The 70,283-nt window shown below is 49.5% G+C and overlaps 1 protein-coding gene and 2 long non-coding RNA genes across 3 annotated transcripts in view; 2 read left to right on the top strand and 1 right to left on the bottom strand.

Moving 5' to 3' along the window:
• LOC123595676 overlaps positions 1-687 on the bottom strand; it is an 11,500-nt gene extending 10,813 nt beyond the window's left edge. Inside the window, exon 1 of the long non-coding RNA XR_006711299.1 lies at positions 572-687. This is a non-coding gene — a long non-coding RNA (uncharacterized LOC123595676). The remainder of the gene's footprint in view (positions 1-571) is intronic.
• Positions 688-25,921: 25,234 nt separating this feature from the next.
• LOC123595680 (liprin-alpha-1-like) lies at positions 25,922-38,466 on the top strand. The gene is made up of 8 exons (XM_045473355.1): positions 25,922-26,104; positions 31,849-31,950; positions 32,222-32,386; positions 32,977-33,114; positions 34,635-34,781; positions 35,593-35,727; positions 37,285-37,368; positions 38,272-38,466. Exons 1-8 carry the CDS (start codon positions 25,937-25,939, stop codon positions 38,464-38,466), a joined length of 1,134 nt encoding a protein of 377 aa, XP_045329311.1. The 5' UTR covers positions 25,922-25,936.
• A 10,633-nt stretch (positions 38,467-49,099) lies between these two features.
• On the top strand, positions 49,100-58,646 carry LOC123595675. Its single transcript, XR_006711298.1, has 3 exons — positions 49,100-49,251; positions 49,917-50,089; positions 58,276-58,646. It is a non-coding gene; the product is annotated as an uncharacterized LOC123595675 (long non-coding RNA).
• The last annotated feature ends 11,637 nt before the right edge of the window (positions 58,647-70,283 follow it).

Below are 70,283 nucleotides of genomic sequence, written 5' to 3'. Positions count from 1 at the left end.
TTAGAGGAAGAGTCATTAACTAAAAATGGCAAACAAGTTTTGGAATAAAGTTACACAAAAACATACATTATACACTGTTTATTTAAGCTTCATCTCTGCCACAATCAGTGACCAGTTGTCTGAAATTAAATCTTTTTCTGCCTTTCTCTTTATGGGATATGTCCGGGATATCTAGCCATTAATGTGATTAAAAATTAAAGCAGTATGGCAAAAGAAAAAAAAAATACATATACGTTCCTAAAGCTGTATTATGTATATTTTTTATGTCTTTAAATGGAATTTACGGTTCTCTCTGGCAATGTGAATGAACATCCTATAATTTAGTCAATTTACAGATTACGGGTTCAAATTGACCTTGTAGCCCATAAAATTGCTCATCTGCAGTAGAGGATTAGAAGTGGGAGAAGAATGTCATAACTGTATTTAAGGAATTTACCATAACAATGGAAAGGAGGGTACGCAAGCATAATTTTAGCCACTCTTACTCATATCACTTCTGAATTCTGAAACAATGGCTATCCCGCACATGCTGCCTGGCTCACCAAGGCAGAGATGGTTTCAGGTTACTCACCCACAGACATGACACTTGTATTCCCTCATCCCAAGGTGCCTTTTGACATGGTTTCTGGCATCGCCAAGCTGAGCCGTTGCGAAGTGGCATATCTTGCACTTGAATGGTTTTGATCCTAAGTAAATTTAACATAAAATATGATTTGAATTTGAAGAACACAGTACTGATAGTTTAAGGAGAGGCCTAGATCTTAAATCACACTTTTCATCCGATTAGAAATTTCTGGCCCCAAAATGGAGTACTTGCTTTCCTTTCTAACTGGAATAGACCCGCATTCCATAATTATTCCACCAAGAAGACTTTAATGTTTCAGTGAGTGTTCCTAACTTTCAATAATAACACTCTTAAGATTTAAAGTCCAACGTGATGCCGCTGAGCAGTGCTAAGTGTATCAGATGGGCTAAGTAATTTTAAATATTTTTCTACCGATTCGCAAAAATATCTTTTGGAGTCGCTCAACATTTAAAATGGAACATTATAAAACACAAATGCATACACGGTAGCTGATATTTTTTTAAGTATGTTTATCATCAAATACATTTCTCAGTGGCCATCTCCCTCCTACTTCTGCAGCTTTCAATTTATTCACATTAAGAATGGCATTTCAGATTTTTTTCGGACATTTATCCCAAGTGATTCACTATATTACTATTTTGGTAGCACACAATGTAAGAATACACAATGGATAAGTTATCTGCTTTTATGATCATTTTAGAGTCAAAAATCTGTGATGATTCTGCAAACCAGGAAGTACTGACATTTTATTATTGATCTCAAGAACAAATATTTCATCATTAAAAAGCATAGTACCAACAATTTTTTTTAATTGCATAAAGAAATAAGGTTAGCCTATACTCAAAAATGAGAAAGCAAACTAATTTCAGAGGCAACAAACCCGGTGTTGGTATCAGACAGACTGTAACTGGAACATAGTTAACCAACAGATAATCGGTACCCACGTGAGCAACAGCAACACTCCTTTCAGTGTAACAGGTATACACCATTGTTTTCAATTTTCTAACCGCTAAGTCCTCAAACAAAGAAATCAAAATCATAAAAATCACAGCCTAGAATCAGAACAATGTGCTTCCAGATCTTTCGTAGCATGTTTAGTACCTATTTGGTGAAGTATCTCTTCTAATATAGTTAGAATACGAAATATGGGAACTTCAATAAATATACAAAAAGAGCTCAAATAAAAAAATTGCAATAAATCACATCTGATCAATGAACCTTTGTGCAGTGCCCTTGAAAAATATAATCCTCCAAGAATACTTTGTTGACATTGAAGCACTCAGTAAAAAATTTTACAGTCTTAAATGTCAATTTAACTCCCAAAAGCTGACAAAAAAAGTGAAGCATTTAATTTTAATCTTCCAACAGAAATAAAAAAGTCAACAGTACTAAGCGCGGGCAGACAAGGTTGAATACTTCACAGCTCAATGACAATGAAGCCAGATCTCTTAATACTTCCACTTGTGCTGTTAGAAGTAGATGTAAAATATATTTAGCACCTGAATGGCTATATCTAGTCAGCTTTATCTGTTTAAATGTCAACAGCAGGTTGAGACCACAGCTCACAGTGATCACACCCTATCAATCACATTAGAAACTACAGTTTATTTAAATGATTCTGATAAAACCAAGCCTAACACTACCTGGAAACATTTCATCTGAAGCAGAATTCTATAAAGGGACACATAAAAGACGGGAGTGAGAAGAACCAATTTACCTGTACTTTAAACTGAAATGCATTCAAGATAATAAGGTACTCAGGAAATTATTAATTAACAATAACATCAGGACTCCAACCGAAGAAAATAAAGCTCTCTCAATATCTGCCTTACAATTTGGGTGAAAGGCTAATTTACAGTATCCTGTGGATTTAAGTTTCCTGGCGTGCCCCCTGCACTGACCCTGTGATGAGTCCCTCCTGAGTCAGCGTGCCTGCCACAGGGGCTGGGCACAGACCCTCCAAGCTTCCTTATGAGGCTCCTCAGTGAAAACCTCTAGTTCCTCCAGGTCTCGGCGCTCACTGCTAGGGTGCTGACAGCACATAAACGAGCTACTCTGCTGACTGCTTTCATGCAGAAATCACTGAGGTCCTGACTATCTTTCACATCTTCTATTCACAGCAGGCTGTGTTAACATCTCCTTTCTATGCCATAAAAACTCCAGGGAACTGGAGATCATACTTTTCTGCATAAGGGAAAAAAAAGTCCTTTTTTCCAATAATGTTTCCACTTTTAAGCTTGGTATGCACATCCCAAGATGAAGCCAGGCATACTGTTAATAAGGCAAAATTCGTACAATTATGTATTTCTCCCCTTGTCTTTTTCACAAGTGTATTGTGATTATTATAAACTGTCAATATTACTTTAAATAGTTCCATCCCTGGGAACAGCATTATCCTCACGGGGTTTTTTTCCTTTTAATTTGGCCTCTGAGGGTTTGCCTGTTTAATTTTTTTTAATGTGTAATTTTTTTTAATATGAAATTTATTGTCAAATTGGTTTCCATACAACACCCAGTGCTCATCCCAACAGGTGGCCTCCTCCATACCCATCACACAACCCCCCCTCCCTCCCACCCCCATCAACCCTCAGTTTGTTCTGTTTTTAAGACTCTCTTATGTTTTGGCTCCCTCCCTCTCTAACCTTTTTTTTTTCCTTCCCCTCCCCCATGGTCTTCTAGTAAGTTTCTCAGGATCCACATAAGAGTGGATGTGCATTTATTCTTGAGAGAGAGAGAGAGACAGACAGACAGACATAATGTGAGCAGGGGAGGGGCAGAGAGAGAAGGAGACCCAGAATCTGAAACAGGCTCCAGGCTCTGAGCCGTCAGCACAGAGCCCGACGCGGGGCTCGAACCCACAAACCGGGAGATCAGGACCTGAGCAGAAGTCGGATGCTCAACCGCCTGAGCCACCCAGGCGCCCCTCTGAGGTTTTGAAAGGGAAAAACAAAAGGGACTCTAGCTTTCTGGCCCCTTACATTCTTTTACCAAAAGAATCCCAAAGGCTTTTAAAACTAAAACTCTCCACCTAGACCTACACGGGCACTCCTCAGCATCAGTCACTGCTAACTGCCAGGCATACGCGGATGTGACGACAGCATGTAAAAAGCGATACTAAAACTTGATACTAAAACTAAAGAATGAAGTACGATGTATAGAACCCATCATCCAATGCTTCGCCACGATGGCCTCCATTCTACAACCCTCCCTACACAGTGAACACTCCCTTCCGCCCTTCATTCCCTCATTCGGTCAATAACACGGGGGGCCAGGTCCGGAAGGGGCCCGCACTGACCAGCGCAGAGACCAGAACTGACCAGTGCGGAGCCCCTGCTCGGGCTATGCTTGGAGTCAACAGACCACCTCACCTCACCACCTCTTCTCCAGCTGATTCAGCTTCTAAACCGCCAGACAGGTGCTAAGTGCAACACTAGGCCTGACCTGGCCTGGCCTGGCCCCGCCCCGCCCCGCGCCGCCCCGCCCCCCCAGCCCGCAACCCCAGGGCACTTGACAAGGAGCACGCTCCCCGCTCCCCGCTCCCCGCACCAGGCCAAATCCCACCGCACCGGCTGGAAGCCACGCCCCAGCTGTGCACCTTTCCTGACACACCACCCACACCGGCACCCCACCCGCACGGAGGGGTGGGGGGGGGTGCGGTGAGGGCGCGACCGGGGGCTGGCGCCTGGGGACTGGAGGGTGGGGGCTCGGTGGGTGCATACAAGAACCCTGGAGCCGGCGGGAGGGCGGGGCAGCGAGTCCCCAGTCTCCGACTCCGCCGCGGCCCTGGGCTCCCTGGGTCCCGGACCTCTTCCCTCCCTGGAGACCTCTTCCCCAGGGCCCCGGGCGTTTCGCGAGGCCCAGCTAGGGCAGCGGGCTGGGGCTGGTGATGTTCTCTGGGGGCGCTGGGGCCTCCGGGGTGGCTTTGCACCAGGTGGGGCGAGCGGGAGGGAAAGGCGGGGGGGGGGGGGGGAGCGTGGGGTGCTGGTTGCGCTCGCCCTGAGGCTGGGGAGGAGGCGCTGAGAACCCGGCGGGGGGGGGGGGGGCGGAAGGCACGGCCGGCCGGATGCCCCATGCTCGCTTCCACCCTCTTCCCAGTAAGCCGCCGGCGTGGTGCCGTGCGGTGCGGGTTGGAAGCGGAGGCGCCTGCCTGCCTGCCTGCCTGCCAGCCTGCCACCCTGCTGCCGCCCTCCGAGCGGGCCCCGGGCCCTGGGCGGATGGCAGAGGCCGCACAAGAGGACCCTGGCAACGCGCTGTGGCGCAAGCCCGGGCGTTCTCCAAACCCGGGACTCTTGCAGGCTGCTCCTGGCTTGGCCCCACGCCCGCCTCCTCTTCCATCCCGAAACGCACCACAAGGCACCTCGCAGCCCGGCACCACACCACGCTGGGCCGCTCACTGGGAAGTTGGTGGAGCCAGCTTGGGGCTTCAGGCTGCTCCTGCCTTCCGGGCCCGCCCCACCAGGTTCTCAGGGCCTCCTCCCCAGCCCTAGGGCCAGCGCAGCCAGCCACCAGGCCCTTCCCTCTGGTCTGCCTCACCTGGTGCAAACCCACCCCGGAGCCCCCAGGCCAGGAGTGCATGAAATATACGCAGATAGTAGGCTATTAGAGCATTTCCTCTCCGGAAAACCTACTCTAACAAGATAAAACGTATCATTTTGCACACAGAAACTGACCGTAGGTACATGGTGCCATTTGCAGTCAAGAGAAAGGCAAACACCTTCAATGCAATCCCCATCATAATTGTGCCACCATTCTTTTCAAAGCTAGAACAAATAATGTTAACATGTGTATGGAAGCACAAAAGACCCCGAATATACAAAGTAATATTCAACAAGAAAACCAAAGCAGGAGGCATCACAGTCCCAGAATGTAGCCTCTGCTACAAACCTGTTATCATCAAGACAGTGTGTATGGGCACACAAACAGACACATAGGATAATGGAACAGAACAGAGAACCCAGATTCAGACCCACAAATGTATGGCCCGGCCCACTAATCTTCCACAAAGCACGAAAGAGTATCCAATGGAGAAAAACCAGACTCTTTAACCACTGGTGCTGGGAGAACTGGACAGCAACATGCAGAAGAATGAAACTAGATCACTTTCTTACAGCATACACAAAAATGGACTCAAAGTGGAGAAAGGACCTGAATGTGAGACACGAAACCTTTAAAACCCGAGAGGAGAAAGCAGGACGGAACCTCTCCGACCTCAGCTGTGGCAATTTCTTACGTGACACGTCTCCAAAGGCGAGGGAATTAAAAGCGAAAATGAACTATTGGGACCCTATCAAGATAAACACCCTCTGCACTGCAAAGGAAACAAGCAACAAAACAAAAAGACAACAGATGAAATGGGAAAAGGTATTTGCAATTGACGTATCAGACACAGGGCTAGTATCCAAACACCTATAAAGAACTCACCAAACGCCACACCTGAAAACAAATAATCGGGTGATGAAATGGGCACAAGACATGAATAGGTACTTTTCGAAAGAAGACATCCAGATGACCAAGAGACATATGACAAGATACTCAGCGTCACTCCTCATCAGAGAAATACAAACCTAAACCACACTGAGATTCCACTTCACATCGGTCAGGTGGCAGAAATGAACAAATCAGGACAAAACAGATGCTGAAGAGGATAGGAGAAACAGGAAGCCTCTTGCATTGTTGGTGGGAAGAAAAACTGGTGCAGCCGCTCTGGAAACAGTGTGGAGGTTCCTCACTACGTTAAAAATAGATCTACCCTATGACGCAGCAATAGCACTGCTAGAATTCAGGTGATTCAGGAGTGCTGATGCACAGGGGACTCGTACCCCAATGTTTATAGCAGCGTTTTCAACAATAGCCACATGCTGGAAAGAGCCTAAATGCCCGTCGATGGACAAATGGATACGGAAGATGAGGTTTCTATATACAATGGAATACTACTTGGCAATGAGAAAAGATGAGATCTGGCCATTTGTAGCAACGTGGAAGGAAGTGCAGGGTGTTCTGCCAAGTGAAATGAGTCAGGCAGAGAAAGACAGATACCGTATGTTTTCATGCATACGTGGATCCTGAGAAACTTCACAGGAGACCAGAGGGGAGGGGAAAGGGGGAAACGAGTTGCGGAGAGGGAAGGAGGCATACCATAAGGGACTCTTAAATACGGAGAACGAACTGAGGGTTGATGGGGGGTGGGGGAGAGGGGAAAGTGGGTGATGGCCATTGAGGAGGGCACCTGTGGGGATGAGCACTGGGTGTTGAATGGAAACCAATTTGACGATAAATTATATGGAATACAAGAAAAAAGAAAAGATGCTCAAAGTCACTCCTCATCAGGGGACTACGAATCAAAACCAAACTGAGATGCCACCTCACACGGATCAGAGTGTGCCTGTGGGTGGGCAGTCAGCACTGCTGCTTTGCTGGGACACAGTGTGTCCTCCAAAAGCGACAAGGGGTGGGGGGCTCTCGCGCTTTGGGAAACATGGACAGTCAGGAGCAGCGAGGCTGCAACGTAGCCCAGGGTGTCCCGAAGCTGGCCCAAACGTGGCCCATCAACGGCATCGGGGCTCTTACAGGCTCCCGAGCCCCCGTCGGTGGCCGAGGAGGGGGGTGGGGGAGGGGCTTGGCAAGAGCACAGACTTGGGTTATGATTGCACGGAGGCCCGCCCATGCATATTTTTGGGGGTGGTTTTGGCTTCTTGGCTACTTTTCTAGAGCAGTTTCAGCAAATGTGACAGGAAGCTCCAGAGATTTCACACACATACCTGCCCTTGCTGAGGCCCAGCCTCTCCCCCGAGCAGGTATCCGAAACCCCCACCAGGGCGAGGCCTTTGTCACAGCCCCAAACCTGTGCTGATGTGTGTCCATCGCCCAAGGTCCGCAGCTGAGATCGGGTTCGCCTCTGACGTTGTAACCCAGTGCGTCTGGGCGGGTGCGTGTTGAGGATTCTCTGCCGGTGCAGCGTCCCACCCGGTAGTCTTTCCTCCCTGACGCAGTGGGTTCCGTTGGTGCTGGCGCCACAGCGCATTTGCCAGGCGGAGAGGTGGGCGGGAGGCCGGCAGGTTCTTGAAGGCGGTAGGAGCCCGCATGCGCTGTGGAGGGCGAGGGCGGTGCTCTTCTGAGCCTCCGGCTTCTCCCTTGCTAGAAGTCTTCCACCTACGAGGATGTCGCCGTGGGGCCCCTGTTTCTCCCAAGACCGTCCCGTTCGAGGCAGGTGAGTTCTGGTGGACCCGGCGCCGCTCGGACTCCCGCAGAGGCCGCAGTGCCAGCCGTGAGAGGCCGGGTGGTTCGGGGCGCCCTGGTTCTGCTCACTTGGGGGACAGCGTTTGGCCCCCCTCGGGAGGAAGGCCGGCCTGTCCGTGTGGACGCCCGCAGGCTCCCGGGAGTCGTGGTGGCCGCTCTGTGGCGGTGGGGTGTGGGGGGGGGCGCCTCCCGTGGCAGTGCTGGCTTAACCGCTCGGCAGGCGGTAAGGGCCCTTCTCCCTGCCGGTAGTGGCTTCTGGGAGGTTCTCCGGGTGCCCGCCTCAGCCGCGGCTGTCGTGTAAGGAGGAGTGTGCCGCCCGCCCTCGCAGAGGCTGTCGGAGACCTTCCCGCCTTGTCCGTCCCCTGACCCCGCACAGGCTGCACACGTTCTGTCCCCCGAGGCGGCTGCCACGAACAAAGGCCGCCTTAGGCCCTTGCGTCCTGTGGGCCAGGCCCTAGAGAGTTTGGTGAGCTGGGGAAACCCTATAGAAATTGGGAAGTTGATGAGAAGAAGGGGAGAGTGTCCTTTGTTCCCTGGGTCAGTGTTTCTCAGACTCGGTGGTGTCGGGACACTTGGACATCAGGGGATTATTGAGGGCCCCAGAGAGCCTTCGAGTGTGGGGGTTGTGTCTCTTGATCTCTACTGTGGTGAGGTTGAACCGAGAATTGAAGCGGGCGCCTGGGTGGCTCTCTGTGTTAAGGGTCCGACTCTGGCTCAGGTGGCGATCTCACAGTTGATGGTTTAGAGCCCCATGTGGGGCTCTGTGCTGCCAGCTGCCAGCCTGGACTTGTGTCAGATTCTCTGTGTCCATCTCCCTCTTCCCCTCCCCTCACGTGCCCTGTGTCTCTCTCTCAAAAACAAACATTAAGGAAACCAAGCCAAATCCGAGCATCTCAGATGTGATGAATTCACTTAAAGACAATAAAGTAGTACAGATTAACGTACTCATACCTTTCATGCAAAAAATACGTACATTTTCAGAACAACACCGTGTAGAAGCGTGGCATTGGCGTTGGCATTGGCATTGGCTTAGGGCAAGATCTTTATTCTTCCAGCCGCTTCTGCATTCAGTGTCTTGTGGCCAATTATGTTGAGGAAGGCGACGTGGACTCCCCCAGATGAACAGCTGGAGGCGAGTAGGGTGTGGCGGTAGCTCCTCGGGTGTCCGGATGCCCTTTCCTGATTCCGCACTCAGATGGGTGGGGCTTCCTTGCTTCTCTTGGGGGTTAGCTGCCCGCACAGAGCTGCATTTTTGTGTGGCACGCGGTGGACGTTTGGAACATCCTAGGCCACTACTTTCAGCTGATCTTCCATATCTTTCCCTCAGCGAACACGTTCTTGGAACCACCACCTGGATGAAGAAATGGAACGTTCCCGTGCTTCCTACCTCCTACTGACTCCCACCGAACGTCCCCCAAAGGTAACCACGGTCTTGACTTTCACCAGCGATTGCTTTGGCTTGTTTTTCGCTTCATGTTGAGCCAACCCTTGAGCGCTGTGTGTGCGCAATGCACCTGCTTTCCTTGCGTGGCTGTGCTGGTCCTCCCCTGCTGCCGAAGGCCCAGTGTGTGAGCACAGCACGCTTTATTCTTTCTCCTGTGGGTGCTCCGTTTTGTGCAGAGGCTGCCTGCAGATCCACATGCATCGTATTGGGTTGCCTTGGAGGAGCAGGGCGTGAGTGGTGGCACGTGTCTGTTCCCCACGAGCAACGGCGTGCGGGAGCTCAGGGCTGGCTGATGCCTGGTATTGCTTCTTCTCGTGTGTTAGCTGGTTGCTGGGGCTCAGGCGCTGGGAGGTATGGTGTATTCGTGGGACCCGCCCCTGTGTGTGTCTTGGCCACTCACGTGTTTCTTTTGTGAAAGAATTGCCTTTTGGAAGCCACTTTGTGATTAGGTTGTGTGTTTTGGTTTTTGTTGATTCGCATGAGTTCTTTCTGTGTGTGTGGAATACATCTGTGAATGGCAGAGGTTTTCACATTCTTGTGTATGTCTGCCTTACATTCCCTGTGTTGCCTTGTGGTAAGTGTCTTTTGTTTCTATCCAATCGTATAACCATTGGTATGTTTCTTGCCTTGGATTGGCTAGGGCCTCCAGTACTGTGTTGAATGGAAGTGGTGAGAGTAGGTGTCCTTGTCTCCTTCCAGATACGAGAGAGAAGGTTTTCCTAATGTTTTGTATACTTAATATTTTTTAAAGTTTCTTTCTTTCTTTATTGATTTAGAGAGCATGCATGGGAAGGGGAGTGAGAGGGGGGAAAGCGAGTGGATCCCAAGCAGACTCCGCACTGTCAGCACAGAGTCTGATGCGAGGCTTGAACTCAGGAACCGTGAGATCACGGCCTGAGCTGAAATCAAGAGTCAGACGCTTCGCCGACTAGAAGCCACTCAGGTGCCCCAAAGACTTCAGTATTTTAACACTACATATGACACTTTCCGTGGCATTACTGGTAGATAGTTGGATCAAAACATGAAAATTCTCCTCTATTTCTAGTTTGCTCTGATTTTTTAACAATCGTCAAAGAAATCATAATACTAAGTTTTCTGAAATGTGTTTTGTGCATCTTTGGGGACAAGTGATTTGTTTCAATGTTGTGGTTTAACTTGAAACAACTTTTGCCCTTCTAGAATAAATCAAACCTGAGGTCTATGCATTCTCTCTTCACTGGATTCCATTTGTAAATCGTGTGCTTTGGATCCTTGCGTGTGTATTCAAGAGAGAGGTGGGTGTTCCCTTGCACCCTCTTGTGCTGTCCTTGCTGGGTTTGGGTTCCAGGTCGTGCTGGCCTCCTAAAACAACGTAGGGAGAAGCACTCCTTGTGCTTTCCCAGGAGAGTTTGTGTGTGTGTTCTTTTCTTTTGGGAAGAAGTGCTAGGCCAACAGCTGGTGTAGGGTTTTCCTTGTGAGAAGGGTTCTCATCGCAGATTCCTTTCTTAAGTGGAAATAGGATGTTTCTGATTTCCCATATCTTCTTGTGTCTATTTAGATGAGGCATTTTGTTTTCTAGGAATTTGCTCTGACCTCCCAAACTTTCCAAGGAGTAAGTGTCAACTGGTTTCTAATATCCCTCCTATCTGCAGCATCTGGTGTGATATTTGCTTTAGAACTTCTTGATATTGGTACTTTGTGCTTTGTTTCTTTTTCATAGAACCAACTTGGGCTTTTTTGATTTCTGTCATTTACTATTTGTTTCCTGCAGCACTGATTTCTGCCCTTTTGTTTTCCGTCTACTTGGTGATTGTTTGCTGTCCCATCTTGTAGTTCTTGAACTAAATCCTTCATTTGATTTTTAGCCTTTGTTCCTTTCCAGTATGTGTATTGTATTTATTTGCTTATTAGTGTGTTGATTCATTTTAGAATGAGAGCATGAGCAGGGCAGTGGGTCAGACGGAGAGGGAGAGAGAGAGAGAGAGAGAGAGAGAGAGAGAGAGAGAGAGAGAATCTCAAGCAGGCTCCTCACTCAGTGTGGAGCCAGGCTGGGGATTGATCTTGTGGCCGTGGGATCATACCCTGAGCCAAAATCAAGAGTTGGTCACCAAGCAACTGAGCTATCCTATGATATATGTATTCTAAAGCTATGAGCCTCCCTTTAAGCACACCTTTACTGATCTCACAAGTTTTGATAAGCCAAATGTTTATTATCTTTTATGTGAAACTATTTCCTAACTTTCATTGTGGCATCTTTTTCTTAATTCATCACAATGTTTAGGAGCATAACACATCTTGATGTTTCGGGGGATTTTCTCGTTCTCTTTGTGCGGATTTCTAGCTTAATTCCATGAAGGTATCTGTCTCCGTGTTTTGGGGTGGTTGTAACAAAATACCATAGACTGGCTGCCTAATAAGAAACAGAAACTTCTTTCCTACAGTTGAGGAGACTGGGAAGTTCTCAAGATGAAGGCATCTGCAGATTCAGGGTCAGGTGAGAGTCAGCTTCCTGGTTCATCAACAGCCTGCTTCTCCCTGTCCTCCTGTGGTGGCAGGGGTGACGGTGCTCTCTCAGCCGCCCAGGACTGGTCATCACCGGAAGTCTCCCTGTCTTCATCCCATCACTGTGGGCTTGATGAATTGTTGGGGGAATTGAACTGTGAATCTAATGCAATCCCTAAATATGCCCTGCAGTATTTCAGTCCTTTGAGATGAGCTGACTTCCCTAATGGCCTGGCATATATTCGTTTTCATGAACTGTTCCTCGGGCACGTGAAAATAATGTGTGTTGGGGGAATGCAGTAGTCTCTATTTATAGGTTAGATGAAGTTTGTTAATGACAGAATTCAGATTTTAGTAACCACTTGAAACCAAGTAAGGAATAGGCGAGAATGAGTTTAATAATATAACTAACAGGCATATCCAAAATATCATTTCAGCGTATAGCCGGCGTGAGAAAAAATTATGAATGATTTTGAATTCTCTTTGATCACGTTGTCTTTAAAATGTGGTGTGCATTTTATACTTTCCACACGTCGCACACTGAGGAGCCGCGTTTCAAGTACTTGCAGTAGAGCACGTGACCGCATATTGGACAGCCCCGTCCCACTGCCTTGAGGTTTCTGTTGTCGTCAGTTCTGTCAGATACTGAGAGATGTATCGTCAAGTCTCCCATCGTGCTTATGGATGTGGCTCTTTTTCCTTTTCTATGTTTGTCACTTTTTCTGTGTTTTGAGATTGCTTAATTAGGTATATGCAAGGTTGGAAGTCTTGTTCTCTTGGTAGATGGAACTTCCATCGCGAAATGTGCCTCTTTGTCTCTAGTAGAGCTTTTTGCTATAGAGGTTACTTTCTTGGAGGGTCCCAGTGGCCACATCAGTTTTCTGTTGGGTAGGGTTTGCCTGGGGATCTTTTACTTCCACCTGTCTGTGATCTTACGTTTTAAGGTGTACCTTTGTGACCAGCGTATGCTTAGTTTCCTTCTAATGAATTTGAGAGTCAACCTTTTCCTTGCAGCATTTGTGCACATGTGATGACTGATAGGTTCGTTTACACGTACCGTGTTATTAGTTTCTTCTTTGTCCCAGCTGTTCTGTGTTCTTTTGGTCTCTAGCCTTCCTTAAGAAGTAGGAGGGAGTTTTTAATTGTACACTGATCTGTTAGGTAATTGGAATATATCTATTTCTAGAGGCAGGTGCATTTTAAACTGACCCCTGCCTGATTCAGGACTTGTACTGCTTCCCAGACACTGCTCTCTCCTTTTGTCTTTTCTTTGCTTTAAGATTTATTTGTTTTTTGAGAGAGACGTAGTACAATCGGGTGAGGGGCAGAGCAGAAAGGGAGACACAGAAGCTGAAGCAGGCTCCAGGCTCTGAGTCATCAGCACAGAGTCTGACGCGGGTCTCCAACTCACAAACCGTGAGATCGTGACCTGAGCCAAAGTCGGACACTCAACTGACTGAGCTACCCAGGCGCCCCTGCTCTTTTCTTTGACACTTGAACCACACTGAACTCCTCTTCACCTTTTGTTGGCTCATATTTTTAAGTCTTAGATGGATTTTGGCGTTGTTGTCATTGTTTCGTGCACTTAATGCTTGTGAAGGTTTGTTCTCATAGTTACCCTTTCTGTTGTGACGTTGTTCTGCAAGCCTTGTTTTTTCATATTTCTTTCAGAGACTACATTTCTTTTCTGCAACAAGCTGCTTTAATATTGATTTTAGTTTGTGTCTGTAGTTGATGTGTCGTCATGGTTTGTGTGTGTGTGTGTGTGTGTGTGTGTGTGTGTGTGTTGTTTTTGTTTGTTGTTTCTGTTTTTATTTTTGTTTTTGCTTCTGTTTTGCCTGAAAAACATCTTTACTTTGCCTTCACTGTGAAGAATGTTTCTGTTAGGTAAAGACTTCCAGGTTGGTGGCTATTTTAGTTCACCTTTCATACATGCCAATCCATCATCTGGCTTCATTTGCTTTTCTTGAAGAGTCAGCTGGTAGTGTTGTTGTTGTTGTCCCATGGAAGGCGGTATCTTTGTCCTCTCGTGACTGTTAACATCTTTTTGCCTCGGGTGTTCTTTGTGGAGTCACTCTCATGGTTCTTTTATCAGTTTTGATTCTTATCTTTGTAGCGAAGTGGTACTACCCATTCTGTGTTTCCTCTACTTTGTGGGTTCCTATTGGACCTTTGTACCATATCTTCTGTGTCTTTTGGGCTTCTGTATTTTCTGGACGTTTTCTCTGTGTATGGTCTAGGTATATTTTTACCTACCTATCTTTCAGTTCACTGAGTCTATTCACCTGTGTCTAGTCTGATGTGAAACCCACAGACTGAGTTCTTAATGCCATTGACAAGATTTTTTAGTCTTTTAATTATGTTAGAGAGCTAGACAGACTGGGAGCAAGGGAAGAACAGAGAGAGAGGGAGACACAGATGCCGAAGCAGGCTCTAGGCTCTGCACTGTCAGCACAGAGCCCAACGCGGGGCTCAAACTCCCGAATCACGAGATCATGACCTGAGCTGAAGTCAGATGCTTAACCAACTGAGCCACCCAGGCACCTGGAGATCTTAAGTTTAGCTCTGATAATTTGCAGTTTGAGAATCTGTTTTGAGTCTCTGAAAATTTCCCATTTGTCAAGAATGGTTTTTGGACAGTTGACTTTTGCATCCAATAACTCCAGTCTATGTGTCTCCTCTTGGTCTGTTTCTCTTCTTTCTTCTTTGGGTCGTTATGATGTAAAACCTGTTGTGTTTTGTTTTTTTATGTTTATCTACTTATTTTGAGGGAGAAAGAAAGTGAGAGCAGGGGTGGGGGTAGAGGACGGGGGAGAGAGAGACACTGTTGAGGAGAGGCTCTTTTCTGTCAGTAGAGAGCCCAACACAGGGCTCAAACTCACAAACGTGAGCCGAAACCAAGTGTTGGTCACTTAAACGAGTAGACTGAGCTATCCAGGTGCCTCTCTTTTTTTGTTTGCTTGTTTGTTTCTTTCCTTTTCTTATTAAAAGAATTTTTTTGTTAATATTATTTACTTTTGAGAGAGAGAGAGAGAGAGAGAGAGAGAGAGAGACAAAACTTGAGCAGGGGAGGGGGAGACAAAGTGGGAGACACAGAATCCAAAGCAGGCTCCAGGCTCTTCACTGTCACCACAGAGCCCGATGCGGGACTCAAACCATAAAGCGTCAGATCATGACATGAACCAAAGTGGGATGCTTCCCCGACTGAGCCACCCAGGCATTCCTTTCATTTCCTGGCCTTGCTTTGCCTTGCCTTGTCTTGCCTTGCCTTGCCTTGCCTTGCATTTCCCTTCCTTTCCTTACCTTTCCTTTCATTTCCTTTCCTTTCGTTTCCTTGCCTTTCCTTTCCCTTCATTTCGTTTCCTTTTCATTTTTTTTCTTTTCTTTTCTTTTCTTTCCTTTTTTCTTCTTTTTTCTTCTCTTTTCTGTCTTTTTTTTTGTCTTTCTTGTCTTTTCATTTCTTCTTTGTTTTTATTTTTGTTCTGGACTGTATGGAGAAGCATAGAGGCTCTTCGTGTGGTTGTATTCCTTCAGCATTTCATCCCACACACCCCGAGTGCGGCGGTTATTGGGCCCACTCAGGCGTGAGTGAGTTGAGACTGGGGCTCAGTCTTTGTAAGGTGCAGTGTGAGCTGGGCTCACGCTGTCCCCCACCCCCGTGTAGACCTCCAGGCTCTCCATTTGGAGGCCTGGAGTATTTCCGAGGACCCGTCCTTGATGCTAGGTCCCAAAGCCCAGTTATTTTCTCCACAGCACAATGACATGATGGAAGGGTCAGCTTCTCAGGCAGTGCTTGCCGAGTGCCGGGCTCATTTTCTGTGCCTCCCTGTGCTGTCCAGAGCTCGGTTAGCTGCGACTTTCTGCTGGCCTTTCTGTTAGGTTTCCTTTGCAGCTCGTTGGTATATTGCCTCCAATCCCTGAGGAAATTCAGAATCCTCACATGTCTTGAGGGAGAGAGAGGACTCTGAACATTAGAGTTGGCTCAGCGGGCTTCCCTTTTGTTGGGGTCTCAGTCCTTCCAGTGGTGACTGCCTCGGGGTCTCCTTGATGCCTTCAAACATGCTTCAAATTGAACTCATCTTTCCTAGTTCATGATGTGTTGATTAACAGGCTACTCACATGTATAAGAGCAAGCCAGGGAAGACTGAGAAGTCGTAGTAAACATTTTGGTCATCAGCATTTGTTACAGGAGAAAACGAAACCCAGTAGTCCTTGCCTAGTACCCGTCGTTCTTCTAAAATGACCATCCAGTTTGCCCACGCTCAGCCAGCGTCCATGGGGTGGTGATGGTGTCAGCCTCCCAGCTCCCTATCCCCCACTGCCATGGCCGCCCTCCTCCCCTGTCAGGTGCCTGCCCAGGGCAGGCTTTGTGATGACGGGCTGGCTATGGCAGGGCAACGAGATGAAGTGGATCGCTTAAGTGACAGTTATTCTGGGAGTGTTTGATCGGTGTGGTTTGTTTTCTAATTTTCGTAATGTTTATTTACTATTTAGAGAGACAGAGAGTGTGGCCAGGGGAGGGGCAGACAGAGGGAGAGCCAGAATCTGAAGCAGGCTGGGGGCGGGATGCCCCTCAAGCGTACAGGGTAGCCCCCCCAAAAAGGGCTTCTGTGTTGGTGCACCCGAATCATCTGCAGAGACACAACCACCCACCCTTGTTGAGCCCTTTTGTGACTCTGCACCATTGTGGTCGCCAGGCTCTGGCTGCTGTGCTCCTCGGAGACGGTGGTGGAGGCACATCTGAGAAGAGTGTATCTGGACGAGTGAAGGGGTTAGGAGGAAATGTCGCTTACTTGCGCACTGTGGTTCCGGAATGGCCTTTTCCGGAGAGGTCGCTCGGGAGCTGAGGCTGACCGAGCACTCTCCCAGCAGTCTGACTCCGAGGCCAAAGGCCGGGGTCAAGGAGGAGCTTGGCTTTGTTGTGAGCGATGGAAGCGGAAGCGGAGCCAGGTGAGGCACCGGGCAGCTGGTGTTGGGACAGAACCTACCCCGTAAGGAGTTGGGTTTTCAGATAAGGGCCTGGGGTCGTTGTGTCCTCAGGGGGAAGGACCGGCATGATGTTGTGGAATTTTTTTATGTTTATTTATTTTTTTCAACATATGAAATTTATTGTCAAATTGCTTTCCATACAACACCCAGTGCTCATCCCAAAAGGTGCCCTCCTCATTACCCATCACCCACCCTCCCCTCCCTCCCACCCCCCATCAACCCCGTTTGTTCTCAGTTTTTAAGAGGCTCTTATGCTTTGGCTCTCTCCCACTCTAACCTCCTTTTTTTTTTTTTTTTTTTTTTTTCTTCCTGTCCCCCATGGGTTTCTCTTAAGTTTCTCAGGATCCACCTAAGAGTGAAACCATATGGTATCTGTCTTTCTCTGTATGGCTTATTTCACTTAGCATCACACTCTCCAGTTCCATCCATGTTGCTACAAAGGGCCATATTTCATTCTTTCTCATTGCCACGTAGTACTCCATTGTGTATATAAACCACAATTTCTTTATCCATTCATCAGTTGATGGACATTTAGGCTCTTTCCATCATTTGGCTATTGTTGAGAGTGCTGCTATAAACATTGGGGTACAAGTGCCCCTATGCATCAGTACTCCTGTATCCCTTGGGTAAATTCCTAGCAGTGCTATTGCTGGGTCCTAGGGTAGGTGTATTTTTAATTTTTTGAGGAACCTCCACACTGTTTTCCAGAGTGGCTGCACCAATTTGCATTCCCACCAACAGTGCAAGAGAGTTCCCGTTTCTCCACATCCTCTCCAGCATCTATAGTCTCTTGATTTGTTCATTTTGGCCACTCTGACTGGCGTGAGGTGATATCTGAGTGTGGTTTTGATTTGTATTTCCCTGATGAGGAGCGACGTTGAGCATCTTTACATGTGCCTGTTGGCCATCCGGATGTCTTCTTTAGAGAAGTGTCTGTTCATGTTTTCTGCCCATTTGTTCACTGGGTTATTTGTTTTTTGGGTGTGGAGTTTGGTGAGCGCTTTATAGATTTTGGATACTAGCCCTTTGTCCGATATGTCATTTGCAAATATCTTTTCCCATTCCGTTGTTTGCCTTTTAGTTTTGCTGGTTGTTTCCTTTGCTGTGCAGAAGCTTTTTATCTTCATAAGGTCCCAGTAATTCATTTTTGCTTTTCATTCCCTTGCCTTTGGGGATGTGTCGAGTAAGAGATAGCTACGGCTGAGGTCAGAGAGGTCTTTTCCTGCTTTCTCCTCTAGGGTTTTGATGGTTTCCTGTCTCACATTCAGGTCCTTTATCCATTTTGAGTTTATTTTTGTGAATGGTGTGAGAAAGTGGTCTAGTTTCAACCTTCTGCATGTTGCTGTCCAGTTCTCCCAGCACCATTTGTTAAAGAGACTGTCTTTTTTCCATTGGATGTTCTTCCCTGCTTTGTCAAAGATGAGTTGGCCATACATCTGTGGGTCTAGTTCTGGGGTTTCTATTCTATCCCATTGGTCTATGTGTCTGTTTTTGTGCCAATACCATGCTGTCTTCATGATGACAGCTTTGTAGTTGAGGCTAAAGTCTGGGATTGTGATGCCTCCTGCTTTGGTCTTCTTCTTCAAAATTACTTTGGCCATTCGGGGCCTTTTGTGGTTCCATATGAATTTTAGGATTGCTTGTTCTAGTTTCGAGAAGAATGCTGCTGCAATTTTCATTGGGATTGCATTGAATGTGTAGATAGCTTTGGGTAGTATTGACACTTTGCAATATTTATTCTTCCAATCCATGAGCACGGAATGACTTTCCATTTCTTCATATCTTCTTCAATTACCTTCATAAGCTTTCTATAGTTTTCAGCATACAGATCTTTTACATCTTTGGTTAGAGTTATTCCTAGGTATTTTATGCTTCTTGGTGCAATTGTGAATGGGATCAGCTTCTTTATTTGTCTTTCCGTTGCTTCATTGTTAGTGTATAAGAATGCAAGTGATTTCTGTACATTGATTTTGCATCCTGCAACTTTGCCAAATTCAGGTATCAGTCCTAGCAGACTTTTGGGGGAGTCTATCAGATTTTCCATGTATAGTATCATGTCATCTGCACAAAGGGAAAGCTTGACTTCATCTTTGCCAATTTGGATGCCTTTGATTTCCTTTTGTTGTCTGATTGCTGATGCTAGAACTTCCAACACTATGTTAAACAACAGCGTTGAGAGTGGGCATCCCCGTCGCGTTCCTGATCTCAGGGAAAAAGCTCTCATTTTTTCCCCATTGAGGATGATGTTAGCTGTGGGCTTTTCATAAATGGCTTTTATGATCTTTAAGTATGTTCCTTCTATCCCGACTTTCTCCAGGGTTTTTATTAGGAAAGGGTGCTGAATTTTGTCAAAGGCCTTTTCTGCATCGATTGACAGGCTCATATGGTTCTTATCTTTTCTTTCCTTACTGTGATGTATCACGTTGTTTGATTTGCGAATGTTGAACCAGCCCTGCATCCCAGGAATGAATCCCACTTAATCATGGTGGGTAATTCTTTTTATATGCTGTTGAATTCGATTTGCTAGTATCTTATTGAGAATTCTTGCATCCATATTCATCAGGGATATTGGCCTGTAGTTCTCTTTTTTTACTGGGTCTCTGTCTGGTTTAGGAATCAAAGTAATACTGGCTTCATAGAATGAGTCTGGAAGTTTTCCTTCCCTTTCTATTTCTTGGCATAGCTTGAGAAGGATAGGTATTATCTCTGCTTTAAACGTCTGGTAGAACTCCCCTGGGAAGCCATCTGGTCCTGGACTCTTATTTGTTGGGAGATTTTTGATAACCGATTCAATTTCTTCGCTGGTGATGGGTCTGCTCAAGCTTTCTCTTTCCTCCTGATTGAGTTTTGGAAGAGTGTGCGTGTTTAGGAATTTGTCCATTTCTTCTAGGTTGTCCAATGTGTTGGCATATAAGTTTTCATAGTATTCCCTGAGAATTGTTTGTATCTCTGAGGGATTGGTTGTAATAATTCCCTTTTCATTCATGATTTTATCTATTTGGGTCATCTCCCTTTTCTTTTTGAGAAGCCTGGCTAGAGGTTTGTCAATTTTGTTTATCTTTTCAAAAAACCAACTCTTGGTTTCGTTGATCTGCTCTACAGTTTTTTTTAGATTCTATATTGTTTATTTCTGCTCTGATCTTTCTTATTTCTCCTCTTCTGCTGGGTTTAGGCTGCCTTTGCTGTTCTGCTTCTATTTCCTTTAGGTGTGCTGTTAGATTTTGTATTTGGGATTTCTCTTGTTTCTGGAGATAGGCCTGGATCGCAACGTATTTTCCTCTCAGGACTGCCTTCGCTGCATCCCAAAGCGTTTGGATTGTTGTATTTTCTTTTTCGTTTGTTTCCGTATATTTGTCAATTTCTTCTCTAATTGCCTGGTCGACCCACTCATTCTTTAGTAGGGTGTTCTTTAACCTCCATGCTTTGGGAGGTTTTCCAGACTTTTTCCTGTGGTTCATTTCAAGCTTCATAGCCTTGTGGTCTGACAGCATGCATGGTACAATTTCAATTCTTGTATACTTATGAAGGGCTGTTTTGTGACCCAGTATATGACGTATCTTGGAGAAAGTTCCATGTGCACTCGAGAAGAAAGTATATTCTGTTGCTTTGGGATGCAGAGTTCTAAATAGATGTGTCAAGTCCATCTGATCCAATGTATCGTTCAGGGCCCTTGTTTCTTTATTGACCGTGTGTCTAGATGATCTATCCATTTCTGTAAGTGGAGTGTTAAAGTCCCCTGCAATGACCACATTCTTATCAATAAGGTTGCTCATGTTTATGAGGAATTGTTTTCTATATTTGGGGGCTCCTGTATTCGGCGCATAGACATTTATAATTGTTAGCTCTTCCTGATGGATAGGCCCTGTAATTATTATAAAATGCCCTTCTTCATCTCTTGTTACAGCCTTTGATTGAAAGTCTAGTTTGTCTGATATAAGTATGGCTACTCCAGCTTTCTTTTGGCTTCCAGTAGCATGATAAATAGTTCTCCATCCCTCACTCTCAACCTAAAGGTGTCCTCAGGGCTAAAATGAGTCTCTTGTAGACAGCACATAGATGGGTCTTGGTTTTTTTATCCATTCTGATACCCTGTGTCTTTTGGTTGGCGCATTTGGTCCATTTACATTCAGTGTTATTATAGAAAGATACGGGTTTAGAGTCCATATGATGTCTGTATGTGTACAGTGTAGCCCCCCCAAAAAGGGCTTCTGTGTTGGTGCACCCGAATCATCTGCAGAGACACAACCACCCACCCTTGTTGAGCCCTTTTGTGACTCTGCACCATTGTGGTCGCCAGGCTCTGGCTGCTGTGCTCCTCGGAGACGGTGGTGGAGGCACATCTGAGAAGAGTGTATCTGGACGAGCGAAGGGGTTAGGAGGAAATGTCGCTTACTTGTGCACTGTGCTTCCGGAAGGGCCTTTTCCGGAGAGGTCGCTCGGGAGCTGAGGCTGACCGAGCACTCTCCCAGCAGTCTGACTCCGAGGCCAAAGGCGGGGTCAAGGAGGAGCTTGGCTTTGTTGTGAGCGATGGAAGCGGAAGCGGAGCCAGGTGAGGCACCGGGCAGCTGGTGTTGGGACAGAACCTACCCCGTAAGGAGTTGGGTTTTCAGATAAGGGCCTGGGGTCGTTGTGTCCTCAGGGGGAAGGACCGGCATGATGTTGTTGAATTTTTTTATGTTTATTTATTTTTTTCAACATATGAAATTTATTGTCAAATTGCTTTCCATACAACACCCAGTGCTCATCCCAAAAGGTGCCCTCCTCATTACCCATCACCCACCCTCCCCTCCCTCCCACCCCCCATCAACCCCGTTTGTTCTCAGTTTTTAAGAGGCTCTTATGCTTTGGCTCTCTCCCACTCTAACCTCCTTTTTTTTTTTTTTTTTTTTTTTTCTTCCTGTCCCCCATGGGTTTCTCTTAAGTTTCTCAGGATCCACCTAAGAGTGAAACCATATGGTATCTGTCTTTCTCTGTATGGCTTATTTCACTTAGCATCACACTCTCCAGTTCCATCCATGTTGCTACAAAGGGCCATATTTCATTCTTTCTCATTGCCACGTAGTACTCCATTGTGTATATAAACCACAATTTCTTTATCCATTCATCAGTTGATGGACATTTAGGCTCTTTCCATCATTTGGCTATTGTTGAGAGTGCTGCTATAAACATTGGGGTACAAGTGCCCCTATGCATCAGTACTCCTGTATCCCTTGGGTAAATTCCTAGCAGTGCTATTGCTGGGTCCTAGGGTAGGTGTATTTTTAATTTTTTGAGGAACCTCCACACTGTTTTCCAGAGTGGCTGCACCAATTTGCATTCCCACCAACAGTGCAAGAGAGTTCCCGTTTCTCCACATCCTCTCCAGCATCTATAGTCTCTTGATTTGTTCATTTTGGCCACTCTGACTGGCGTGAGGTGATATCTGAGTGTGGTTTTGATTTGTATTTCCCTGATGAGGAGCGACGTTGAGCATCTTTACATGTGCCTGTTGGCCATCCGGATGTCTTCTTTAGAGAAGTGTCTGTTCATGTTTTCTGCCCATTTGTTCACTGGGTTATTTGTTTTTTGGGTGTGGAGTTTGGTGAGCGCTTTATAGATTTTGGATACTAGCCCTTTGTCCGATATGTCATTTGCAAATATCTTTTCCCATTCCGTTGTTTGCCTTTTAGTTTTGCTGGTTGTTTCCTTTGCTGTGCAGAAGCTTTTTATCTTCATAAGGTCCCAGTAATTCATTTTTGCTTTTCATTCCTTCGCCTTTGGGGATGTGTCGAGTAAGAGATAGCTACGGCTGAGGTCAGAGAGGTCTTTTCCTGCTTTCTCCTCTAGGGTTTTGATGGTTTCCTGTCTCACATTCAGGTCCTTTATCCATTTTGAGTTTATTTTTGTGAATGGTGTGAGAAAGTGGTCTAGTTTCAACCTTCTGCATGTTGCTGTCCAGTTCTCCCAGCACCATTTGTTAAAGAGACTGTCTTTTTTCCATTGGATGTTCTTCCCTGCTTTGTCAAAGATGAGTTGGCCATACGTCTGTGGGTCTAGTTCTGGGGTTTCTATTCTATCCCATTGGTCTATGTGTCTGTTTTTGTGCCAGTACCATGCTGTCTTCATGATGACAGCTTTGTAGTTGAGGCTAAAGTCTGGGATTGTGATGCCTCCTGCTCTGGTCTTCTTCTTCAAAATTACTTTGGCCATTCGGGGCCTTTTGTGGTTCCATATGAATTTTAGGATTGCTTGTTCTAGTTTCGAGAAGAATGCTGCTGCAATTTTCATTGGGATTGCATTGAATGTGTAGATAGCTTTGGGTAGTATTGACACTTTGACAATATTTATTCTTCCAATCCATGAGCACGGAATGTCTTTCCATTTCTTCATATCTTCTTCAATTACCTTCATAAGCTTTCTATAGTTTTCAGCATACAGGTCTTTTACATCTTTGGTTAGAGTTATTCCTAGGTATTTTATGCTTCTTGGTGCAATTGTGAATGGGATCAGCTTCTTTATTTGTCTTTCCGTTGCTTCATTGTTAGTGTATAAGAATGCAACTGATTTCTGTACATTGATTTTGCATCCTGCAACTTTGCCGAATTCAGTATCAGTCCTAGCAGACTTTTGGGGGAGTCTATCAGATTTTCCATGTATAGTATCATGTCATCTGCAAAAAGGGAAAGCTTGACTTCATCTTTGCCAATTTGGATGCCTTTGATTTCCTTTTGTTGTCTGATTGCTGATGCTAGAACTTCCAACACTATGTTAAACAACAGCGTTGAGAGTGGGCATCCCCGTCGCGTTCCCGATCTCAGGGAAAAAGCTCTCATTTTTTCCCCATTGAGGATGATGTTAGCTGTGGGCTTTTCATAAATGGCTTTTATGATCTTTAAGTATGTTCCTTCTATCCCGACTTTCTCCAGGGTTTTTATTAGGAAAGGGTGCTGAATTTTGTCAAAGGCCTTTTCTGCATCGATTGACAGGCTCATATGGTTCTTATCTTTTCTTTCCTTACTGTGATGTATCACGTTGTTTGATTTGCGAATGTTGAACCAGCCCTGCATCCCAGGAATGAATCCCACTTAATCATGGTGGGTAATTCTTTTTATATGCTGTTGAATTCGATTTGCTAGTATCTTATTGAGAATTCTTGCATCCATATTCATCAGGGATATTGGCCTGTAGTTCTCTTTTTTTACTGGGTCTCTGTCTGGTTTAGGAATCAAAGTAATACTGGCTTCATAGAATGAGTCTGGAAGTTTTCCTTCCCTTTCTATTTCTTGGCATAGCTTGAGAAGGATAGGTATTATCTCTGCTTTAAACGTCTGGTAGAACTCCCCTGGGAAGCCATCTGGTCCTGGACTCTTATTTGTTGGGAGATTTTTGATAACCGATTCAATTTCTTCGCTGGTGATGGGTCTGCTCAAGCTTTCTCTTTCCTCCTGATTGAGTTTTGGAAGAGTGTGCGTGTTTAGGAATTTGTCCATTTCTTCTAGGTTGTCCAATGTGTTGGCATATAAGTTTTCATAGTATTCCCTGAGAATTGTTTGTATCTCTGAGGGATTGGTTGTAATAATTCCCTTTTCATTCATGATTTTATCTATTTGGGTCATCTCCCTTTTCTTTTTGAGAAGCCTGGCTAGAGGTTTGTCAATTTTGTTTATCTTTTCAATTTTTTTTTTTCAACGTTTATTTATTTTTGGGACAGAGAGAGACAGAGCATGAACGGGGGAGGGGCAGAGAGAGAGGGAGACACAGAATCGGAAACAGGCTCCAGGCTCCGAGCCATCAGCCCAGAGCCTGACGCGGGGCTCGAACTCACAGACCGCGAGATCGTGACCTGGCTGAAGTCGGACGCTTAACCGACTGCACCACCCAGGCACCCCTTGTTTATCTTTTCAAAAAACCAACTCTTGGTTTCGTTGATCTGCTCTACAGTTTTTTTTAGATTCTATATTGTTTATTTCTGCTCTGATCTTTCTTATTTCTCCTCTTCTGCTGGGTTTAGGCTGCCTTTGCTGTTCTGCTTCTATTTCCTTTAGGTGTGCTGTTAGATTTTGTATTTGGGATTTCTCTTGTTTCTGGAGATAGGCCTGGATCGCAACGTATTTTCCTCTCAGGACTGCCTTCGCTGCATCCCAAAGCGTTTGGATTGTTGTATTTTCTTTTTCGTTTGTTTCCGTATATTTGTCAATTTCTTCTCTAATTGCCTGGTCGACCCACTCATTCTTTAGTAGGGTGTTCTTTAACCTCCATGCTTTGGGAGGTTTTCCAGACTTTTTCCTGTGGTTCATTTCAAGCTTCATAGCCTTGTGGTCTGACAGCATGCATGGTACAATTTCAATTCTTGTATACTTATGAAGGGCTGTTTTGTGACCCAGTATATGACGTATCTTGGAGAAAGTTCCATGTGCACTCGAGAAGAAAGTATATTCTGTTGCTTTGGGATGCAGAGTTCTAAATAGATGTGTCAAGTCCATCTGATCCAATGTATCGTTCAGGGCCCTTGTTTCTTTATTGACCGTGTGTCTAGATGATCTATCCATTTCTGTAAGTGGAGTGTTAAAGTCCCCTGCAATGACCACATTCTTATCAATAAGGTTGCTCATGTTTATGAGGAATTGTTTTCTATATTTGGGGGCTCCTGTATTCGGCGCATAGACATTTATAATTGTTAGCTCTTCCTGATGGATAGGCCCTGTAATTATTATAAAATGCCCTTCTTCATCTCTTGTTACAGCCTTTGATTGAAAGTCTAGTTTGTCTGATATAAGTATGGCTACTCCAGCTTTCTTTTGGCTTCCAGTAGCATGATAAATAGTTCTCCATCCCCTCACTCTCAATCTAAAGGTGTCCTCAGGGCTAAAATGAGTCTCTTGTAGACAGCACATAGATGGGTCTTGGTTTTTTATCCATTCTGATACCCTGTGTCTTTTGGTTGGCGCATTTGGTCCATTTACATTCAGTGTTATTATAGAAAGATATGGGTTTAGAGTCCTTATGATGTCTGTATGTGTACAGTGTAGCCCCCCCAAAAAGGGCTTCTGTGTTGGTGCACCCGAATCATCTGCAGAGACACAACCACCCACCCTTGTTGAGCCCTTTTGTGACTCTGCACCATTGTGGTCGCCAGGCTCTGGCTGCTGTGCTCCTCGGAGACGGTGGTGGAGGCACATCTGAGAAGAGTGTATCTGGATGAGTGAAGGGGTTAGGAGGAAATGTCGCTTACTTGCGCACTGTGCTTCCGGAAAGGCCTTTTCCGGAGAGGTCGCTCGGGAGCTGAGGCTGACCGAGCACTCTCCCAGCAGTCTGACTCCGAGGCCAAAGGCCGGGGTCAAGGAGGAGCTTGGCTTTGTTGTGAGCGATGGAAGCGGAAGCGGAGCCAGGTGAGGCACCGGGCAGCTGGTGTTGGGACAGAACCTACCCCGTAAGGAGTTGGGTTTTCAGATAAGGGCCTGGGGTCGTTGTGTCCTCAGGGGGCAGGACCGGCATGATGTTGTTGAATTTTTTGAAAGCTGGTGCTGGTTCTGTGTGGATAGTGGGTTGGGGGAGGAGACAAGAATGGATGCAGTGTGGACGTCATTGGGTAGAGTGGCTCCTTCTATCGTGTGGGTTGAGCTCTAAGATTCGTGCTTTAGGCAACAGGTACAAGCCCCTCACATCACCCATCACATAAAGCACAGGACAGTGTGCGTCTTTATATCCTTTACAGAACTACGTAATGTGTAAAAGCAGCGTGTGTAATATTTACGTGTGTGGGTACAAGGCGTACACTAAAGCATTCACCTGTTCTGGAGAGCGTGGCAGGCACTGTACTAGGTGCTGAACGCTATGTGCTGCAGTTACCTCGCCCAGAGACGTATGTGGTTTTACGGAGAGCAATAGAAGGGCATGGGAGTGTGTGGTTCGGTGGAATAGGAGGAACGTGTGCACAGTGCGGCCGCAGGATGGCCGTTTTGTCCCATGGGTCGGCGTGGGTCAGACTCGGGGAGGCGGTTTTCCTTGGGAGGTTCGGCTGCCCTGTGTTCATGCACCCCACTCTGTCTCCCGGACGCCTTTCCAAGCACCTCGTAGTGAAGCTCCATCTGGGCGGACTGTGGGCTCTTGAGCTCCACACGGGCCACCACCCTCCTCCCCACACCTGTGCCTCCTCCTGGGAACAGAGCAGCTTGCTCCCTGGTCCGGTGGTCAGAAGCCAGGGAGATGGCTTTGCCTCTTTCCTGCTCTTCCCTCTCCCTGCTGGTCCGTGGGTCCTGTGGCGTGGAGCTTGCCTGTCTCAGAAGCCATCTGTGAGGTCTCTGGAGATCTGTACCCTGTCATCACTTGGGTGGACTCGGGGAGGGCCCGAGTCCTGCGGTCTTCCCTGCGCCGGCCCCACTCACCTCGCAGCAGCTTGGCTGTGGGGCGGGGGGCGCTTCCTGCTGTGCAGAGATGCTGGCGTCCTGCCCCATCCGTGTACAATACGCCTCGCTCTCTGAGAAGACGGCCTTTCTTTCTGAATCTGTGTCCTGCCTGCTGGCCCTTAGTGCCGGGTGTTGCCGAGCAACTTGGTCACTGACTCCTTTGGGGAAACACGTATGCCTTGTGTACGAGGACCGTCTAAACTTCTCCTTTTCTGCTCCTAGGTTGCTCAGTCAGTTAAGCGGCTGACTTTGGCCCCGTCATGAACTTTTTCTTGGCGAGGTAACCCCCGAGACGGGCTCTGAGCTGACAGCCCAGAGCCTGGAGTCTGCTTTCAATTCCTTGTCTCCCTCTCACTCTGCCCGTCCCCTGCTGCTCTCCGTCTCTAAGAAATAAAGAATGACATTAAAAAATTAAAACAGAAAATCTATTTCTAGTTTACTCTTTTCTGTTGTTCACAAAGGTCGTGCTTGCTTCGTTCTTCCCCAAGGATGAGTAGAGCTGACCGTGGAACAACTTGGTGTTCGGGGTTCCACCCTGCCCACGATTGAAAATCCGTGTATAACGTTTGGTCCCCAGAACACTTAACTGTTCAAACTCTCCTGTTGTCCAGTAACCTGAGTAGAAACAAAAACAGTGCATTAGCACCTGTGTCTTGTATGTGTTCTATACTCTATTCCTCGAGTCAAGTAATCGAGAGAAACAGTTTTACGTCACAGGGAAATAGGTGCACAGCTCTGCGCTGTATTGATCCCTAAGTGTATTCTCCGTTTGTTTCTAGAATGAATTGTCTATCAGAACCCACATCAGTGCTGCCTCAGGTGACACACTACGCTGTTGTTACGTGTATCATTAGCACTATGCGTCCGGAATGGGAGGAATTGGAAAGATTCCTGTGTATTCACGGATGTCACAATTCATGCGTTACCAGTGAAGGGTGAATGCTTCATGATGGCCTGGTGTAATCAGTACGATTGCTTCGTCATGGCCTAGGAGATACACGGGGGAATGAATGGTTACAAAGCTTTGCTAGCCTGCAGTTTTACAGCCCTATTCCTAATACAGCCTGGACACATTGTTACATTACAAAGACAGCCTGTGATAGTAGGCTGAGAGGCATCTTCTCTGGGCGGGGACAGAGAGAGGCCTGCCAGAAGGAAATGTCATGTTTGGAAAGCCAGGTTATGGAACAACACGTTATTCGTTTTCTGTCAGATCTTACTGCCCTTATGCCCGTGTGAGGATAGGCTGTCCGAGTGCACACAGTTCTCGCACACGATGTTCCTCCTGATGAACGCTTAGGTGGTGGTGACACACATGCGCCCCGGGCGGCCTGGCTGCATGCTCCCTCGATTTTCACGCACAGACGTGTGCATGGCAGGCGAAGTGGTTCACTGAGCACCTTGGTGAGGATTTGCTGTCTGGAAAGTGGGGGTGGGTCCTCACAAATGTGCTGATATGCAGACCTGCATGGGGTGGGGGGGACCCGCTAGCTGGGGCAGGCTTGGGCCTTGGGGCCCGGCGGTATGGGGGTGGAGGCGGGCACTGTCTGTGCAGCTTTCCAGAAGGGCCTTTCTGTTCCTGGCCAATGTTTCCGTAGACGGCTGGCTGGCTTTAGTCCCAGCGCCCTTGTCGTGGAAGGGTCCATGTGGGAAAGGAGCCGAGACTCTGCCGGATCACTCCTGGTGGCAGCGTGCTTTCCAGCGATGACACTTCCATGCCGCCTTCCTCGCCCTCCGTCTGCTTCGCCAGATCTCCTCTCTGTGCTGTCTTCTTCTGTGACCTCCTCTGGGCTTTTCTCTGTGCGCGTGACCTTCTGTAGGATACGCCTTTTGAATCCCTGCATCCCCCAACTCTTTTTCTTTTTCTTTTTGCCATATGCACAGTCTCATTCATGAGTTTCCTGATTGGCTGTGTCATAGGTCCTGGAAATCACGCACGTCGTATGGACAGTCATCTCTAGCAGGGATTTCTTGATTGTGTTGGGCTTGATGGTTTTCCCAGAGTGTTTTGTAACGTCCCTTGGCATCTTCCTGACTTTCATAATGTTCCCTCTGTGGCGGTTCTCTTTGGTAGCATTGACTGTCCTTCTTGTAAAGTGCCTGTGTCATGAGCCTCACAGATCCTCGTGGCCCCTGGTCCGCAGGCTGACTGAGACCCGCTGCGCTCCGGAGCGAGTGAGCCGCCAAGACACGATTGGTGGTGACCCGTGGGGTTCTGGGTGGCCAGGACTTTGTCCGATGTCAGAAGAACTTTGGAGGACAGTCCCTTGCTTTCAGCGTGCTTCCTGAGTTGAGGGACAGAGCCGGGATGGAACTGGTCCGGGGCAAGGGCTCTGGCTGTGCAGCCAGACCACTGGCCACTGGGACTTGTTGCCTTCAGGACCCTGGGGTGAGCTTCCTGCACAGGGCCAGCCGCCCTGATCACACCCCCGCCTGTATCCGCTCAGTCGGTAGCTGCTTCACCCCTTCCCACCCAACATCTTGGTGCTCACTTGTCTTTCTCGTGAATAAATGTCGTTTGTGGCATTTTCCCCCCGACGGGGCACCTCCTTCTGCACGAAAAACCTGTGCAGGCAGCCATGGTCTCCTCAACTGATTTTCTTGGGTTTTCACTTTTTGTGTTGGAGAGGTCGACATGCGGTGGATGGTAGTTCCTTCTTCTCTGCAATCTTCTCTGGGGCGTCTGGGAAACCGTGTGCTTCCTCTTCGTGGTAGAAGCTGCTTCTCCTATCGTCTGGACCATTTTAAAAGCCAAACCCCTTTCTAAAAGCACCAAGCTATCCTGTGCCTGCAGTGAAATGTGCCAGTTTTCGATCCTTCCCTTCCTTCTGCCTTACGTCGTGATGTCAGGTCTTCACTTGTCTTGCAGTTTGAGTTGAGTCTGCAGGTGTGCCCGTCTCACAGCAGTCCTACATCCACAGAGATGCCACATCTTCCACGCGAGACACAAAGATGTCTCACAAATAGCACCAGGTTTTTGCATGGGCTGGGGTAGCTGCAACGAGAGCTTCGAGAATTTCCCTTTCTTTGTGCCTCCGTGGTCCTCACGCTGGCCGGCTGGCAGCTGCAGCTGTGGACCTCGGTACATGTCAGGCCATTCAGCCTTTTCTTGTCATACCACGAGTCTTCTCTGCATCGCGGGAGCACGTCCAGCATCCCTGGGGACACTTCAAACGGGTCCCAGGCTGTAATTCAGGTTCATGGTATTGCCCTTAACACGGCGAAAATGACGCAGGAACCCTGAGAAATCACTTTTCCTGTGGTGCTTGATTTACTGGAGAAAGGAAGTGCTTACCAAGAGCCGAGTAGCAGATTTGTGGATTCGTGCAACACTTGAGGGGACCTCAATAGCAACAGGAGGTGGTGCACACTTCCCCCAGAGGACAGCGTCTGCTACAGCTCGTGTGATGCGGTTAGGACTTAATCCTGCGTCTCCACGTTTGTTTGCCTTTCTCTTGACTGCAAATGGCACCATGTAGGTACGGTCAGTTTCTGTGTGCAAGATGATACGTTTTATCTTGTGAGAGTAGGTTTGTGTATGTTTTCCCGATAGGAAATGCTCTCATAGCCTACTATCTGCGTATATTTCATGCACTCCTGGCCTCCCTTTTACTTACTAGTTTTGATACTTCGTAGCTGCTCAGCTCATCTGCCAGTCTTGCCAAACGTCACACATCTCCAGAAAAGTTTCCAATGTATTTATTGGAACAAAAATCCCCACATAGAAATGGGCCTGCACAGTCCTACATCAAGGATCAGATAGGCTTCTGTGGGTTCACCTTGTCAAGTCAGATTGCAAGGAACGTGGTCAGTTCTGTGGTAACATTCCCGTTGATTTGGAAAGACAGAGCATCGGACGTGGAAAGGGCTGATTTATGAAGGAACTTGAAGTATGTCACCAGTTTGTACTTGGATTTTCTAGAATTGCTGAAATCAACCACTCTCTCTTTGGAATGTCAGTTGATAAGTAAACCTTATCCCCTCATTTGTCCTACAGAGACAAAAGCTCTGGGGCGCCTGGGTGTCTCAGGGCGTTAAGCGTCTGACTCTTGGTTTCAGCTCAGGTCATGATGTCATGGTTCACGGATTGAGCCCTGTACCGGGCTCTGCGCTCGACTGACTGCAGAGTGTGCGTCCACCTCCTTGGAGCCCACCTGTACGCCATGTCCTGGTCGGGCGCCCAGTATTGGCGAGAGAGAAGCCCCACGCGGGGTGGTGGGCCCTGGCATCACTCTCCTCAGAAACCCTTCCTCCCTAAGATTTCCTGCTTGACTAAGGAAAGAAGTCGTAAACTCGCCCTTTCGCCAAGAGTCCTACCATCCTTTGTGAAAAGTCCATTGGGTATGGTTGAGTCTGATTGAGCCAGGTGTTCAGGCTAAGACAGCAGCTTTTGAGTACCGTCAGCCTTTCCCCACTGCCGCTCCACAAGCCTGCTTGCCAGACGAGGCCAGAGGCCGGGGACGGGCAGGAGGCTTCTCGGCCTGTTGCTCCCGAGTCAGCAGAGTTCCTGAGTCCTAGACCTGCCAGGCACCTGAAAATGTCTGTCCCCTTGAGTGTCGGTCCCTCCGAAAATCCCCGGGACTCCTGTGGGTGGTGAGGAGGGGACTGGTGTGTGTGATGCTACTTGAGGGTGGTGGGTGCTGGGACTCTGGAGGGCCACGGAGGCCTGGTGTGCTCTGGTAAAGACCCCCTGTGTCTCTCCACTTTTGTCCCCTCGCCGACCCCAGGAGTGTGCAGCTCTCGCTGCAGAGCTCCACACCTGCAGGGAGCAGCTCGTGCAGAGAGAGGAGGAGATCGCCAACCTGAAGGCGGAGAGAAACAACACCAGGGTCAGTAGGCGCACTGCCAGTGTCTTTAAACACAGGACACCATTCGCTCCCCTTGTCCACGTGTCCCCGTGGAGTTGGCCGGGACCTATTGTTCTCAAACCTTGTTTGATCCGTGAGGAGGAGTAAGGCTATTTTAACACATTCGAGGGGGTGGCTCCCTACCTGGGAACTGAATTGAAGGGATTCAGACTTGGTTTTGCATTTGGTGACCTTGAGGCCCGGAATTGAAGGTGTTCTTGAAACACGGTTTTCCTTTTGCCTCTCCCGCCAGCTGCTGCTGGAACATTTGGAGTTGCTCGTCTCCAGGCACGAGAGAGCTCTTCAAAAAACAGTCATACGGCGACAGGCGAAGCCTCCGGCCGGCGTGTCCAGTGAGGCGGAGGTGCTCAAGGTGCTCAACTCCATATTGGAGAAGGACAAGACCGAGGCTGAAACGGTGTGCCTAGCCACGGCGGTCCTCAATTTGTGCACATGCTGTGTGTTGTGGGCACACTTTGTGTGTTTGTGTGACTGGAGTTTCCTTTTCATCTTCTCGAATTCTTGTAAGAAGACAGGTCTGTATGGTCAAAAAGCAGTAGTTGGTGGCAATGTTGTGTGTATCGATTGGCTAGTACAAATTGCATAATGTAATTTCTTTCGGGGAAGATTTGTCTCCCATGTAAAATTGAAAGCGGTTAACAGGCAAGTTTGTGAACAGGAGCATCCGTGAAAACCCTTCCCAGCATTCTGTCATGTTATTTGAGGCGAAGGGGATCTTAGGGTAACTGTATAGTAAGGACTAACGAAACACCTCTGTGTACAAACTCAATCCCTTTGTTTTTCCAGGTAAGAGAGCAGTTACGTGTGGCACTGGAGGGGTGTAGTTTCGTAGAAGAAGAATTAGGGGCCACACGCAGAGTTCAGCTCCAGACCTCATCCCAGGATTTGGTTGGAGGGGGTTTCCTTTTTATCCATTGTTTTTAAAACAACATATGAAGACTAGCAGTGGGGGCCCTCACACGTTGCTTCCCTTTCTGAGTTTCAAAGGTGCAGAGCCAGATGAAAGAGCTCCTGGCTACCCTGTGCACTCTCGTGGCCAAGCTGGAAGAGGACCTGGACGTCTCCAGGAAAGACCTCATCCTTTCGGAAGCAATGAACACCATATTACAAAGAGATGTCCGTGAAGTGAGTGTCAGTTGAAGTGGCCACGCCGTCGTCGAGCCAAACGTGGGGTGTTTGGTTCGGCCTTGCCCAGCGTGTCCTTCGTCTCCCACGGGTTTTGAACGTTTGGAGTTTGGTAGAAGTAGCAGCAGAACGGGACGTGACTCCGGGGCCTGGGCGGGCTGCCTCCCCGTCTGCGTGGTGGCATCTGTCCTCCCTGGGCTCTCCCCTGCAGAGGCCTGGCGGGCAGGCGGCGGAGTGGCCTCGGGTGTGGAGTGTGGGCCACCTGAGCTCGGCCCATGCCGTGCTCTCGGTCCGTTTTGGGAACACACTCGGCACGTAGGAACCAGCGTGGTGCTGCCAGGTCGCTTCCGGGGGCACGACCGTGCGAGGGCGGCTCTGCCGAGGGGCCGTCACGGCCGCCTCTGCCGCCCTGCCCTCCTCCCGGGGGTTCCGTGCTCCTGGTCGTGGCGGTCAGAGTGAGCGAGGGGCAGCCCGCTGGTCCCGGTGTAAGGTCATGGAGGAGTGCGGCCGCTTCTGCACGTGTGGTCGTCGATGGGAATCTGATCATTGTCACAGAAACTAGTAAGGGTAGGATGGTTTCTCTGTGCCTCCTCCTGTCACTGTGAGCTGCCCTTTGCAGACAGTCCCCGCACACCCCACCCCCAGCCCGGCAGTGCCACCTCGGGAAGACCCTGTCAGACCCTCGAGGGTGTACGTGCACGAGCAGTCTGTTTAGTACCTTAGTGTGGGTGAGGTCGTGTCAGAATTTAAAACAAAAGTATTTGCAGAAATTATATAACCCGTTCAGTGAAGTTGTTGTTTGGCAAAGGTGGGGAGAGACCCCTCAGCAGAGTTCAATATGCAGAGAATTCAGAAAATCATTTCTTAGGACTCATCACTTTCACTCTTGAGCCTGCTGACATAAATTGCTTAGTAAACACGGAGGGCTGGAGGAGGAATCCTTCGGGTGGTGGACAAGAAACGCAGGGCAGGACGTCCTGGTTCCATTTGCAGTGTCAGATAGCATGGGATACAATGTTGTTACAGGGTTAGGCTATAGAAGATGACTTCCAGTTATATGAAAGGTGGAGTTTGGCTTCCATTTGTTAACCCTGCTGCTTCAACTTTGTGGTCATTGGATGAGATTTCATCCACCTTTTCCCCGGAAAAAGGATGGTTGTCTCATGGTGTGTGCCTCCAGAGGCAAGTCGCTGTTGTGTGCAAAGCTCAACGGTGTCCGGAGGCAACCGAGGTTGTGACTTCCGGGAGACTCTATTATCCGTTTGTCTTTGAACACATGGGAAAGAATAAGCCTGGGTAACTGGTCAGAATCCCGAGCAGCCTCCGCACTGTCGGCACAGAGCCTGACGCGGGGCGCCAACTCACAAAGCGACACCGGCTGAGCCACCCAGGTGCCCCGAGGATGCTACTTTTCTGTTTGTTTGGAAAATGAGGACTTCGCCCGGTTTTTGTGTCTGGAGTGTGTTAATGTGTCGTACGCTGATTCTTTCCCTGTTTTCCCTCTGAAATACCTGCTGTAGGCCACGGCCCAGAAGGAAGACATGCAAGAGAGGATCACTACCCTTGAGAAGCGCTGCCTCAGGGCACAGCAGGAAGCCACCTCTCTGCACGACCTCAAGGATAAACTTGAAAACGAGATCGCAAAGAAGGACTCTCTGCATCGACAGGTCGTTGGTTTCGTTGAACTTCATTCCACTTTTATTAATTATTTTTGAGAGAGGGAGCCAGAGTGAGAGAGAGAGAGCGAGCGAGCATGAGCAGTGGAGGGCCAGAGAGGGAGAGAGGGAGACACAGAATCCAAAGCAGGCTCCAGGCTCTGAGCTGTCAGCACAGAGCACGAGGCGGGGTTGACCCCATGAGCTATGAGATCATGACCTGAGCCGAAGGTGGACGCTTAACCGACTGAGCCACCTCGGCTTCCCTAAAAGTCCTTTAACAAAAAATCTCGTGTCTATGTTTTCCACGTTGAAGTTTTCCGCGTTTTTGGTCAAGAGGGAGAGTGTTTTTGTTGAATAATGGTACACTTCCAAAAAGAACTCAACTGGCATCAGGCATGCTCTCAGAAGCTCTGTGCTGGCTGATGTGCCCACCTCAGAATGTCCTATGTAGCGAGCCCTCGGACCACAGTATAAATATGTTTACGAAGGGTTAGGACCGAACCCTTCTCTCCTTAACTGGTCAGGAAGCACGAGCAAGCTCCTCCAGAAGATGGGTTTTCTTTAATGTGTGGGAACTTTGTTGAAGATACTGAAGAAGAGCAAAGAGTTGGGCAAGACATGTTTTGCGTAGTGAAACGAGGACCAAGGCAGTGGGTGACTCCTTGCAGAAAGGAAAGGGTTACTCTGAAGCACCTACCAAACTGTTGGCTTCAGTCAGAACTAACAGTAGATCTCTGCATTTAGATTTTGTTTCACTTTATTGAAAATGGAAACGGAGAGAAGACTTGCTACGCTTTGATGCTTTGCCTTCATTTCCTAGACTGAGGCTCAAAACCGCCAGTTGCAAGAGCGCCTGGAGGTGGCGGAGCGGAAGCTGCAGCAGACCCCGAGGAAGGCCAAGTCGCTGCCCGAGGTGGAAGCCGAGCCGGCCCAGAGGGTGGCCACCCTCTGCAAGGTGGGGCCCCCGTTTCCTTCTGGGTCCCATGGTGGGAATGTCATTTTCATGGCGGTCCGTTCTTGTATCTCATCTCTCACCGGTAACGTCGGCGTGCCAAATTCCACGAACCGGCTGAGATCTGGTTTCGGTGCTACTTTGTCTGAGATTGGAATGCTTTTCAAACGGCAGGCATCATCCCCAGTTTTGTTCCCTCCGGTTTTGTCCGACGTGTGCTGTTTGCCGTTGGTTGCATCCAAGACTCACTGCTTTTCAGAGTTAAGTCAGCGACTCAAAGCTCAAGATAGTAGCCTTGGGTAAGAGAAGGACAGGGGTGCCTGGCTGGCTCAGTCAGTGGAGCTTGGGACTCTTGATCTCAGGGTCATGAGTCTGAGCTCCCCGTTGGGTGTAGAGCTTACCGAAGGAAAAAAAAAAACAAAAAAAGCATAGAATTTTTCCGAGAAATGAGAAAATCCTATCCTCTTTTAAACAGAATCGTTTTTATGTGAAACATTCTTAAATGTTCATTTATTTTGAGACAGACAGAGAGAGCGAGCATGGGCACATACATGAGCAGGGGAGGGGCAGAAAGAAGGAGATAGAATGCCATGTAGGCTCCATGCTATCAGCACCGAGCCTGACACAGGGCTCGAACGCCCAAACCTTGAGGTCATGACCTGAGCTGAAGCCAAGAGTCAGAACCCGACTGACTGCGCCACCCAGACACCCCTGTAAGAAATAAATCTTTAAGGAATTCCCTCGGAGGTTCCACAAATAGAGTCGAGGAACGTGCCCGACACAGTCCCTGCCCTCCCAGTTCTCACAGCCCTCACCACCCACAGAGGAAGGCAGCAGTTGAAGAGGGAGTTTCCAGATATGATGTGGTCGGTGCTGGGATCGAGTGATGCACACAGGACTAGGGAGCCCGTGACTGGGCAGCCAGTCCATCCTTCCAGAACCTGGGCTGAGGGAACCTGTAGCAGGGAGCCTGTCGGTGCTTCTGTGTCACCGGTTCGAGTGCAGTGAGGGTCCCAGTGGGAAGGGGGTGGGGTCGTCACGGGATAATGACCCTCAAGGCTGCCATCAAGTCGGGCAGGCGGCATTGGGCGCCCACAGGCCCAGGCTCCAACAGAGCCTCTCCTCCTTGGTGATCTGCATGTCAAGTCTCCGTTTCTTTTCTCGCCTGTCCTGTCTCCTGTTCCTGGTCAGCCGTGTAGCCCGACCCTTTGTCTTTGGACACTCTGCTGCTGAGGAAGCTAAATTGTTGGAAGTAACTTCCCAGCTTAGGAAGGCAGCACGCCTGTTTGCTCTTTCCGCTTGCTGCTTCCTCCTGTCCGTGCTGAGTGGACAGGGGTGTCTCCCGGGGGACGAGGCACCGTCCAAGGATCCGGGACCCGGGGTGGGGACGAGACCATTGCCTACCCCCGGTCACCAGCATGGAAGCCCACTGCTTCCCACTGGCAGGCATGAGGCCTGTAGGGACTGTGAGCAGGCAGAAGGCCGCTCACAGCATGTCGTGCGTAGGCACAGCGTGTGGTGTGGGGCAGCCAGCTCTTCTGACCCCGCTGTCGCCCACAGGCCGAGCAGAGGCGTGGCAACATCGAGGAAAGGCTGCGCCAGATGGAGGCCCAGCTGGAGGAAAAGAACCAAGAACTGCAGCGGGTACGTGTCCGAGCGGAGCAGCCGCTTTTCTGTTGCCTGCTCCCAAGGAAAGAGGTGCCAGCAGGTGTGGCTTAGAGATGAGGAAGCCCGAGCCTGGAGGGACTGTCCATTGCCTAGCCTGCGGGTGTGTCCTGTGGGCTCTTCCTCTTCCCTGGGCCCCCCGACTGCAGGGCACATGTGTACTCCGTACCCCACGGCCCTCCGCCCGGCAGGAGCCCCTGAATCCTGCCGGCCTGTCCTCGCCGCTTCTGTTTTGGGTTAATTCAGGATATGCGGTAGAAACAAGTTTTTAAACCATACGATCGATGAGAGTTCTATAAAACACAGACCCGTGAACCTTGCGGTTACGTTCGGAAATTACTTGAGGTAAATACAAGTTTCCATTACAAAACGTTCAGGAGATGTGTGAATTTCACGAAAAACAGGTGAAAGTCTTTCTCACCACTGAATCTTTCCCAAAGTGGATTTTTTTTTTAATCTTTCGGTTTTGTCAATGGATTCATTTCTTTCCCCCTGAGGCCAGATCCGAGCTTCTGTTTCCGCCCCGGAATATTCCTCCTCCCGTGTGTAGATGAGCTGATCCCCTTAAGAATATGCTCTTTCCTGCATGTGCATCTGCCTCCTGAGCCCATCTGAGAGCTAATAACGAGGACATTCGTGAGGGCCCATGCGTGTTTTGTTTCCCAGAAACAAAGGGACCTGCTAAGTGATGACCCCTGGGAAGCAGGTTCCTGCGTTTCTGTGCCCCGCTAGGTCGGTGCTGGCAGTGACGCACAAGCACGCCAAAGAGTGCCGTGGGAAGGGGCAGCCGAGGACGGCGTGCGTGTGGGTCACACCGCTGGTCATTCGCACGCCTGAGCCGGTGTTCGCACTTTGGCTTGAAGCCTGCGTCTTCTCTTTCAGGTAAGGCAGAGAGAAAAACTGAAAGACGAGACTAATCAATGTCTCTCAGACACTATCGACCAACTCCTTGACGACTCGGACCAGCGTCTGAAGCGTCATCTGAAAGAGAGAATGGCTGCCGTGGAAGATAAGGTAGGACATGAGAGACAGCGGCTGAGTGCCCCCGTCCTCACAGAGGAGACGCTCACGTTGTGATCCTGAGGAGCAGCGTGGAGCAGAGGCTAACAGCCACTGTAGAAAGTAGAAATGATTCTTTCACGCGGAAAAACTGCAGGCTGTTAGCCACTGTCTGCGTTAAGTTCCCAGTGTCCTGTCCCTGCCCGACGTATGTGTGCGGGAAGGTGCGTCTCACTGTCTAGAAGAGGAGTATGGTCTGGGGAGAGCCCGAGAGGAAGTATTTTAGGCTTTTACTAACTGAGACGTAAGGAGTAAGCTAGCTTCATGCTAATCAAAGATGGGCACAGAACCAGCCATAGGCAGTATATAACTAAGGGGAGGGGCCGTGTGCCGATAACCCTTTGTTGCTAGGACCCGGCGGTGGCTGGATGTGGTCGGCAGGCCCTCGTTTGCCACCCCTGTGCTGGAACCTTCGGCCTGGTTCTTGTCTGGGGAGCTAATTTCTACCTCTTTTGTCCAGACGGACCGCTAGGAGTGCGCAGTTGTGTCAAGCACTTAACCAGCTGAAAACAGAGTTTCTCCTGTTCCATCTCCTGCCTTCCCTCTTTTCATCTGGGTTGGAAAGAGTCTAAGCCTGGACTCTTACACCATCATAACGGATACACTTGAGGTGTAACGGGAGGGAAGCAGTATCATAGGATCTCTGTGAGAGAAGCTCTGGTGGTGACAGTTGGACGCAGACCTGATACTACCGGTTCTGGTTACACCTGTGTCCCTGTAGATGAGCCCAGAATCTTCCCTCAGATTGGCACTTGCAGACACCAGTGAGCAATGCTAATTACACGGCACACTTGTTTTGGGTAAAACCCATCATGAGGTGCGTTATTATACCCCACGTGAGGTTCTACCTTGATCACTGGGGCCAGCCTTTCGGTAGAATAGTTGTATGTGAGATTGGAAGTATATGTACGAAACTTAGGTCAGGTTTCCCAAGTGACTGAGGCATCACAGACCCTAAAAGCTAGTACAAACCAGTGTACCTGCTGCAAGTAAACTTAGGAACCTGTCACACTTACAGTCAGACGGTGATCCGTGAAGAAATTGCACATGGACAAAGTATGAGTAAAGGCTGTTACTGCAGTTTCACAGACAGCATTTCACTCTGTGGTCATGTGACCCTGTTCGTTGGTATGGCCATCCGCTCCATGCCTTGTCTGTGGCGCTGCGTTATCGTAAAGAGAAACGTAGGCATGCTCTAGCATGTGGAACGTTTGAAAGAATCAACACTAAAGGACTGTCAGTACCTTTCTCAGAAGTCTCTGTTAGGAGAAGTTGGCAATCTGAAACCAGTTAGAAGAAACGCAACGTGAGAAGGTATTTCCATCTCTCACTCATTCAGTGATCGGTTGAGACTGGAAAGGAGCAGGTGTCCTGTGGGGCTCACACTTCCTCCAAGGCGAGCCACCAATGTGCTTTCGAGCGGCCCCACGCTCGCAAGTCTGAATAGCACGCATGTGGCGGACTTGGAGCCGAGCAGCCTATGGGGTTCAGATTTCTGAGTCCCTTCGGGGGTTCGCTCGAAAGCTAAAATGTTCGCGTAAACCGTTCGTTGAGTGCAGCGTTGCCCAGCAGGAAGGTAACAGGTGACACGGGCGTCATCCCAAGGGTTCTCGCGGCTGCATTTGAAATGGTCAAACAGACGGGTGATGTTAGTTTTCATGTAGCCCGATGCAGGCAACATGTTATTGTGTCATGTAAATAGTGTAGACGTGAAGGAGCTACTCTACAATGTTTTTCCACATTTCAGTCCTTGCAACCCACGGGGCGTCTCACGGTTCCATCCCCTGTGGTCGGGACCAGCCCCATTTTGGGCGCTCAGTTAGCCACGTGCGGCGGTGTCTCCGGCCTGGGACGGCACTGCCTCTGGGGTAGTTGTGTGACCGAAGCTCCTCGTCGGTTTTGCTCCCTGGGGCTGCGTGTGCAGACGTGAGGCTGGGCTGCAGAGGGTCCACGACGGAGCACGTGCCTATTGCACAGAAGGGCTATTCCCCCACCGCCCAGAAAGTCCTGCTCCTCTCTACATAATTAGGAAGAAGTCCTAGTGGCTCGGTGTTTCTCCTCTGTAACCTTGCTATGCCTGAGACCTAACTGTTCAGTAGGGTTTAGGACGTCCACTTGGTGATCCGGGTGTTTACTGGAGGACTCTCGGAGAGAACGGTCTTGGGGTTTGTAACTGCTGAATTTACCCATCGTGGTTATGATGGTCAGCATTTCAGCACACTTGATGCAACTAGTGCTTTCCATTTTTTCTTGAATTCTAATGAACCTACACTGTTGTATCAGTTTCAAGTAGACAGCATACCGTTTCAACAATTGCACACGTAACTCTGTGCTCGTCACCATCGCTGTGGTCACCGTGTGTCACCATACAGGGTCCTTAGGGTATCACGGACCGTATTCCCTGGACTGTGCTTTTCATCCCCGAGACGGCCTTATTTGATATCTGGATGCTGATGCCTCCTAATCACCATCATCTCTTTTGCCCACCGCCCCTACTCTCCTCTCCTCTGGCCACTACCAGTTTGTGCTCTGTGTTGAACGGACTCTTGATGCAAAGAATCGTTAACCTTGCTTGCAACGAGTGTCGTTGTCGTTTGCTGCTTTGCAGGATCGCCTTCTACGGAAGATGGAAGCAGTGAGTGGTATATTAAAGCGGGCAAGACCAAGAGGCTCTTCACTTCACCACGGGTATGACATTTCCCGGTTCACAGATCTGTTTGAGATGCGGCTGGGGGCGGCTTCCCTCTGTCACCAGTATGACCCGAACCAGCTCATGGTTCCAAAGTAGAACCGTGGGTGTGCTATGGTATGACCCGAACCGGATCAGAGTTACACACAATAACCCTGAGTGTGTTGTAGTCTGACGCGATCCATTTTCCAGGTACCAGCTAACTGATGATGGGGCGGGGCTGGGGGGGACACTGCCCTTCACCATGCCTAACATGAACCACCTCACAAACACATACGTTAGCACCTGCTGTGTATCTTCCAGAGGAATCCCTTGGCCGAATGGGCAGAGTGACTGGATGTAGCTCAGGGAGCCGGTAGCTTAGTAGTTGGCAAGAGGGAGAAGTAAAACCTCATTCCAGACGTTAGGTTTGGAATCTCAGGAGACCGGGAGGCATGACAGAGCTCACAGCCATGGGAGGAGGAGTGGAAGTTAGGGGAAGTTCTGTTCGTGTTTGGGTGGGTTTATTTGCGGCCTCCCTCCACCGAGTGTGGCGGTGATGGTGTGGGGCTAGGAGGGGTCCAGCGTGCCAGGTTCGGCCCAGCATCCCTGGAAGCTATGGTCCCTTCCGCAAGGCCAGTGGGGTCACCATGGGAGTGCACACGTGGCCATGGTTGTGAAGGTCACCTTGACATTGGTGGGGTTAGCGCAGTGCTCGCAGTTTCTTATATTTTTGAAAAGACTGGAGAATGACATGTAATCGCCGTAACTCTGTCGGGACGTTGGTGAGTCGCCTGTGAGGGCGCGGGTCAGCCGGCTTGTGAGCTGCGTCCCGCAGACAGTAATTGTCAGCAAGGTATTAAAAGGTTTGCTTGCTTCTTTGTAGGAAATGGGTACCATGTGAGAGTCATTCTGGTGTGACGGTGCCTCGAGTAGCTGACTGGGCCCCCTTAGGTGCAGGGGGCAGGCTCCGGCTCCAAAGGCAGGCCCCCTCAGGCCTCACTGGGGTCTGTGCGGCTGTCGACGGGGGCTGTCGGGAGAGTCGAGGGTGTGCTGCGGCTGTCCTTGTTGAGCCTGCTTGTAGGAGAGAGAAGTCAGTGCAGGTAGAGTCACAAGCGGCGCTCCCTGTCCATGGAACTACTGGTGGCACAGCGAATGTGTGTCCGGAGAGAGAAGCACACGGGAAGATCCGGGCACAGAGCAGCCTCTTGGGTGGCTGACGGAGATCCTGGCCAGCAAGACACCCGTGTGCTGAGTGTCACCGTTCCAGGGCTTGAAGACGGGTATGTGTGAGGAGGCCAAGGGAGCAAACAGTGGATGCGGTGCAGGCCCCTCGAGTGCATGTTGGAGTTCTCAAGGGAAGGGGCTGTGCAGGCCCCTGGAGGGTGGCACCCTGGGGCAGTTGCCATAAGAGGGACGTCCACGCCCGGCACCCGCCTGAGGTGAGCTGGCCGAGGAGAAGGATAGAGAGGATCGCAGTGCTCCCGTGGTTGCGGAGGCATTGGCCGCGGTCACAGGTGGCCTTGTGGTCAGAAGACCCCGGGCAGGAGACTGGCTGAGGAACAGGGTGTGTTTGAAGCCGTCTCACAATGTGGTCTCTCGTGTGGTGGCAGAAGAGAGGCTGGTGGGAGCTGTGTCACCGTGAGCGGCCGGGGGCCGTGGGGACGAGACTGAGAAGGCGGCAGGCAGGCTGGACAGCTGAGCCCTCCTGGCACGACCTCACAGCCACGTCTTCTGTTTGGGTCCTCCTCTAGCAAGATGACACGGTCTGGGTTGCAGAGGAAAAGAAAGGTGACGGACCAACTTCCACACGCAGGCGGGGCAGATGGGAGAGAGCTCTGGGATAGGACTGGATGCAGGGTGGTGGGGTCGGGAGCCAGGGAGCCTGAGATAGGGTGTCAGAGTCAGGGGACACACGCGAACCTCGGAGGAGCCACGAACCATGCCAGGTCACATGCGGGGTGGCGTGTGTGGCTCTCCCCGATTGGCGATGTGTCGGGGCCCCACAGCGGTGAAGCTAGACCACCTGAGCTCAGGTGAGCAGTTGTTCTGGCAATGGGGGGACCAGAGGAGGGGAAGATGGTTGTGGCCAGTGGGCAGTTCTGACTTGGCTGTCTTAGAAACAATCAGTACCCTGAGGCAGCACGTGTCAATGACGTTTCTTGAAAGGCCGCAGAGAAGAGCTTGAAGCACCACAGAGGAGACGCCCTGTCGTGGTGGCTCTGTCTCCAGGCCACAAGGGGTGACGCCGGGGGCCCCCTCTGTAGTTGATGTGAAGCAGATGGGCGTGTTCTGTCTCCCGAGACCATAAGGATTTGTGAAATGGAAGGCAGCCTCTCTTCTTTTCCAGAGAGCAAGGAGCCACTGGACTCCGGTGCAGGGTTCAAGTGTGGAGGGTGAGCCCGTGGCTGAGGCCGGGCACGTGGGCTGGCGGGTGCTCCTTCACAGCTGCTGACCGCTTCGTGCCCAGAGCCTTTGCTGAGGGGAGCAGCTGACAGCCCAATTAAGTGACTCCCCCCTAGGGGCTCGGGGCTCCATGGAACTTTTCTGGAGACTTCTATGGCCAAGGGGGACATTTGTCTGTTAGTCTACCTGCACAGAGGCCAGAGACGCTTTTGCCTCGGAAACACCGGGCACACTGCCACCTCCTGTCTACGGGAGGTGCGAGGTGTGGTTCCCGAGGATCCTGCCGCGGATGCCCCTGGGGCGCCCGATACTGGTTGGAGGAGGGAAACCTGGGGTCACCTGGCATCACAGCGAAGGCCTTGGCACACGTGGTCCGATGGCAGGTGAAGGCCAGAGGGACGTACAGGAGTGCTTTCCGGTCAGTTGGGCAGGAGGTGGTGCAGACACGCAGGACGACAGCTTGACTGGGGGCAGGCGCTGCTCCACCTCGGGGACGTCTGGGCCGCGGGGATGCGTTGCACCTGCTGGGCCCGGGAGACCCTGTCTCCACAGGGCCCGGCTAGCGGGCTTGCACTGGAGCCAGGGGCAAGGATGCCTTCCATGGAGACCTTTTTCTGTGACCTCATTTTCCCAATTGACGGGTTCTGGCCTGGCTGACAAAGTCCACTTTTCTTTAGATAACAACCTTGGTGTGTGTGTGCGTGTTTGTTTGATTGTTTCCGTCCGTATTTCAGGCGGACGCACGTCAGCAGCGTCCCAGCTTCCAGGTTCCGTCTGGCGGACAGCCCCACGGATGCCAGCAGCAGCAGCAGCAGCGCGGTGTTGCGGCGCCGCCAGAAAGGCCGTGTGGCCCGTCTGCGACATGAGCCTTCCAAGGCAAGGACCTCCATCCTCTGGGGGCTCTCATGGGACCCACCTGCCTGCTCCAATGTCACCTGCCTTTTCCTCTGTCTGTGAGGCTCTTCTGGAACTAAAGAACCGATAGGCTGCTTTCTCTTTTCAGCTTCCCCCATTCTTCTTTGGCTGCCTTAGAATTTACTTTTGAGAGCTTTTGTTCTCTCTTTGTATAAAGTAGCAATGTGGATTAAGATAGGACCTAGTGTTAAGCACAGCACAATGCAAATTAGTAAGGGTTTGAAACGCTAATGAAGGTGAAGGGAACATGTGTATTCATCCTTAAACAACAAAGAAGTCACCTTTGGAGTTTAAGGACTTTCGTCCTTTGGCTCTTCAGCCGCGTATATTTTTACATATTTGGGTAAGTTTTGAGCACCTGTAGTCATGGAACAAGTTTGGTGCAGACATCGTCCCAGAGCTAGGGTGCAGCATGACTGAAAAACCCAGATGAGGGGCGCCGGGTGGCTCAGTCGGTCAAGCGCCCGACTGCTGATTTCTGCTCATGTCACGATCTCTGGGTTTGTGAGATCGAGCCCCGGAGCCCAGCAGCCCCGCATGGGGCTCTGCGCTGACCGCGCCTAGAGCCTGCTTGGGATTCTCTCTCTCTCCCTCTCTCTGCTCCTCCCCCACTTGAAATAAAACAAAGAAAACAATAAATAGCTAAAAAGTCAGAGGAGAGGCCTGCACCCCTCTGTGTGCACAGTGTAGTGAGGGGAGACCAGCAGCGAACGGGAAGTAAAAGGTGATATGTGTGTTAGTTCTCTATTTCTGTTTGACAGATGATTGACAAGTCCCTAGATGGGCACCTGTGGATAGCCCCAGAGTCCAAGGGGGGCTCTCTGGGCACTGCCCAGTGTGGTGGTGGAGAGAGAGAGACAGAACTGGCAGAGACCAAGCGGTCACAAGGGGGAAGGAGCTCAGTGAGCCCGGTGCTCGGGGAAAGGGAGACCGGGGGCCTGGTCATGCTGGGTGGGGCCAGGCAAGGTGGAGGCCGAGGACCACGGTGGTCTGGTCCAGGAGCCCTTGCGCTAAAGCCCACTCGCCCGAGTTCCAGAGTCTGTGTAGACACAGTAGGGGCAGCTTTCTGGAGGACTCGAACTCTGGTTGGGAGCAGAGACGCAGTGCTAGCTGGAAGGAGACACAGGGTAAAAGTTCTGCGGTTTGTGTTCTGTTATTTTGTTGTTTTGCCCTGGAGGGTCTGTGGTCAGTTGTGGCTGGCTCGTGTTGTTTCTCCTGTACCTTCATTTGTCAGTAGACAGTGGGGTTTTGCCCCAATAGTGATCAATTGTCGTTAGCGTATCACTGTATAGTACAGGTGGATACGGGTATGATCTAGATAATAATTTGTAAACGAAGCGTTTCTTCAAAAGAGATAAGGCACTGACCGTAGATGAACGGAAGCTCGATACAGACAGCACGCTCTGTGGTGCCGACACTCGTGTTCAGGACTCCAGATCTCATGGGCTTACTGAGCACAAGTACTGCCTTCTACACTGAAACTCAGGACTCCTGCAACGTGAAGCTGTCACCTGCCCCTCAGCCCGTTTTTATCACGTACCTGCCCAGGGCACCCTCCTGTAACCAGCACGGCAATTCGTGAGAGGTTGTCAATCAAATTCTAGGTCAGGATTTCACATTCACGTCCAGCAGGGCGTTAACAGAGTGGGTTTGTTTGGTGTTACACAAGGTGTTGCGGGAACTTCGGCATCCCCTAGGGTGATACTGTAAAAGTGTAACTTGGTTGTCAACAAGGAGAACAGTTACAGGAAAGTTTAGAATAGGCACCTGTTAGATGTCTTTGTTCTACAAGATGCCGTGTTTTAAGAAGTTGTGTATGTTGTAATGGAGTTTTACGTCCCTGAGTGATCATTGGTAGTGTCTCTGGTAAATGTCGAATAACCTATTACGTTCAGATGTGTGGTGGGACAAAGTTCTGCTTCCAGTCGTGGTTGTTTCTAAATCTTCTCTCAATGATATCCATCCTGCTGTTCTCTTTAAAATATGTTTGCTCGTTTGGTCTTGGAAATGGTAACTTCCAAGTGTGCAGTAAATGTGATTTCTCTTCCTTCCTTTGCATGCCTCTGTCAGCCTAGTGATGTCAGGAAGCATCGGAGAAAGCGAAAGTGCTTAGGAGTGCAACCTAGCTGTGTTTGTCTGTGGTGTGGGGGAGAGTGCCCGTCTCTTCACAGTGAGCACCACAGCTGGGTAAGGACGAGCGGCTGGCGTGTGCGGGGAAGTCCAGGAGCCACTGGGGGCTCGAGCGTGGCGGCCGGTTTCCACGGTACCTGCGACGGCCACCAGAGCTCACCGTTGTCTCTCGTTTGTCTCTTGCTCGCTGCGAACGTTGTTCCGTGAGACCTAGAAGTTTCTAGGAAGAGAAATTACGGAAGCAGTGCCGTAGAGTTTCGATTTCGGGATCACCACTTTTGACAGCCGTAGCCAGCAGCATTCAGAGAGCTCTTAGGGTTCTCCACCTGGTGTGTGCAGTGGTTTAGGATCCTGTGACCTGGCCCTCACAGACATCCCCGCGAGCCACAGCTTGTGTGGTTAGCCCATTTCCAGATGTGCAAGCAGAGCCTGAGAGCCCGGGTCCTGTGCATGAGGACACTTTGCAGGGCAAACACTGGCCGCGACACCACTCTGCCACATACCCCACCTTTGCTGGGGCGCCCTTCTCCCATTTACAGTGCCCCTCGCCGGGACAGGACACCTCCTGTGTCCAGAGGACAATGATGTGGGTGTGCCCATTCTCAGGGGAAGCTCCGTGCCTCGGGACGGAACCCTCGACCAGAGAGTCCGCCTCCTAACTGGGATGCCTTGCTCCCTGGACCGTACCCCCATCCCAGACCTTCCCAGCCATGCGCCGACAGGGCCGTGCCTCTGATACAGAGCTGGGCGACAGCTGGGGGAGCCCCTCCGCTGCACAGACGGTGTGTCCGTTCAGTTGAATTCTTGCGTTCAAGTGCCAGTTCGGTCACTGGTTGTTTTGTGACCGGGGTGTCTTCATCACCGTCTTTTTTTCCTGCTTTGCTCTCCTGGTAAGTGAGGACAGCGAAAGGTTCATGGCCCTTGGGGTGTCCACACACTGCCCATCGGTGCACGGTCCTCAGAGAACAGGAGCTCACACCGGCGCCGGGGCACAGAGCACGCCCTGCATTCTGCTGGCTCGTGCTGCCTTTTCCTCTGTAGCAAGACTTTCTCAAGGAACAGAGGGTCGTGTGATGAACACCCAGGCAGGACGGCCTGCTCCCGCAGCTCACTGATGGCTACTTGGAGGGCTCTTTGGAGGTTTTGGGGGATGAAGTCTAGGTGTACGGGCAGTGGGTGTCAGGTCCATGCGGACAGGGCCAGCACGGGCGTTGCACTTCCCAGCCTCGCGGGAGCCTCCCGTTTTGGTTGAGACTGAAATGGCCCATAGGCACAAGTCTGGCAGGACCCAGTGCTGGGCGGGGGCCTGTGCGTGGACTGCGCTGTGACACAGGGGAGGGTGTGCTCCCAGAACCCTCCGTCTCTGCTCACCTCATAGCCTGGTCGCTGGTGTGGCTCCCTGTCCTGTTCCCTTTTGGTGTTTGTCTTCTCCATATCTTTGCTTCCACCTGGGTGTGAAATCTACTTGTGTTGACTGAGTCTGACCCTGTTTGGTTTTATGTGGATAATTTGTAGCCTGTTAAGGTAGCCTTTTGTTGTCTGATGATTGTCAGGAAATCAGGAGAGGAGGCAGGTGTTCTGGAGCTGTTGGTTAAGCTTGTGTCTTCCCTGAGCTCAGCTCCGCTTGGTGCTGACCGCCATGGGTGTCCCGAGCCCCACGCAGCTTCGGAGGTCCTGGTACGAACCCAGTTGGCTGTGCCTGTCTCGCCAGTCCTACACGTGTGTCTCATGAGATCCGGCCCTGCCTCACCACCAGGACCTGTCAAGGGTCATAACGCTGGTGGGTCCGTGGCCCCACGGTCCTTTCCAGGGCCCACAGCCACATAGCCGCAGACCCACAGCCTGTCACAGAAGGAAAAATGGAGTCTGAAGGGGTTCATTTGTCGTGACGGCAGCCAAGGGACACTGTGTCTCCACCGTGTCGAGCAGACTGTCTGTAAGCTGCAGATGAGTCCGTCAGTTTGTAACATCAACCGAAATGTCCCCGAGAAGCAGAAGTCAGACCCGAGTGTGGGGTCAGGGGGTTGGGTGCCTTGTCACTTTACACACGTCCCCGTAGATTCCAGCCTTGCATCGCTACCAGAAGTGACAGTGGATTAGGCCACAAGCTCCCTCCACTTCCCCCAAACAAAGAGCTTTGGACCATCGTGCGTGGGAGGGCTCCGTGCTCGCCAGGGTTTGCCCTGAATGGCGTCAGGAAACAAACACCTTCCTTCTCAGCTGGCCGTGGTGTACGGTGACATGGTTTGGGTCTCCGCCTCTACCTTCTGTGGCCGGGCTCCTGGTGGGGCGAGGTCCTGGGGAGGGTACACCCCTCGGTGCAGATGGGCTGGGGGTCTCCGTGGGCCCACTGCCCGGACGCGAATCCACCCTTTCGCCTGGCGTTAGGCCGATCCTAGGAAGGCGTTTTGGACGCTGCACAAAGCACAGCTCATAGCTTTTCAAATGAGTTGCTGGCTGTGATTTCAGGGCTGTGTGCTCCTCTGTCTGGGTGCACGGTGAACTCATGTCACTCTCCTCTGCACCCCACAGTTGCTGCCTTTGGAGGAGGAGTCACAAGACAGGGTGGCAAGGACACGATGTGTACCATCAGCTCCTTCTTCCCAGAGGTCCCTGAGCTTGGACAGGCTGCAGCAAGGGGCACTGCACAAGGCCAGCCACGAGGACATCAGGGACGCCACAAAGTAAGGGGCACAGGCATCGTAGGAGACATGCCTGTGCGCTGGTTTTCAGCTCTGAGAAACCTTTGATCTCTACATGGGGGAGAAAGGGTCGGAACAGCGATTCCAAGGAAAGGCCAATGAACTGAGTTTACGTGCACGGCGTTCTTGGGATACCTGCCTGGGTGCCCTGGGTGTGGCCGGCAGAGCAAAAGGCAGGTGGGAAAGACCAGAGTCTTGTGATGCTGGTGGCTGTAGGGCAGCCTCGTTTGCTCAGATCCTACGCACCAGCCGTCCTGAGACCTCCCTTTTCCTCCCGGTGGGTCCTGGGTGACATGCTCCCTAGGGCTCCTCCCCTGGGCCGCACTGTGCCCTGTGGGGCTGTCAGGAGCCATGCTCTCTTCCCCCCACCCCCACCAGGCAGCTCCAGCAGCCTCTCTGTTACTCACACCACGTCCTGGGGTGGCTCAGGTGTGCATGTCCTCCGTGCTCCCGGGTCACGGCCAGGGAGGGGTGCTGAGCGTTCTCAACCCAGGGCGCTTGGACTCCAGATATACTTGGGAGGGAGAGAGTGTCAGCTCCCAGGGCGCAGCCCTCCCTAGAAGCTGGGGGATTGTGCTTCTAATCACGCGGGGCGGTGTGTCGTGTGACGAGCACGCGTGGAAGATGCTCTCCTGTGCGTCCCCCAGATCCTCGGGCTCTCAGGATGGCCCCTCGAGCAACGACAGCAACACTAAAAATTGCCAGGACTCACTGAACAACGCCCCCAAGAAGAAGGGCATCACCAAATCCATCCGCTGGTTGCTCGCCAGAAGACAAAAGGTCCACCCCAGCCACACTAGCGACGAGCCTGCATGACCAGGTTGGTGTCCCCTGCGTGTTTCCAGCGTGTGGGTGGTCTTACTGGCCTCATTCCTCTAGATCCGTGGTCTCTCTGCCTGCAGACCCCTCCCCGTGTCGGGAGACCTCACGTGGCTGTGGACACCCCCACCTCCCATTTCATCACTCTGCTTCCCCACAGCCACTGAATTGCAGCCACTGAATTGAAAACCCTTCCCAGCGTGCCCTGGGACTCAGCAAATTGGGCGGACAAGCTGAAAAACACCAAAAACTTTAAAAAATAAGCGTTGTGTTTCTTGTCACCTTGCTGAGCACTTTTCAGCTGTACCTGTTTTGAAAGCAGTAGCTGTTCGTTTGTTCAATAGACTCTATAGCGGCAGAGCAGTATTATGGCCTCCACGGACATAAAAAGGCCTCCAGGGCCTTTTGCTCCTGGAACCATGCTGGGAAAATTCGGTCCCTTAGATGTCGCCAGTGTGTTTTCTTCCACATCCTTATACTTTCTGTAATGAAAACGTTAAGATTCGTGGTAGTGCCCTCTGACTCTCACACCCACTGCTCTCAGACATGTGTATGTCTTGTAAGTCCAGAGGTCACAAAATTGGCCAAAACATTTCACTGTGTTTCCTACGTTTATTTTGTCATCTTCAGGAGGTATGGTTTAAGTACTTGGTCATATGAGGACAGCGTTTAGTGAGTTGTTTGCCCCAGCATTTGATGCAGTTTCACAGAGTGTGTGTAGGTGCCTTTCTCCGGGGCTGAGATGTTCAAATCGCTGACTTGGGTTCTGTGTTACCGTAAGTATAACGCAGTGTCTGAGAGCGGATCATACTGTGGTCTCTGTGGACATGCATGGCCAGTCCCAGAAACATACGGTTGACCCTTGAACAGCCAGGGTTTGAAGATCAGGTCCACTTATATGCAAGTTATGTGTTGCCATCCAGTAGAGTATTGTAAATGTATTTTCTCTTCTTTATGGTTTTCTTAATCACATTTACCTTGTTTTATGAAGGAATACAGCATATACACGTCACTTGTAAAATATGTGTTAACCGACACTTTCTGGTAAGGCTTCTGGGTACAGTGGGCTATGAGGAGTGAAGTTCTCAGGGAGGTGGCGGTGAGGTAGAGCCCCAGAAGGCTCCACGGAAGGTGCCTAGTGTTGACAATGTCCGCCTCAGGAGAATGAGTCTCAGTCACGTCCGTGGTCACGTCGTATTTGATGGCACGATTCTTGTTACTGCTTTGTTTACGTCCTAACTGTGAGATGCGTGTTGTCAGGCACAGGTTAGGAGACCTCATACGTGTGCCTACTCCCTGCAGAATTCAGCAGATTTCTCAATGCCTTTGAGTGGGCTCTAACTGTAAGGCTGGGAAGCACTCACCTGAGGTTTCCATTGGAGCAGGTGATTGGAAAATCTTGTGTGGTGTCGAGAATTGAATCCTTGAGGGAAATCAGGACCCTGCTCAGTAGGCCTGGTCCCTGGCGGTCACAGTGCTCGTCCATCTTTCCACACGGAGGAGGCAGAGTTCTGGAACCGGGAGGGGCGCAGCCACAGCAAGGAATTGGGCGTCTGAAAGCTGAGGAAGGAAGTAACTGACCACAAAAGGCAGACGAGTCTTCCATGCCTCCAGGATGTGGGCTTGTAACTCTGGTTCCTCAGCGCAGAGTTCGGTGCTGGGGGCCGATTGAAAATCCAGAAGCGAGGGGCGTCTGGAGGGCTCGTCCGGTTAAGGCTCCGACTTCAGCTCAGGTCATGATGTCACGGTCCGTGGGTTCGAGCCCTTTGTCGTCTTCTGCGCTGACAGTGTGGAGCCTAGGTGGGATTCTGTCCCTCCCTCCCTTCGTCTGCCACTCCCCCACTTTCTTGCTGTGTCTCTGTCTCTGTCTCTGTCTCTGTCTGTGTCTCTCTCAAAAATAAAAAAAACTTGAAAAAAAGGGGCAGCGGGGATGGCCCAGTTGAAGGATAGCCTAGCTGTGATTGAGTTATTGTGAATCACAAGAAAAGCCAGAAGCCAACCTTTGTGATACACGTTGTGTATATACATAATTTAATTATAAGGTATGTAACAGAGAAACGTGGTAACGATCTGTAAGTGTTTGAAGCGTGTCCATGTGTTTGAACAACTGTTATTTTACCTAGTGAAAGACCTTGGAAATGAACTGGGTGAATGTGTTTCCTGTAGTGTGTACTTCCTTTTCAATCTCTTCACAGTTGACAGAAGCAGTCTTTCACCAGAAGTAACTAGTGAATCATCTGGTGATTTTTCGATGTCTCCTAAAGCAAATGCATCCTTTGTTACTTTGCATGAACGTGAGGTGTCCCGTCACAGTCTCTTAATATGCTGGGGAGTCTTTTCAGGTCTCTCTGACTTTCAACTGAGTCCACAAAGCGGGCTTTGCGATTAGAACTGAGACGTTTGTGTTGAAGTGACAAGGTGCGCAGGCACGGGGCCAACAGTGTTGTCTGACGGGAGGAAGGTTTTCCAGAACACCCGGAGTGTGCAGCTGAAGCATAGGCTTGGGGCACACAGCGGAGATCCTTGTCCAGCATTACAGGGTGTGGATGTGATGGAGAGAGCTTTCGGCAGCCACCGTGGCCATGGGTGTTTACTGTCGGCAGAGGTGCTGGTTTGGAGGAAGGACCCAGTGATTCGCTGGGTCCTATCGATTGGCCTTAAAGAGGATGCCAACAATCGCGTAGACAGTGGAGTTCACGGCACGTTGACGGCCTCAGATGGGACCTTCGATGTCACCGCCCTGGCGCTTCTGGTGCAGATCCCGACCCAGAACCCACTGCTCTCCTGCTGGAGACCCTGCAACCCGTATTGGAGCAAGGCAGCGCGTAGCTTCACCGCACAGCTAGTCCTCTGTCCCCAAGCCCCGTCTGTGCTGTGCGGCACGGAGTCCTTGGTGCTGCCTCCTCCTGCCTGAGCTCTGCCTGTCCCTTCCCCTCACAGGCTCGTGAGACTGGCGTGCATTTAGCTCTTATGTGGAGAGAGAAACACTCTTCCTTCGTGTGCCACGTGGAAGTTTCATGGCTTCTGTTTCTGATTTCCCTGTGGAATTCTGTTTGACTCATGGGCTCAGTGGAGAATCAGGAATCTTTTGATCCTTCTACAGAACACTGAACGCCTTTGGGAATGCCCTCAGTGTCCCCACTGCAAATCCCCCTCCACGGCACCCTTGTCTAATTTCCCGGAGAGCCTGGACCCCTCTCCCCAAAGGCCCGTTCCTGTGGGCTTCCTGGGGGGCTCAGATGATTCGGCGCTCGACCCTTGCTTTGGGCTCAGGTCATGATGTCATAGTTGGTGGCGTCGAGCCCCAAGTCGGGCTCCGTGCCGACGACGTGGAGTCTGCTTGGGATTCTCTCTCTCCATCTCTCTCTGCCCCTCCCCTGCTCATGCTGTCTCTCTCCCTCTCAAAGATAAGTAAATCAAGCCCATTAATGGACTCCACATTAACATCTCTTATTGAAAATACACTGTTAGGGGGCGCCTGGGTTGTTCAGTCGGTTAAGAGTCCGACTTCAGCTCAGGTCATGATCTCGTGGTCCGTGAGTTCAAGCCCCACATCGGGCTCTGTGCTGACAGCTCAGAGCCTGGAGCCTGTTTCGGATTCTGTGTCTCCCTCTCTCTCTGACCCTCCCCCATTCATGCTCGGTCTCTCTCTGTCACAAAAATAAATAAATGTTAAAAAAAATTTAAAAAAAAAGAAAATAGACTGTTAAGATTCAATGGGTATTGTTTTGAGTTTGAAGTCTTGGTTTCGACGCAATTGCAATATGTTGTCATCCTTTAGATTGACATAACTTTTGGGGTGTTGGCTCGTGATTTCAGGCTCGTGCTATCTTGGAATGGGAGTTGAAGCACCTTTTGGTCATGGGGACTGACCAAAGGGTCGGTGAAATAAGTTTTCAGCCTAATGATATCTAAATTTGCGTTAACTGTTAAGTATTATATTTGAGGGTGCCTGGCTGGCTGAGTCGGAGGACAGCGTGACTCATAATCTCTGGGTTGTGACTTTGAGCCCTGTGTTGGGGGTAGAGATTTCTTAAAAGTAAAATCTTAAAAAAAAAAAAAAAAAGGAACGTAGATTATTATGTTTGTAGGAATCATGTACCAGACTACTCTTCCAAATGTGGAGATAATTTTACCTTACATGTTAAGCTTTGCTCTTAACTTATTAACAAATGAGCTTTGGGGCGCCTGTGTTTTTCAGTTGGTTAAGTGTCTGACTTCGGCCCATGTCATGATCACACTGCTTGTGAGTCTGAGGCCAGCATTGGGCTGGCTGCTGTCTGCGTGGAGCCTGCTTTGGGTCCTCCGTTCCACTTTCTATCTGCCCCTCTCTCACTCACACACAATCGTTCTCTCTCTCTCTCTCTCTCTCTCTCTCTCTCTCCCTCTTTCTCTGAAAATCTAACAAACAGAGGTGCCTGGTAGCTCAATCATTTCAGTGTCTGAGTCTTGCTTTCGGCTCAGGTCATGATCTCACACTTCGTGAGTTTCAGCCTCCCATTGGGCTCAGTGGTGACGGTGGGGAGTCTGCTTGGGATTCTCTCTCTCCATCTGTCTCTGCCCCTCCCCTGCTCATGCTGTCTCTCTGCCTCTCAAAGATAAGTAAATCAAGCCCATTAATGGACTCTACATTAACATCTCTTATTGAAAATACACTATTAGGCTTCCATGGTTTTGTTTTCAGTTTGAAGTCTTGGTATCGATGCAATTGCAATATGTTGTCATCCTTTAGATTGACATAACATTTGGGGTGTTTGCTCATGATTTCAGGCTCGTGCTATCTTGCAATGAAAGTTAAACTACCTTTTGGTCATTGGGACTGACCAAAGGGTCGGTGAAATAAGTTTCAGCCTAATGATATGTAAATTTGCGTTAACTGTTAAGTATTTGATTTGGGGGTGCCTGGCTGGCTGAGTCAGAGGATAGCGTGACTCATAGTCTCTGGGTTGTGACTTTCAGCTGTGTTGGGTGTAGAGATTTCTTAAAAATAAAATCTTAAAAAAAAACAGGAACGTAGATTGTTATGTTTGTAGGAATCATGTACCAGACTACTCTCCCAAATGTGGAGATAATTTTACCTTACAAGTTAAGCTTAGCTCTTAATTTATTAACAAATGAGCTTTGGGGCGCCTGTGTGGCTCAGTTGGTTAAGTGTCTGACTTTGGCTCAGGTCATGATCACACTGCTTGTGAGTCTGAGGCCAGCATTGGGCTGGCTGCTGTCTGCGTGGAGCCTGCTTTGGGTCCTCTGTCACCCTTTCTATCTGCCCCTCTCTCACTCACACACAATCGTTCTCTCTCTCTCTCTCTCTCTCTCTCTCTCCCTCTCTCTCTGAAAATCTAACAAACAGGGGCGCCTGGTAGCTCAATCATTTCAGTGTCTGAGTCTTGCTTTCAGCTCAGGTCATGATCTCACACTTCGTGAGTTTGAGCCTCCCATTGGGCTCAGCGGTGACAATGGGGATTCTGCTTGGGATTCTCTCTCTCCCTAGCTCTCTGCCCTTCCACAACTCATACTGTTTCTGTCTCTCTCAAAAATAAATAAATGTACCTGCAAAAACTTAAAAAAAAAACCAAACCAATGAGCTATTGAGAAACCAATATTTTAACAGAGGTGAGGAGTTTGGTTTCTTTCCTTTTGGTATTTGACTTTTGATAGTCTTGAGAAATATTTTTCACATCATAACACGTTGACGGCAGCCTGGCAATAGAGCCTGTAAGTTGTGTCTGGGGGCGGCCGGAGGTCTCTCTGCAGTCCAGGGCCCTGTGCTCTGGGGGAAGGTTACAGTCGTTTATTTAAAAAGACACAAAGTGTTGATTTCTCCTTCTACAACACCAGGACTGATTTAGTCCCACACCACTACTTAAGACTGTCTTCATTGCCATAAGAACACTCGAGTGTGACGAGAATAGGACACGTGAAAGGGTGCGGTGGGACTGTCCTAGCGTGTAGCACTGTCCGCAGCTTAAAGACTGTTTGGAAAACCCAAAGGTAGTATCTTCTATAGCAGGAAGGTGATTTCACAAAGACAGTGCGGCAGGTCCAGTCAGCCCAGGACTGTCCTGACTTGTGCCCGGTCAGGGTCCTGGCACAAATATGGCCCTGCCGCCCTTTGCCGCCTGGGGCAGCCGTCTGGGCAGGGGGCCCCCAATGGCTGTCCGGAATGGGGGTAAACAGCTGTAAACACACTTGCAGAGTGAGGTCATTTTAAAGGGCTGGTAACCTTGGTATATATTTTTGGTTTTTATTTCACAATGTGTCCTGTAATTTCCCAGGATGATGATAGAAGCTTTAGGAGGGCACCTTCTTGGAGATAGCAGTGTAGATCCAGACGCTCTTGACTTACCGGCTGGGTCAGCAGAGACTCTCCCTGCAGACTTCTGGGTCACTTCCTCTCTGTCCTCTATGCAGCCAAAGAAGATGCTGCCGGTCTGTATGTGACGTGCTGCTCTGCCCCAGCCTCTTGGCGGAGGTATGGGAGGCTCTTGGGTTGGAATGTGAACACTGATGGAGAATGGCCGACTGAATATGTAACTAGGCGTTCAGGTGCTGTGGCATGCTCAGGCTCAAATGATCTAAGGTTACTCCTCACTTCTGCTTATCAAAGTGTCACAGTGAAAGAGATTTTTTTTAACTTTTCTATCTGATGGAATATGAGCGTATTCTCTCAACTACTACAACTAGGCATCGTGGGTGTCCTCAGAGCGTTGGACCAGCCTCAGAGAGACACTTGCAGAGCTACGTATGTGATGGGCAGCCCTGGCCCCTCTTTCACAAGATGGCAGATGGACACGGCGAAAGTGTTTTCATGGCCTCTACTGCCCCGTTGCTATTTGAGAGTGAACTCCCGGGGACTCCCCCGGCTGCTTGCGGGTGGAGAGAACCCCACTCAGAAGTGCTCCGGGAGCCCTCAGTGGTTGCTGCTGTGGTTTAGAATGTGTGTGGCTGTATTTGTGCCCTCATGTGCTATTTGAAGACTAACCGCATGCTGCATTTGCACGCTGCCCCTTGTGTTGCTTGGAGCAGGCATGGTATCTGCACCACAGAGGCTGGATTCAGCCAGTCATGTCTTAATCCTGCCGACGCCTCCTGTTGGTGAGTAGAGGGCACCGTCCATGCAGGCCACAGTCGGACACCCTGTGTCCTGTCTGCGCAATGTCCACGTGAGCCAGGACGGCCGCACCAGGCTCACTTAGGGACTTTCAGAAATACACAGACACGCAGATGCACATAGACAGACTCACACACACATACACATACACACACACACACACACACACACACACACACACGAGCTTCTCTACACCTGCTAAGACGATTCTGGTGTTTGTGTGTTGGTGTGTTCTCAGTTTTTCCGGAGAAAACTGTATTTCCACTCTTTTCGTAAAAAAAGAAATTTGGCTTCAGTGTCTGCTAATGTCTTTTGTGGGAGGCAGGCAGGATTGCTGTCGGAGCAGTAGGAGATTTTCCAGGTCTGAGCTGACCTTCCCGGTCGTTCGGGAGCAAGTGGCACTGGCCTCTGCCTGGTCTGGTGGAGCTCCTAGGTCAGCAGGCCCTGGCTGGCTTGTTTTACGCACACCTTCTTGAATGAACCAGGCCCAAGAGGATTCTAGTCCTCACGTGAGTGACGCTGGTGGCCTCTCAGTTGAGAGATTAGCTTTTAAAAGCGGAAGCACATTGCCCTCTGAGGGGCTGAGTTTGAACATGGAGATTTCGGGTGTGGGCCCCGGAGCCCAGCCCTCTTCTCCCTGCTCTGAGGGCCTCGAGGGGTGGGCTTTGTTCTGCTCTCATCCTGTTTTCCTGTCTCAGCCACAGTGTTTGATTGTTGGGAGCTCCTGGCTGGAGGCCAGGTGGAGCCTATGACCCTTGAACTTAGGGTAGTGAGTTTGAGCCCCATTTTGGAGTGGAGATTACTTAAAATCCTGAAAAAAAAAAAAGAATAGTTGATTGATTCCTTCATCTTGTTTTTTTTTTTAATTTGGTAACTTTCAGTCTTAAGCCAGTATGAACTCAGTCGAATAATTCTCATTGGTAATGCAGAATGCTTCATATTTTCTCTAGATTCTCAAATCTCTTCAGCCAGGAAGGTCTTTGGGGAGGGGGGGCACGCGCTAGGCCCCACCTGGGGCCCTGGAAGGTGCTTCTCGGGCTGATGTCTTAAGACTGATTCTTTCCTTTATCTTGCAGTTTACCCACACTGCTTCTACCGATGGTCTTGCAGCACGCAGAGCCCAGCGGTGACTACATTTGAAAATTCAACCAGATCTTTCATCTGTTAATCCTTGTTATATGGACCCTGAGATATTGTATTACAGTATTTAATTACTGCAAAATTCGTGAATGAGATAGAGAAACTCATTTAGCATTTAATGTTTCGTACATTTCTGTAAATTTGTCACTCCCTATAGAGAGTTCCTTACTTTCATGTATATCCGGGCTATAAATACCCTTTGGAATCAATTGATGTTCTTATATCTCAGTTTAGTCTTTCAAGTGTATGTACTATCACGGTTGTAGGTATAAATCCTACGACAAATACAGGGCTTTTATAACCTGTGCGTGTATTGTAATTATCATTGTGTAATTGTTTGTTAAGAAACCCTGACAGAGAAAAGGATTTTACCACGTTTGTAAAATCACCGCGACACAGCCTGCATTATCCTTTACGAATGTCCCTTAGCTCTACAACCATGGTTTTGATATAATCAGACTTAATTTGCAGCAATTGTCGTTGTATTTTAATGACTGACCTTAACTACACTTTTTCTAGCAAGAAATGCTTTCTTTGCAGTGTGGACACATTAAAAATATCTGGTGTTAGCCATCAGCTAAAGAAACTTGGAGTGGAAAGCTGATTGAAACACTGTGAAAATCTCCCAGGGCCGGTATGCTGTTTCTGAGCCTGGTCCCTGGGCGCCTGGGCAGTTTGCCTGGAGTGACCCGCACAACCTGGGAGCTGAGGCCCCAGAGAGCCGGGGTGGGGCAACCTGGCCACCTCTTCCCCGAAACCCTGCCCGCCCCCTTCTCACCCCCAACCCGAAACTCAGACCCCTGGCAGCAGAACTCTCAGAGGACCGATCAGGGTGCGCTGGTCTCCCACCTCGGGCCAGGGCGCTGGGTGCTCGGCACAGAGCAAGATGCAAGGTCCTGGAAACAATGTAGTGCAACTCTAATAAAGGCCTTATTGTTCTTACGGAAACCAGCTGTTCAGATTTGTTTGTAAACAAGTTTAAGGAGTGGACCTCATTCTCCATTTGTAGATTTTATTTAATTTTTTTACGTTTCTTTATTATTGAAAGACAGAGAGAGAGAGACAGAGCATGAGCATGGATGCTGCAGAGACAGGAGAAGACACAGAATCCGAAGCAGGCTCCAGGCTCTGAGCTGTCTGTCAGCACGGGGCCCGACGTGGGGCTCGAACTCACGAACTGTGAGATCATGACCTGAGCTGAAGTCGGACGCTTCAGTGACTGAGCCACCCAGGCGCCCCATCTCCACGTGTAGATTTTGAGGAGACAGCCATTTCAGGTTATACCAGTAGCCAACGTAACTTATCATTTTGAGGTGGCATATAGAAAAGCCACCAAGGAATGTGCTCAGATCATGGTGCCTTATTTCTTATGCAGCTGGGACAGAGATAGAAACGACATGTCTCTTTACATGTCGTTTCTGCTTCTCATTGGACGTTTGACAGTTTCCCTGTGTTTTTCTATTAATCTTTTGTGAACTTCCTGATTGTATGACAGAGTAGGCACCGTCTACTTTGAACTATTTTTATCACGGTATTATTTATTGCTGGCTTTCAAGGCAGTAGTGGAGCGTTTCCCACTGCCAATAAAGACTCGTGAGCATAAGCTGCCATTGACTTGAGAAGTGGCTGCCGTGGTTTTCTCTGGTGCTCGGGGCCATGAAGGCACTTCTGCCCCGTGGAAGTAGTAGTGTGGAAACCAGCTGATAGAATACCACAGCTGGAAGTGGAAGTTCAGGACAGGGGTGTCCTCCACAGGAGGGCCAAGTGCCCAGACCCTAGGGTAGCGGCCCCGGAATCAGTGCAGCCGGGGGCCCAGGCGATAGGCCAACAGGGCAGGGCGACTCTTCCACGGTCAGGGCCGGCTGGGGCTGCTCTTCCTCCAGGACCCCAGGAGACTGGAGTGTGTGCGTGTGCGCATGTGTGTGCAGGCGCGTGCTTTCCACCCAGTCTCCGCTCCGCTTCCATCCTCTGTGTGGGCTTTCCTGTCCTGCTGCTGTCCTCTCAAGGTCCCAAGAAGTGCCCAGGGCTGCATCCTTCCCCATCGTCTCAGCCCCTGGGACCCACTAGGCTGCTTCTCCCGAAGCTCAGACCCAGTGCTGAGTCTTACACCAGCCAGTGTGGCAGGCGGGAGGGTCTGCCCGCACCGGGGGCTGGCAGCCACCACCAGGCCAACTCGTGAGGCTCTGGCACAAGATCCCTGTCGCTCAGGCGACTCTGGGACGGTCCCTTCCCTCCCCGCCACGGAGAGGCTGCACACAGGGTTTCGGGGACACGCACCGGGGCACATCCAGCGGTTAGAGGGTACGTTGGCCTCTCCTGTGCAACCGGTGGCCACCGTCCCACTGGCTTGGAGTGTCTTTGGTGTGTCCGGCCAGCCATCCTCAGAGGAGGCGAACAGAACCTTTCTCTCCTGGCGCTGAGGGGCGGCCCGCAGCCTAGCCTCCAGGCCTCAGCGCCATGGCTCTGGTTTCCAGGCCAGGATGCTCTCGGAAAATTAAGTGAAAGCTATTTTTAAACTTATAATGAGAACAAAATAATGGAAATTGCTTTAAAAATCATTAACTAGGGGTGCCGGTGTGGCTCAGTTGGTTGAGCGTCTGCCTCTTGACCTCGGCTCAGGTCATAATCTCACGGTTTGTGCGGTTTGAGCATGGCATCGGTCTCTGCGCTGACAGCACGGACCCTGCTTGGCATTCTCTCTCTCCCTCCCCCGCTCACGCAAGTGCCTGCTCTCAAAATGAACGTAAAAGAAAATAAAAAATAAAAAAATTTAACTTGTAATTAAAGCAGTGACTAAGGGATTGTCACATTGCACAAATAGAGGGTTGAGGATGTCCTCATCTCCAACACCTTATTTTCTTTTTTATGTTACCTTTTAAATTTTGTAACAGTTGTGTTCATTTTGACAGGGACAGAGAGAGAGAGAGGAGGAGGGGCAGAGACAGAGGGAGAGAGAATCCCAAGCAGGTTCCTCACTGTCAGCACAAACCCGACATGGGACACAACTCTCACCAACAGAAAGGTCATGATGTGAGCTGAAATCAAGAGTCAGAAGCTACACAGACTGAGCCACCCCGGTGCCCCTAATTTCGATTTATTTTTTAAGATTTTAAGCAACGTCTGCACAGATCCATGACCCTCCTACAAGAGTTCTATACTCCCCTGAGTGGCAGCTGAGTGACCCTGTTTTTTTTACTTTTTCAAATGTTTTAATGTTTGTTTATTTTTGAGAGGGAGAGAGAGACACACACACACAGAATGTGACTGGGTGAGGGGCAGAGATAGAGGGAGATACAGAATCCAAAAAAAGGCTCCATGCTCTTGGCTTTCAGTACAGAGCCTGACGCAGGGCTTGAACTCACCAATGGTAAGATTATGACCTGAACGGAAGTTGGACACTCAACTAGCTGAGCCACCCAGGGGCCCCTGTTTTTAACGTTTTGCCCAAAGTGCCACCACACTCATTATTTCAAGAGAAACTGTGGTTGCCCCCACCTTGGTTTTTACTCCCCTCCCTACCCCATGTGATACTATTCTAACCATTTCCTCCCCTTGCTTCCCTAGAAAGTCATTTGTGGCCAGTGTGAGCCCTGGCAAATCCATTTCAGATTTACCCAGTGGCATCCAGGTAAGAAAGTGATATGTATTGCTCAGCCACGTGGATTGCAAGGAGGACAACACAAAGGGCTCACGGTGCTACCGTATGTCCCGGTATTTACACGTGCACTCACCCACCCTCTGGGAATTCGACGCCCTGGGTTAGGTCAGGGCATGCATCAATGATTAAGTGACCATGGGGTTTGATACTGGTGGAAGGTGGGTGATGCATTCATGAGGGTTTACTGTACATCTTCCTTTGGCATTTGTGCAGAAGTTTCTAGAATAGAAAACGTTAGTGGTTGTTTAGGGATCCCCTCCGTGCGATAGATGGTCTCAGCCTGGAACGACTGCTCCCTGGCCCTCCCTTTGGAACGTAAAGTAGCCCGGGTTCAAACTTTGAGCTGCACCGGCAGCGGAGACCCTTCTCCCATCACAAACCAGCGTGCAAGTGCCGATTGCATCTTGACCCTGCTTTCACCTTTTGATTCCTGTGACATCAGGATGCGTCCTACAAGCGGTGACATCGTAGACTTGCTGAAAGGTGGCCTAGGATGACATCCTCATCGCGATGGGAGGTAGGTGCTTCGCTACTACTCCCTTTGAGAGGTGGAGTCTAAGGCCTCCCCTTGAGCCTGGGTCAGCGTCAGTGATGTGTTTGTCGAAATGGATGTGTAGATGGGATGCCGGGGACCCTGTGGTTCTTGTGTGTGACAGAGTGGCTCATGGATATAAGTGGCATATGCTTGAGACTGGCTTGTTTCTAGGGAAAGAGGGCACTTTGTTTCTCTGCTCTGTAACGTCTAACCGTGGGGTGCCTGTCGAAGCTGCTGTATCATTTCTGGGAGTTGGCGGGGAGTCGGTGGCTTGACGGATTGGTGTCTTGATCTCTGGGCAGTAACCATTACTGTTCATTAGAATTGCAGCCGCCTTCTCCCTTTGCTCCCAGAAGCTCCCTGCTTTTCATGCAGACAGCATTCCCTGTGCTGTGTTTGTCTCCCAGCTGCAACACGGTCCCTTCAGAGAGGTTTCCTTGGGTTATGTAATTATTGATTGATTGCTTGATTGATTAATGTTTGTTCCTTTTTGAGAGAGGAAGACAGGGTGAGCAGGGGAGGAGCAGAGAGACAGGGAGACACAGAATCAGAAGCAGGCTCCAGGCTCCTAGCTTACAGCACAGAGCTGGACGAAGGGCTCGAATCCACACACCTCGAGATCATGACCTGAGTCGAAGTCAGACGCTTAACCTACTGCGCCACCCTGGTGGCCCTTTTGTGTGTGTGTGTGCGTGTGTGTGTGTGTGTGTGTGTTGCGTGTGTGAGTATGTGTTTAACTCACAGTAATATAATTTTATCACTTGTAGCAAAGTCCTCATTTACAAGGAACAAAGACTGGAGGCCATGAGGAGATGTATGCTGGCAGGTTGCAGCAATGACTTCCGTTTGCAGGGAGAGAAAACTTTATGCAGCTACAAATCTTTGGAAACGTGTTATTTTCTCAATGTGTCTGAAAACCGGCTGAGCTATTTGGTTAGTCAAATACACTTCCGCCTTCCCTCCTTCGGATTTCTTCACAAAGCCGTGTGACGTGTGGGAGGATGTCCTGGAGTCCTGAAAAGGTCTGCACGCCTGACGACTTGCCCTGGCGGCAGACGTCCTCCTGACGTTTTTACTCTTCATCGTGTTACCCACGGATCCCTCCAGATGCCTGGGATTTCCTCAGCGGATCGCTGGGTTTCAGAGAGAGACCTGTGAGCAGCCTCTCACCTTCCGCCAGGAAGAAAGGTCTGTGCCTTATTAAAATGAATGAAATCTTGCCATTTGCAGCTAGGTGCATGGAACTGGAGGATATTATGCTAAGTGAAATTAGTCAGAGAAAGACAAAAATCATATGATTTCACTCATATGAGGACTTCAAGAGACAAAAGGGATGAACATAAGGGAAGGGAAACAAAAATCATATAAAAACAGGGAGGGGGACAAAACAGAAGAGACTCATAAATATGGAGAACAAACTGAGGGATACTGGAGGGGTTGTGAGGGGGCGGGATGGGCTAAATGGGTAAAGGGCACTAAGGAATGTACTCCTGAAATCATTGTTGCAGTATATGCTAACCAATTTGGAGGTAAATTTTCAAAAATAAAAAAAATAATAAAATTGTAACAAAAAAGAAAAAAGAAAGGTATGTCCCTTGTCACCATTGTGTTCCCTCCACTGAGAACACAGGAGTGAGTCCCTGAGCAAGGAAAGGGAGGGGATTCTCCCTTTGGGTGTGCGAAGATCAGATCAGGACAGAAATTCTCTGGGAGGATATTTTGTTGTTTGAAAGGTATAATCAAGAGGGCGCCTGGCTGGCTCTGCTGGAATAGCCTTGACTCTTGACCTCGGGGTCATACGGTCGTGAGTTTGCGCCCCACGTTAGGTGTAGAGATTACGTATACATTAAATAAATAAATAAATAAATAAATAAATAAATAAATAAAACACGTAATTGATTAATTAAATAACATTGAAAAAATCCAGCCCGGTTTCCAGTGATGCCTGTAGTTTCCAAAGAGAACTCTGGAGCTGAGGAGCAGGAAGCCTGTGGACGGTGGGCAGGGCTGCCAGGCAGGATGTGAGGAAGGAGGCACAGGCGCTCCCCCTGTCCATTCGTGTGACCGTTTCCTCTGGCCCGAACTACAGGTGGCTGAATTCCTGCAGTTGGGTGGCCTCTGTCCAGCTCAGGGCCGTGGGACCCACTTGACTGGAGAGGCAGAGACTGTGGGCAAATCACACAACTTTCGGTTAGAAGTTCTTTCATTTGTGAACGGGCTCCCTGGGACGACACTATCTGGGTTCCCCTCCCAGGGCTGAGAGTTGAGTCTGTTTGCTGTCTAAAAGGTGGCAAGAGCAGATTACATCTGGGAAATTCTTGCTGGTCTTGGGGCACCTAGACAGAGTGGAGCTTTGAAGTGGTGGCTTAGAAGGGACAGTGTGGATCCTGCCTTACCTGCTGGCAAACTGTTGCCCGTTCAGGGGACAGTGACAGAGGTCCCACCTGGACACTTGAGAGCTGAGCCCTGATTTGCCCCTCGCTGCCATCCCAGATTTGGACTTGAAAGCCAGTGGAGCTGGAGGGGGTGGGTGCAGACGGGCTATTGTTCTGGCTGAATTCAAACTACAAGGGCACAGGTGTGGCACCCCAGAAAGCACCTACTGGTGTCCCCGGTTCAGACACGTGGGTGGAGCTTCAGCTTGATCGACTTCACGTAGACTTTCAGTTGCTTCCTGGCCCCGGTGAAATTTTACCAGCACTGGTGTGGAAGACGAGTCGGTTCTCATACATAGTCTTCTCTTGAAACACTTAGAAGTTCGATATTGCATTTGCGCGTGGGAAAAGTCTTGTCCTGTTTGGGTGTGAGGCGGCTGTCCCTCGTCTCTGTGCCAGATGGACCCTTCCAGCTCTGATGTGCTGGAGGAAGAGCGGACAGACCATCCTCTGAGCTACCCAGTAGGAGAAAAGTCCGCATTCATTGTGCGAGCCAGATAGTTCCCCGGAGAGCTGTTGAAGCAGCCCTCCAATAAATCACTTGAAACAATGGAGGTGTCAGAGCCCGAGTTATGGACGTCACTATTACCCTTCCAGGAAGTACTTGAAATCAAAATGGGTCCCGTTGTTTCTCTGAAGTGAGAAAGGCCATGTAATTTGACATTCATTCCCTCACGTTGTTGGGCTCCTTCCTGTTTGGGTAGCACTGTTGTTAGGACATAGCGAAGGCGTGAATTCTTTCTTGCTAGCTTGCTTTCTTGCTTGCTTGCTTTCTTGCTTGCTTTCTTCCTTGCTGATTTCTTGCTTTCCTTTCTTTTTGAATATTTATTTTTGAAAGAGAGACAGAGAAAGAGAGAGAGAGAGAGCGAGCACCACACAGTGGAGGGGCAGAGAGAGAGGGAGACAGAGGCTCTGAAGTGGGTTCTGCACTGATAGCACAGAGCCCGATGGGGGCCTAGGACTCACGAATGGCGAGATAATGACCTGAGCCCAAGTTGGACGCTTAACAGACGAAGCCTCACAGGTTCCTCCGGAGGGACGTATTCTTAATGGGTGACTTAAATGCATGGGTGACTCTTTGTTTTCCAGAACATTTTCCCACTCGAATTGAAGCCGGAATGTTTCTGATGGTCTAAGATGCCCTTTGAGAGCAGTATTAGAAATCCCACATGATGTTGCTTTTGTGTCTGATGTAGTCGTTCCCGCACGGGGTTGTGGGTGGGCATTTGCTGGCCCGGCTGCCCAGCCCCCCGAGCTTAGAGCTGACAAGCTGTGGCCAGAGAGCTTGCTGGGTGGCCTCTGAGAGCCGTTCTCCCAGGCATCCCTGACCCTGGGCCCTGCTCTTTTAGATGTGGAAAGCTTTGGCAGGCCAAACCGTGTCCAAACCCCAGGATGATGGATATGCTGATGAGACCTCTCGGAGACCGACCTGATTTTGTGGTATGAGTCAGCAGTGTCCTTCTGTCTCCCTTTTCCCAAAGATGATTTTCCTTTTGTTTTCATTTGGGTTGTCTGTGTTTCTTACAGTCCCCTGTGTGGGCTTCATCCCTCATTGGCTACACTTTTCAGAATGATGTCAGCGGAAAAGAGCAGAGATGGGGGCCAAGACCGTGAAAGTTTCTGGGCACCATGAGCACATCAAGGAAGAGACTATCTTAATGCTGGTGTGAAATTGGTCTTTTGAAGGGTGGAGACACAGACCAGGGGGGACACAGCTTTCCTGTGAACCCACACAGGCACGACTTGGTCTGTCTTGTGAGCTCATGTTCCCACAACACGCGACTCCGTGCTTCTATCCGTGTGTTTGCATAGGTACGTGCAGGCTTAGAATCTCCCATCACAAACAGTTCCTGTATTGATGATTCTAGCATCTTGCCTTTAATGGTGGAGATTGCGCCGAGGGACGTGGTCACCTACGCTCTCTGCAATGGGGGCTCCTGCCACACACGATGTCTCTGAATATCTTCAAAGTGAAACTCCCCTCCACGACTCTAAGTTTCCTGCTTTGTCACTGAGCATGGGGTATACTGGAGAACTGGGTTCTACGTACTGTGTTCTCATGAAAAGCCCCAAATAGGAGAGCCGAGGGATTGTCCCCTGGGAGGGCGGGCCCTGCTCCTGCCTCGGCATGGCCTTACGCTGCCACCTCTCCCGGTGGTGTTTCCTAGTCAGGAAGTGTAGGTAAAAGGAACCCTGAAAGTGTGCTCAGAATTTTATTTAGGCCGCACCAGCTCCCGTTTTTACCCTCCCGTCCCTACTGTGAAGGACTATCCCTCTGACCTGTTTGGGTCACCTGCGGTGCTTGACTTCCTCGGCCCCAATATCTTTCAGGAAAATGAAGCTGTTCTCGGCTGAGGCAGTGCCAGGAAATCATCCCCAAAAGAGGGTGAAGTCTGTAGTGTGGGTATTTTAGACACAAGTGTAGGTTCCTCCGTGACTTGCTGAGCCCACACCTTCCACAGAAGCCACGTGAGGATGTCGAGGCCCTGGGAGCCGACTCCCGAGCCGGTGAAGTCACCATCGCTCTCATCGTCGTTTCTGTTCCCGTGGCTTTGAAACATGCTGGATGTTGGGAGAACCCCTGGGACGGTTGTGGGCACCCTGTGGCCGTTCCAGGTGTTGGAGCCGGTTCTACCCCCGTCACCATTCCCAAGGACACTGGGCAGTGGCCAGGGCTGGTTTGCAGGCTGGTTTGCAGGACAGGCTGCCCCCCAGGTGGTGCAGAAACAGGAGGAGGGGGAAAGAGAAGGCAGAAAAGGTGAGGTGTCTGCCTGAAGGCCAACAGAGGCACAGAGGGCAGAGAAAAGGCTTCACGTGGTTCTAAAGCGTGTCAGCTCAGTTAGATGAGCAGACACCATGTTTTGTTTTTTTGTTTGGCTTGGTTTGGTTTTCCAAAAGGGAAATCAGGCAGTCCATGTCAGGCAAGAGAAGACAGGGAAGATCCCTGAAACAAAAGGGGTTTCGGCAGCTGCTCGGGAAGTTTCCTTCAAATCTTCATCCGGAGGTAGACTAGCCAGAGACCGTTTGCTCTCATCATCCTAGTTCTTAATCCAGGGAATGAATGAGAGAGAAGCCCACACATACAGGTAGAGTAAGCAGAGTGTATAGGGAGAAACAGTGAGAGAGAGAGTCAGAGTGCCTATATTGTGGATGGCCTGTGGAAAATACACCCGTCCAATTTCAGTGCATGGATTTATTGACAGTGACTGGAAGCTGGCCTTGCTGCCTTGGTTGGGAATACTGCCCTGTAGCCGACGGTCATTCCAAAGACACCACAATAGCAGTGTCAAAGCCCTATGTGCCTTAGAAGATATTGTCACTTCCTCCAAGTTAGTCTTAGCCCACGGCAGGCATGGCAAGAGTGCCATAACTGAGTTCTCATGTAATTCACCGAGTCAATGAGTGGATAGGTCCTCATTTAATTGTCTTGCTTTTTCACAGTGTCTTTTCTGTTTTTGTTTCTTTAATGCCAGGTAGTTAATGTGAAGAGTTACATGACTTTCGGGTCTACTATTCCATAGATCACTCTGTGTTCATCATGACAAGGACACCGTTCAAACACCATCACCGATTTCACCACCCCCCAGTGCATCCCACCACCCCTATGGAACTATCAGATTGTTCTCTAATCTGAAGAGTCTGTTTCTTGATTGTCTGTTCTCTCTCTCTCTGTCTCACTCTGTCTCTCAGTGTTTCCATTTGCTTGTCTGTTACTTCAATTAAACATATGAGTAAAATTACTGGATGGTACTTGCCTTTTTCTGATTGACTTATTTCACATACCATCATATTCTCTACCTCCATCTGTGTCCTATAGATAGATGTATACCTATATCTATATCTATATCTATACCTATATCTATATTTATATCTATATAATAGATATATATTGATATATGAATAAATATATATGTTTACATATATCTATATATCTATAGATTCATATAAACATATAGAGATGTAGATACATTCATGGATATATTCATGGATATATATGTATAAGTATGTATTTATGTATATAAATATGTATAGACACATATGGGTATATGTGGATATATAAATATATGTATACACATATGTTTGGATATAAATGAATACACATATGGATATATATTTTGATATATATACATAAGTACATGTATATGGATATATACAGACATATATATGAATATATATATATCAATCATATATATCCATATATATATGTCCATATATCCATATCCATGTATATGTATACATAGATATCAGTGATATATATATGTGTGTATATATATCAGCAAAAACAAGGAATGAATACTTGCCATTTGCAGGGACATGTTTGAAGTAGTTAGTATTCTGCTAAGCGAAATAAGTCTGTGAGAAAAAAATCCCATGCGATACTTTCACTCATATGTGGAATTGAAGAAACAAAGAAGCACAGGGAAAAGGTAAGGGATAAAGCGAAACTCTCTTAGGATTCGCTGCCACGGACTTTTGAGAAATTCATTATGGAAACTGTCTCTCCCCACGACAGAAACCACTCATTCGTAGTTTACAGACATTGGAAAATGTGGCCAACGCTATCCCCAATCAGAAAGCAATCCTGAAATCATGAATGATTCCCCAGCACTACTGCCTTTGGTTCCCCACACAAGGAAATTGTGGTCTTAACAATCGGGAACAAGCAGGGAAAACATTTAAAGCTGAGCGTTCTGAGGGGGTCACGTTCCCCTTGAGGTCATCCTCGCTAGGTCCACTGTTGACACTGACCCTCTCCCCTTGAGTTCAGAGGATGTCTATACAGATGTCAAATTACCCCAAATAGAGGAAAGACCTGAGCTTTTTGACAGTCAGCCTGTGCCTTTGGTGACTTTGCAGACAACAGATACTCTCCCTCCCTCCAAAGGGTGGGAGGATGTGGAGCCTCTAAAAACCTCACCGACCAGTTCTGACAAAGTCCTCGCCCCCATGCAAAAGAGAATACATGAAGGAACCCCATAAGGCTGGTCGATTCCAGCTGTTTCCGTCGTCAAGCAACATGGGCAATAGGTCCACGAAGGCCTGCTCTTTCCAATAGGAGAAGAATTGCAACAATCGGTTCAGCTGCATGTCCATCACAGCCCTTTTCCCACGGGCACTTTAAAACATACTTGTGCCACTTACTCCATGTGGCCTGGACTGGGGCTCTCTTATGAGCCTCATTTTGACTCCAGCCCAGTGTGCCGTCTGTGCCCAAGAGGTTCAGGCAGCTTGTGTGGTTCCTGCCCTACAGACCTTTGATGCTGCTATTGCCGTGTCTTTCGGATGACTGTCTGCTACAGAACAGTAGAGCCAACC

Source organism: Leopardus geoffroyi, assembly GCF_018350155.1.
Source record: "Leopardus geoffroyi isolate Oge1 chromosome D3 unlocalized genomic scaffold, O.geoffroyi_Oge1_pat1.0 chrD3_random_Un_scaffold_43, whole genome shotgun sequence".
Taxonomy (NCBI): Eukaryota; Metazoa; Chordata; class Mammalia; order Carnivora; family Felidae; genus Leopardus; species Leopardus geoffroyi.
The sequence above is the reverse complement of the archived record's forward strand: the minus strand, read 5'-3'. Positions and strand labels throughout refer to the sequence as shown.

What these genes read in the sequence shown, in the direction of transcription:
- LOC123595680 (XM_045473355.1), top strand. Translation starts at nt 25,937, where the DNA reads ATGTCGCTTACTTGCGCACTGTGCTTCCGGAAAGGCCTTTTCCGGAGA. An exon ending in GGGTGGCCACCCTCTGCAAG is followed by an intron (nt 35,728 to 37,284) that starts GTGGGGCCCCCG and finishes TGTCGCCCACAG; the next exon opens with GCCGAGCAGAGGCGTGGCAA. An exon ending in AGAACCAAGAACTGCAGCGG is followed by an intron (nt 37,369 to 38,271) that starts GTACGTGTCCGA and finishes CTTCTCTTTCAG; the next exon opens with GTAAGGCAGAGAGAAAAACT.